This window comes from Hemitrygon akajei, unplaced genomic scaffold, assembly GCF_048418815.1.
Source record: "Hemitrygon akajei unplaced genomic scaffold, sHemAka1.3 Scf000037, whole genome shotgun sequence".
Taxonomy (NCBI): domain Eukaryota; kingdom Metazoa; phylum Chordata; class Chondrichthyes; order Myliobatiformes; family Dasyatidae; genus Hemitrygon; species Hemitrygon akajei.
The window spans coordinates 1481340-1553428 of NW_027331923.1; the positions used below are offsets into that span (position 1 = coordinate 1481340).

The 72089-nt window shown below is 46.0% G+C and overlaps 1 protein-coding gene across 1 annotated transcript; it reads right to left on the reverse strand.

The window, feature by feature from the left end:
• Nucleotides 1–11545: 11545 nt before the first annotated feature.
• On the reverse strand, nt 11546–34155 carry LOC140720148 (zinc-binding protein A33-like). Its single transcript, XM_073035033.1, has 6 exons — nt 34031–34155; nt 30445–30540; nt 29801–30034; nt 27980–28002; nt 27784–27902; nt 11546–12099 (listed from the first exon to the last, which is right to left on the reverse strand). Exons 1-6 carry the CDS (start codon nt 34103–34105, stop codon nt 11546–11548), a joined length of 1101 nt encoding a protein of 366 aa, XP_072891134.1. The 5' UTR covers nt 34106–34155.
• Between the last annotated feature and the right edge of the window lie 37934 nt (nt 34156–72089).

Sequence of the window (72089 nt, forward strand, 5' to 3'; positions counted from 1 at the left end):
GACACGTGACAGTGGTACCCTTGTCACGTGACTGGGGTTGAAGTTATACTGGACTTGAGGTAATGGTCTTGTGATGGTGGAGTGACGTCATTTTCCCCGCCAGTAGAGGTCATGTGACAGGTTTTTTTTACAGGGTATAAAAGGAAGACCCACCCTGTCAGGTGGGGCAGTTCGTGGCTAGATTTGCCAAGCTGACTTCATGTCACTGCGTGATTTAATGTGATGACACAGTTTAGTTGAAAAACGAAGTTTTATATAATGCCTAAAGTTTAAAAGGTCATTGCCAGCGGTTTCTTTGCTGGTGGAGAGTGAAGATAAGAATTTGGAAGATAAAAATCGAGGAGAATCGATTTTCGACGGTGGATTGGTTTCGACCTTGTGTGATCCTCATTCGGAAGGATTTCGTTGACTGTTCTCGTGTTAATCTCCGCTGGGATAGCGGGAGATTGAGGACAGAGTGTGGAAGAAGAGGTTAGTGCCATTAAACCATTACGTTTCATAAAAATTCGACGTGGGAAAGTTCGACGCCGGGGATCAAAGGACAACGACGTGGAAGAAAATTTAAATCGTTTTAAAAGGTCTCTCCTTTTAAACGGACTGTTAGCTTTTGAACTTTCGGCATACCGCTTTAAAGAACTGTTTTTTTTTCAATACCGCTTTAAGAACTGTTTGAACAGCAACGCTATTAAGAACTGTGAATCTGCCGCACAGCAGCTGAATTCTGGTTAAGCTAGTGTTTGTTTACTTTTGGGGGGTTTGTTTTCAGTGTTTAATAAATGTGTTATTTGTTATGAAAACCCTTGCCTAACTCACATATATTTATTGTTGCCTGAATACGTAACAGGATGCTCTCAGTTATGCCCCTTAGGACTTGGGGACCCATACCAAACTTCCTCAACCGTCTGAGGTGGAAGAGGCGCTGTTGTGCTTTTTTCACCGCACAGCTTGTGTGTACGGACCACGTGAGATCCTCAGTGATGAGGATCCTGAGGAACATAAAGCTGTTTACCCTCTCAACCCCAGATCCATTGTTGTCACTAGGGGCTAGCCCGTCTCCATTCCTGTAATCCACAACCAGCTCCCTTGATTTTCCGACATTGAAGGAGAGGTTGTTTTCTTGACACCATTGTGTCAGAGAGATGATTTCTTCCTTGCAGGCCACCTCATTATTGTTTGAGATTGGGCCAATCACTGTGGTGCTGTCGGCAAATTTAATGAAGAGATTGGAGCTGTGGGTGGCCGGTTAGCAGATGGACTGTTGTATGTGGTTATTACATCTGATAGGAAAGAGCTTCTGTAACGGTCCTTGTGACAGCGGTGCTGAGTGAGTCTGTTCGAAAGGGTGCTCCGCTGCCTGTGCAGTCGTTCATGGAGAGGATGTGCCCGATTGTCCGTAATGGGTGTCCGTTTGTTTAGAGACACCTACTCCTCTCCACCACTCACTCCAAAGAGCCCCGGTTGTGACCAAGGACGGTTCCAACCTTTCTGATGAGTTTATTTTGCACCGATGCTGCTCCCCCAACGTAAAGCGACAAATAAAACTGTAGTCGCTACAACAGACTGGTAAAACATCTCCAGCATCCTGCCTGACACATTCAAGGATCTCGGCTTCCTTAGAAGATGGAGACGGCTCATCCCCTTCTTGTAAACAGCCTTACTTCTGTTACTTGTGTTCTCAGCGCCCGGTTCCAGTGGATTTCACTGAGTGACATCGAAAATATTTCAGTCACTTTTCCGGCTGAGATGAGACACTACTTCATCCCCAAGGATCAACAACTGATATATCGGTGTTTCAATGGAAATATCTGGTCACTCCTTAAATATCCGGACAGAGGTGTGTTGTGTTTGAGAATTCCCGGACACAAATTGCTGTTTCTTTCCTGTAGAAAGATTTACAGAAGACATCAATAGATGAAGGACTGAATTTCGGGGACGGCATGGTCGTGTACTTTGGTAGAAGAAATAAAAGGGCAGACTATTTTGTAACTGGAAAAAATATTTAAAAACATTAAAAATTAAAGGGCCTTCTGAATCCTCGTGTAGGATTCCCTGAAGGATAATTTGCAGGTTGAGTCGATGTTGAGGAAGTTCTCTGTGATGTTGGCATTCACTTCGAGAGGAAAAGCAAGGATGCATTGGTGAGGCTTTACAAAGACGCCTCACTTGGAGCATTGTGAGCAGTTTCCGGCCCCAGATCCAAGAAAAGATGTGCTGACCTCGGAAGGGGCTCAAAGGAGCCACAGGAATTTGAACAGGACCCCACTAAGTCTGTTGATGGGACATTAACCGTCTAGATTTCAACGTCCTCTCTCCAATTCCAGCCTCACCCCTTCCGAACGTTGGACTCTCCACTCCCACTGCACTGATCCTAACCTCACCATCAAACCCGCAGATAGGGGAGGTGCTGTAGTTGTCTGTCGGACTGACCCCTACCTTGCTGAGGCCTATCGCCGACTCTCAGACACCTCCTCTTACTGACCCCTCGAACAGGACCCCAGTAAGGATCACCAGGACATCGTCTCCCACACCATCACCAACCTTTTTGACTCTGGGGATCTCCCAGCACCACCACCAACCTCATACAGTAGCTGAGCCTACTGGGCCTGAACACCTCCCTCTGCAACTGGCTCCTAGACTTCCTGACTGGGAGACCTCAGTCAGTCCGAATCGGGAGGCAGCATCTCCAACACCATCACACTGAGCACGGGGGCCCCCCAGGGCTGTGTGCTCAGTCCACTGATGTTCACTCTGCTGACCCACGACTGTGCTGCAACACACAGCTCGAACCACATCATCAAGTTCGCCGATGACACAACCTTGGTGGGTCTCATCAGCAAGAATGACAAGTCAGCTTACAGAGAGGAAGTGCAGCAGCTAACGGACTGGTGCAGAGCCAACAACTTGTCTCTGAATGTGAACAAAAACAAAAGTGATGGTTGTTGACTTCAGGAGGGCACAGAGCGGCCACTCCCCGCTGAACATCGACGGCTCCTCGGTAGAGATCGTTAAGAGCACCAAATTTCTTGGTGTTCACCTGGCGGAGAATCTCACCTGGTCCCTCAACACCAGCTCCATAGCAAAGAAAGCCCAGCAGCGTCTCTACTTTCTGCGGATGCTGAGGAAAGTCCATCTCCTACCCCTCCCCCCCATTTTCATCACATTCTACAGGGGTTGTATTGAGAGCATCCTGAGCAGTTGCATCACTGCCTAGTTCGGAAATTGCACCATCTCGGATCGCAAGACCCTGCAACGGATAGTGAGGTCAGCTGAGAAGATCATCGGGGTCTCTTTTCCCGCCATTACAGACATTCACACTACACGCTGCATCCGCAAAGGAAACAGCATTATGAAGGGCCCCACCCACCCCTCATGCAAACTCTTCTCCCTCCTGCCGTCTGGGAAAAGGCACCAAAGCTTTCGGGCTCTCACGACCAGACTATGTAACAGTTTCTTCCCCCAGCTATCAGACTCCTCAATAGCCAGAGCCTGGACTGACACCTTGCCCTACTGTCCTGTTTATTATTTATTGTAATGCCTGCACTGTTTTTGTGCACTTTATACAGTCCTGGGTAGGTCTGTAGTCTAGTGTAGTTCTTTCTTTTTTCTCTCTGTGTTGTTTTTTTACATAGTTCAGTCCAGTTTTTGTGACATGACACAGTAACACCATGGTCCTGAAAAACGTCGTCTCATTTTTACTATGTACTGTACACAGCAGTTATGATTGAAATGACAATAAAAGTGACTTGGCTTGACTTGACAATACTTCCCGGGCCCCGAAGCTCCTGTTTCTGCCTCCTCCGCAAAATCCTAAACCCCCGTGTCCAGGTAGACCCATTGTTCCAGCTTGTTCCTCCCCAATGAACACATAGCATACCCCGACTCTGTCTTATCCCCAATCCCCCACGGTTCAGTCTCTCCCTACCTACAGCGGCATGCAAAAGTTTGGGCACCCCGCTCAAAAATTCTGTTACTATGAATAGCTAAGCGAGTAAAAGATGACCTGATTTCCACTTTCCATTTCCATTCTGATATGTCAATCCATGGTCTCCTCCACTGTCATAATCACGCCGCACTTACACTGGAGAAACAACGCCTTATATTCCGTTTGGACAGACTGCAACCTGGTGGCATGAACAACGATTTCTCAAAGTTCCGGTGATGTCCCTCATTCACCATTTCCCATTCCCTTTTTCCTCTCTCATGTTATCTCCTTGCCTCCCTCTGGTGCTCCACTCCCGATTTTTCTTCCAATGCCTTCACCAATCAACTTCACACCTCATCCCCACTCTCGATTTCACCAATCACGATGTTTCACTCCCCACTCCTCCGACCTTTTAGATCTACTCTGAGATTTTTTTAAATCTCCAGTCCTGCCGAAGGGTTTCGACCCGAAAGGTCGACTGTTCTTTTTCTCCACAGATGCTGCCTGACCTGCTGAGTTCCTCCGGCATTTTGTGTGTGTTGCTCACAAAAATCATTCCAGGAATGAAACTCTTGTCACATCAGAGGCATTTGATGACTCTGGGCCTCCACTTACTGGAATTCCGAAGAATGAGGGGGAGCTCATTGAAAACCTATCAGGTGTTGAAATGTCTCTATGGAATCGATGTGGAGAGGATGTTTCCTGTGGTGACCCAGAGGACAGAGGCTCAGAATAGAGCGACGTCCTTTTAGAGAGGAGATGAGGAGGAATTTCTTTACCAAGAGCGTCGCGAACTGTAGGATTTGTGGCCTCTGGACTGACCGTAAACGTCAGACTAGGACGTAGCACAATTTCATTCTCTCATTGGTGTTACTCCCTGTTGTCGCTGTGCTGCGCGTGTGCGCGGTTGCACAGTATCTGAAACACTCCCACGCAGATCGCAGTCGGTGCGGCGCTGATGGAATTTTCTTTCATTGGAAGTGCCGTGCAGTGTTCAGGCCATGCAGAAAGATTCCTGCCCAGATCAGTGGCCATGTTCCACAGCGCCACAAAGAGCCCGTGATATTACATGGCTAATCCGGGAGACTCTCCAATTACTCTGACCCACCCACTCCAGTTGACTGACGGTGGTGAACCCATCGATGTCCAAGCTCTTGTCTCTCTGCTGCAATCACATGGACGGTACAAGAACCTCAGGACTCGCACCACCAGGTTCAGGGACAGCGGCTGCCTTCCCCAGGGACAGATCCCGTCCCCAGTGATCAGGATCGTGAACAACAGAGGATAATTACACTGCCTTGTCCATCCATTGAGATGCTCCCACAACCAATTATCGCACTTTAGCGAATTTATATCTTGTTCTTTCATCTCCCGTTATTTATTGGAATTTAATTATATTTGCATTTGCACAGTTTGTTGTCTTCTGGTTGATATTTCACTGATGCTGTTATAGTCACCATTCTATGGATTTTCTGAGTATTCCGCAGGTAAATGAATCTCGGGGTTGTAGGATGTGCTCTGATAATAACATTTACTCTGCACTTTGAGTTTCAGGGAACCTCCCCTGATTCTGGGAACAAATGGAGACTGACATCTCCGGCTCCCGACAGCGTCATCAGACACACGCAACCATTCAGTGAACAGCGCTGGGAGCAACATGTTCTCATTGGTGGGCGGGACGCTGAGCTCTGGGAGAAGCATGTTCTGAATGGCGGGGGAGTGTAGGTGGGCGGGACGCTGGGAAAATAGGTTCTCATTGGCGGAGGAGTGTAGGTGGGCGGGACGTTGAGCTCGGAGCAGGCCGAACATGGAACCGGGAGCGAGTGGATCCGAGGAGAGGCGGCAGATCGCGAGATGCATCTCGAGTAAAGGCTGCAACACCGGCCGGGGGTTTGAATCCTTCCGATAGCAGATGTGAAGAGACTATTTGATGTTGCAGCTACAAGGAGGGCGCCCGGCCTTTCCCCGCCGAGGATCGGGCCCTGTTGTCTGGAGTTGTCTCGCAGACCCGTCCCTTCCTGCTGGGAGACGGGAGCTGCCCTGCAGCGGCTGCCGATGGATCTCCGGAGCTCTCACCGCTCCCCTGTGCAATCCGAATGGCTGAAGGACAAAGGAGAACAAAGCGCAAAGGTAAACCCGTGCTTTAGAAAATAAGAAACAGGAGTAGGTGTGGCCATTCGGCCCTTTCTACCTGTTCTGTCCTTTCCTGCGAATACGCCCGATCATTGACATCAGCTGCACTTTCCTGCAACGTTCCCATAATCGCTGGGCCCCTAAATTTTTCTTTCAATTCGTAACCCTAGTGGAGAAAATTCCGAAGTTTTTCCACACTGTGGTTGAGAAAAATTCCCCTCATCCTGATGAGCTGGCCTCGGATTTTGAGTCTGTGACCCCTGGTTCCACACCCCAGCCAGGGGAAACATCATTCCTGCCCCGACCCTGTCAGTACCCTGTGAGACTGTGTCTGTCTCAGTCAGACCACCTCTTATTTCTCTCATTTTGAGACAGGCTCAGTCAGTGTAATCTCTCTGAGGACACCAGCACAACCCCGGAATCAATCTGGGAAACCTCTTCATTCCTTTTATCCCACAGACTGACTCTGAGAGGAGAGCAGACCTGTGTACTCTCTCACCAGGACCGCGGATAACTTCAGAGGAGTTCGTCATTCTTGTGCTAGACCCCATAGGACCATTTTGCCGATCACGTCTGCTCCGTCATTTCATCACGGCTGATCCATTTTACCTCTCTTTCGCAGTATCCTGCCTCACCCCCTCCACACCGCCCCGTATCCCTTCATGCCCTGACTGATCTAGAGTCTTATCAACCTCTGTCTTAAATATACATGACTTGGCCTCCGTAGCTGCCTGGGGCAACAATTTCCACAGATTCAGTCCACTCTGCCACAGAAATTCCTCGTCATTTCGATTCCAAAAGGACAACCCTCTATTCTGAGGCTACGTTCTCTGGTCTTAGACCCGCCCACCAGAGAAAACATCCTCTCCACATCCACTCTGTCAGGGTGTTTCACCATTCAATTAGGTTACCCGTCAGTCTTCTGAATTCCAGTGAAAACTGGCCCAGAGCCTTCAGACGCTCTTCACATTACAAGCCGTTTAATCCTGGAATCATTTTCATGAACCATAGAACCCTTTCCAGTTTCAGCACATCTTTCCAGGATAAGGGCCCAACACTGCTTCAGTACTCCAGGTGAGGCCTCACCAATGCTTTATAAAGACTCAGCATTACATCTGTGTCTTTATATTCTCATCCTCTTCTAATGAATAGTGAGATCACATTTGCTTTCCCCACTCCTGCAAACTCACCCTGCACACGGACTCCCACTTCCCTTTGCATCTCAGTTTCTCCATTTAGAAAATAACCAACCCTTTTATTTCTGAGACCAAACAGCATGAGCGTACATTTCCCGACAGTGTGTTCCATCTGCCACTTCATTGCTCAGTCTCCGAAGCTGTCTAAGTCCTTCTGTAGTCCCTCAAACCCCGAGTCCAATCCTCTGTATATGAAATAATGTTTGATGAGTAAATCTGACTTGCTGTGAGAATGACCTCTTTTAAGACTTTTGAAAACCGAAAAGGAATCTGAACAAATGACAACTTTACATGGACAGATTCGCTGCACCCACTGTAAGCACGAAATGATGGTGACCAGTTCCTGATAAATGGATGGTAGGTCGTTTCTTTATCATTACCTATCATTCACGCATAACACAGCAACACCAACATTCCCAGTTCAATTATATTTTCATCCTTCTGTAAAAATGGTTAAGCTAGGTCAATAACTTCCTTAATACATAGCGAACCAACACATATTCCCAGTGTGATAAAAACCCAGGCACCCAAAACTAAAAACACTCTTCTTGTGAAGTTCCCAACAGTCCTCCAACACACCTTGAACAGATTAATCATTTCTTTCCCCTTATATTAAAGCAGTATGTTAACATTAAATTGAAACTCCACAATTTCAACCAGTAAAGCCGAAACAGGGGACGACCTGACTGCACCACAACACAATCTCAAAGCCTGTGCTTGTATCACACCCAAACATAATAAAGTTGAAGATGAAGCTGATCAATAAACCACAACCATAATCAAGAACAATGAAATTGGTTAACAAATATTTTCATGTAACACCCCAGAATACTCACAGGGATAACTGAGAATATTTAATGTTTCTTGATACTCATCAACTATTTTCTGCTCATCTAAATGGAAAGAACCTACTCACATTTACTGTCTATATCCCCCATAATTTTGTAAACCTCTATCAAATCCCCCATCATTCTTCTACGCTTCAAGGAATAAAGTCCAAACCTGTTCAATCTTTCCCTGTAACTCAACTCCTGAAGACCTGGCAACATCCTAGTAAATCTTGTCTGCACTCTTTCAGTCTCTCCAACCTCTCCATGGATACCTCATGTCTGAACCTTCTGAACTGACCTCCCATGTGGGACCTTGTCAAAGACCTTACTAAGGTTCATGTAGACAACATCCAGAGCCTTTCCTTCATCTACTTTCTTGGTCACCTCCTCGAAAAACTCTACAACATTCATTAAACACGATCTACCATGCACAAAGTCATACTGACTATCCTTAATCAGCCCTTGGCTGTCCAAATACTTGTAAATCAGATCTCTCTGAACATCTTACAATAATTTACATACTACTGATGTCAGGCTCACTGGCCTGTAATTACCTGGTTTAATATTGGAGCCTTTTTAAAACAATGGAATAACAAGAGCTACCCTCCAATCCTCCAGCACTGCACCCGTGGCTGAGGACATTTTAAATATTTCTGTCAGGGCCCCTGCAATTTCTACTCTAGTCTCTCTCAAGGTCCGAGGAAATATCAAGTCAGGCCCGGGGGATTTATCTACCTTTATGCGCTGTAAGGCAGCAAGCACCTCCTCCTCTTTAATCTACAAATGTTCCATGACACTACTGCTTGTTTCCCTTCCTTTTCATATACACTATGCCAGTTTTCTGAGTAAATACTGATGCAAAAAAAAAACTGTTTTAAGATCTCCCCCATCTCGTAAGGCTCCACACACAGAGCTCTGATCTTCTAGGGGACCAATTTTGTCCCTTACTATCCTTTTACTCTTAATATACTTGTAGAAACCCTTCAGGTTTTCCTTCACATTATCTGCCAAAGCCACCTCATGTCTGTTTTTTTCTTCCTGATTTCCTTCTTTAGTATTTTCTTACGCTTTCTATATGTAACACTTACCCAACAGGCTGGTATATGTCTAGGGGAAAAGGAGATCCAGCCACACACCAACCCCGCCTCCCGTTCACGCAGGTGCTGTGAGAATCGAGTTTATGCCTCGCGCCCCCGCCGGCAGTATCAAACTAACAACAAATACCGGTATGACATACACTTTAAAGAGTTTACTAAAATTAAAAGAGTATTAGGCAGTACAATATATATATATATACAAGAAAAAAACAAAAGGCGCCAACTTATCAAAGTTCAGTCAGTTTAGTGCACATCGGTGGAGCTCATCCAGCGAACCATTCGACTCCTAGGTGGTCGTCCTCCCGAAACTCCCACTTCGGACTCCCCGGTGGTCTCCCGAGCGCACGTCCTCCTTCCTCGGCGTCTCCCTCCGGACTCCCCAAGCCCGCGCAACCCCTCCCCCAAGGTCCCAGCCTCACAAAACACAATAACATTCCCCATTGATTAACAAATGAATACAATTACCATATCAGCCATTCTAAAGTGAAACAACGGCAAGAGAAACTTTTAACAGACAAAGAAGCATTCCTACTCGTAACAAACCAAAGAAGCCCTTTTTAGTAACATACACAGGACATTGTACATATACTCTTTAAGTAACTCATTTGCTCTTTGTTGCCTCTACACTTCTCTCTTTTTCTTAACCAGATCGCCAATATCGGTTGAAAACCAAGGTTCCCTATGCCTGCTAACTTTGTCTTTAATCCTGGCAGGAAAATGCAAACTCTGCACCCTCAAGATTTCACATTTGGAGGCCTTCCACTTACTGAACACATCCTTGTCAGGAAAAAAAAAACTTACCCCAATCCACTCTTCCTAGATCTTTTTTCATTTCCACAAAATTAGCCCTTCTGCTATTTAGAACCTCAACTCGAGTACCAGACCTATCCTTATCCATAATTAACTTGAAACTGATGACATTATGGTCACTTGATCCAAAATGTTCGCCTACACATACTTCTGTCACCTGACCTGTCTGGTTTCCTAATAGGAGATCAAGTATTGCATCCTCTCTCGTAGTTACCTCTATATATTGATTTAGAAATCTTTCCTGAAAACATTTCACAAACTCCAAGCCATCGCGCCCTATTACAGTTTGGGAGTCCCAGTCAATATGTGGAAAGTTAAAATCCCCTACTATTACAACTTCCTGTTTCTTACATCAGTCTACTAACTTTATACAGATTTGCTCCTCCAATTCTCTCTGACTATTGGGCGGTCTATAATACACCCCTATTAGTGTGGTCACACCTTTCCCGTTCCTCAGCTCCACCCATATGGCCTCTGTGGACAAGCCCTCTGGGCTGTCCTGTCTACGCACAGCTGTGATATTTTCCCTGACTAGTAATGCCACTCCTCCCCCTTTCATCCCTCCCCCTCTATCACGTCTGAAACAACAAATATTTCTATCATGTATAAACCTCAGGTGGGAGGTTATCTTTTTGTATTAATGTATTAAAAATAAATTATAAATTCTACCAATGAGAATTACAAATTCTCTTACTGAAGGATTCATATTCAAAATAGTATCCAACAAATCAGATTCTTGCATATATGGAAACTTAGATAATTATTTTTGTAAAAAATGTCTAACCTGAAGATATTGCAGTAAGTATGAGAGAGAGAATACTTGCTAATTAACTCTTCAAAAGTCATCAATCGACCATCACAAAATAAATGAAAATAAAAATAAATAAATCTGCAAAAAGAAAAGCAGATCCCCTTAATCACTAAAGATTAAACAAGTTTGGGAGAGAGAACTTAATATGACCTTTGTTAATGAAGATGGTCAATTCTTCTTTAATATGTGCCAATCAGTGTTTAATTCAATTTAAAATTGTTCACTGTTACTATTTAACAAAGGAGAGACTATCCAAAATATTTCCTAACATAGACAATTATTGCGATAGGTGTAAAACTGAAGTAGCCACTTTTTCACATATGTTAAGGTCATGTTCTTCATCAAAATCTTTATTTTCTACAATTTCTAAAGCTCTGAAAATTAATTTACAACCTAATGTACAAACCTTTGATTTCTGTCTATACATGCAGTCTCCTCCACCTCACTATCTGCTCTAACACTCTGGTTCCCCTCCCACTGCAAATCTAGTTTAAACTCTCCCGGCCCACTCCCCCCACCCCGAAGCACTAGCAAATCTACCCGCAAGGATGTTAGTTCCCCTCCAGTTCAGGGGCAAACCGTCCCGTCGGAACAGGCCCCACCTTCCCGGGAACAAAGCCCAATTGTCCAGAAACATGAAGTCCTCCCCCCTGCACCATCTCCTTAGCCACGTATTTAACTGCACTCTCCGCACATTTATATTTACAGGGACTTTACTCCTGACGCCGGTCCGGGACCCGACACGTTTACAGACCCGGAGCGGAACCGGAGCAGATTCTCAGCCACTGGTTGACATTCCCAGTCCGGAAGAAAGGATAAAGTTTCTCCGTGAATTTATTCCCAGTGAAGGTGTGGAGGTGGGACTTGGTCTCCGCGTTGTAAAATGAAACTGTCCCGGACTCGTAACTGAGATAAACTCCCACCCTCCCGGGGATGGGACCGGCAGGGAGACGGGACTCGGGGGAGGGGAGATCACGGGACACGTCATAATCCCGATATAACACGTCATCAACCCGCCTGATGACCCAGAATCCGGTCTCCGGACTCAGACTGACCCGTCCCTTCCTCTCCCCAGACTCTGCGGCGACTCCCAGACACCAGCTCCGATTCCCTGTCACCTCCACCTCCCAGTAATGTCTCCCCGATGTGAATCCCTCCGATCCCAGCACACAAGACCAGTTTGTGAATATCTTCCGGGTGTAAAGGACATTCCTCTGGGTCCAAGTCCATCTCACACTCTTCCGATCCTCAGACACCTCGAGCCGCGGATTCGCCGTTTCCACATCCAAGGTGACAGACACTGGGGGGAGAAGCAGAGAATTATTGAGTCCCCGGGGATCGGGGTGGGGGAGACTCGGTCAGCGCGGCCCCGGGGATCGGGGGGAGACTCGAGCAGCGCGGCCCCGGGGATCGAGGGGGAGTCTCGAGCAGCACGGCCCCGGGGATCGGGGTGGGGGGAGACTAGGGCAGAGCGGCCCCGGAGATGGGGGGGGGGGAGACTAGGGCAGCGCGGCACCGGGGATCGGGGGGGGGGGCGAGACTAGGGCAGAGCGGCCCCGGGGATCGGTGGGGGGGGGGGAGACTAGGGCAGCGCGGCCCCGGGGATCGGGGGGGAGACTCGGGCAGCGCGGCCCCGGGAATCGGGGGTGGGGGGAGACTCGGGCAGCGCGGCCCCGGGGATCGGTGTGGGGGGAGACTCGGGCAGCGCGGCCCCGGGGATCGGGGAGGGGGAGACTCGGGCAGCGCGGCCCCGGGGATCGGGGTGGGGGGGAGACTCGGGCAGCGCGGCCCCGGGGATCGGGGTGGGGGGGGACTCGGGGAGCGCGGCCCCGGGGATCGGTGTGGGGGGAGACTCGGGCAGCGCGGCCCCGGGGATCGGGGAGGGGGAGACTCGGGCAGCGCGGCCCCGGGGATCGGGGTGGGGGGAGACTCGGGCAGCGCGGCCCCGGGGATCGGGGTGGGGGGGGACTCGGGGAGCGCGGCCCCGGGGATCGGGGTGGGGGGAGACACGGGCGTCGCGGCCCCGGGGATCGGGGGGTTTTCCGCTGGACGGAGAGCAGAGAGACCCCTGACCCTTGACTCCTCAGACAGGGGAAACATCCTCCCTCACTCCTGCCAGTTGACCCCTGAAAGAATTTTGTGTTTCCATGAGATCACCTCTCATTCTCCGAAACTGGGAACAGAGAATGTAGAGCAGTACAGCACAGGAACAGGCCTGTCATACAATGTTCACATTCATTTGTGAGTGTGATTGAGACAGTAAATGAGGTGATAATGGGAACCAGTAGGAGAGAGATGAATGGCAGATTGAACCAGGAGGGGGAGGGGTGAAAAGCCCGTGGGTGAACTGTGTGTGTAGACGTAATGAGAAGCTGGAGGGGGCAAAGATGGCAGATGAGGAATACTTTGTCCCCTTTCCCACAACCCCGTCCCCCGCAGCCCCTCATTAGGACAGGGGATGAATTTGCAGGGACCCTGAAGCAACACAGGTCCTGATGAAGTGTTTCAGTCTAAATAGTGGACTGTTTACTCTTTTCCATTGAAACTTCCCGGCCTGCTGTTCCCCCAACAATTTGTGTGTGTTACTTTAATTTTCAAATAGGTTACAGAAAGAAAAAAACCCTTCCCCTCCCCCCAACATCCCGATAGAAAAAAAGAAGAAAAAATAAAGAAAGAAAGAAAGAATGCCTGGATATCGGAAGATCCCCACATGCTCCATGGAGTTCATAATAGCTTTAATATGTATATTTATTTCTTTCCCCAGATAACCAATAATTTTATCTTCGGAGCACCTATATATTTATTCCTATTTTTTGTAAATAAGGGCGCCAAATTTTCAGAAATATTTCATATTTATCTCTTAAATTATAAGTAATTTTTTCAAGTGGAATGCAGCAATAAATTCCATTCTTCCGACGATCTATAGTTAAGTATGAATCCGATTTCCAAGTAACTGCAATAGCCTTTTTGGCTACTGCAAATGCAATTTTTATGAATTTTTATCCCTTCAATATCGCCTAGTAAAAAAAATATTGGATTGTGTGGAAGTTATATCCCAATAATTTGTTCCAGTAAAACTCTTAAATTTGTCCAAAAATGTTGAACTTTAGAACAAGACCAAGCAGAGTGTAAAAAATTACCAATTTCTTGATTACATCGAACACATTGATCAGATAAATTTGAGTTTAATCTATTTTTTTTTGTGGTGTAATATATATTTGATGTAAAAAGTTATATTGTACTAATCTTAGTCGAACATTTATTGTATTTGTCATACTGTCAAGACATAATCTTGACCAACTTGTTTCATCAATTTTAATATTCAAATCAGTTTCCCATTTTTGTCTTGACTTATGAATTCCTTGTTTAATTGCCTGTTTTTGAATCAAATTATACATACCAGAAATATGTTCTTAAATTTTTCCTTTATGAAATAAAGTTACTATTTCATTAGGTTTCAGCAATAACATTGTTTGACCCAGTTTACCTCTTAAATAAGTCCTTAATTGGAAATAACAGAAAAGAGTGTTATTTGTTATTTTATAATTATTCTTTAATTGGTCAAATGACATTAATATACCTCCTTCAAAACAGTCTCCTATATATCTAATCCCTTTGTGAAACCAGTTATATAAAAGTTGATTATCCATTGTAAAAGGGATAAGTTTATTTTGAATTAAAGGTCTCTTTGCTAATAAAGATTTCTTTATCTCATCATCAACATTTATCTTATTCCATAAATCAATCAAATGGTTTAGTATAGGAGATTCTTTCTTTTCCCGTATCCATTTAGATTCCCATTTATATATAAAATCTTCTGGTATATTTTCTCCTATTTTGTCTAATTCTATTCTAATCCATGCTGGTTTATCTTCATCAAGAAAAGATGCAATAAATCTAAGTTGATTTGCTTTGTAATAATTCTTAAAATTTGGTAATTGTAACCCTCCTAGGTCAAATTTCCATGTCAATTTTTCCAACGATATTCTTGACATCTTACCTTTCCAAAGGAATTTCCTCATACATTGATTTAACTCTTGAAAAAAATTCTGTGATAATTGTATTGGTAATGTTTGGAATAAATATTGTAATCTAGGGAATATATTCATTTTTACAGCATTGACTCTACCTACTAATGTTATTGGTAACATTTATCAAGATCCTCTTGAATTTTTTTCAATAATGGCAAATAATTTAATTTATATAAATTCTTTATATCATTATCAACTCTTATACCTAAATACTTTATACCATTTATTGGCCATCTAAATAGAGTTATTAATCTACATTGACTATAATCTATCGTAAGTGGTAGAAATTCACTTTTATTCCAATTTATTTTGTATCCTGATATTTTCCCATATTTTTCCAATCTAGAAGATAATTTACGCAACGAATGTAATGGGTTAGTTAGATAAATCAGAACATCATCAGCAAATAAGCTAATCTTATATTCCTCCAGATTAACTCTGAAACCCATAATATTTGAGTCAGTTCTAATTAATTCAGCTAATGGTTCTATCGCCAACACAAGTAAAGCAGGTGATAATGGACAACCTTGTCTAGTTGACCTTGTTAACTGAAATTATGTTGAAATTTGGCCATTTGTCACCACTTTAGCTTTGGGGTTAGTATTGAAGGTTTTAATCCATTTTATAAAAGATACTCCTAATCCATATTTTTCCAATACCTTAGATACAAAATCCCATTCCAATCTATCAAATGCTTTTTCTGCATCCAAAGAAACTGCTACACTCATTTCTTCCCTCTTTTGTGCCAAATGAATTATGCTAAGTAACCGAGTTACATTATCTGCCGATTGTCTATTTTTAATAAATCCTGTTTGGTCCATGTGTATTAATTTTGGTAAGTATTTAGATAATCTGTTAGATAAAATCTTTGCTATTATTTTATAATCCGTGATCAACAAAGAAATAGGTCTATATGATGTTGGTTTTAAAAGATCTCTGTCTTTTTTTGGCACTACAATTAAAATAGCTGTCGAAAAAGATTCTGGAAGTTTATGCGTTCTTTCCGCTTGGTGTATTAGCTCCATAAAAGGAGGAATTAATAAATCTTTAAACTTTCTGTAAAATTCAGGCGGAAAACCATCTTCTCCTGGAGATTTATTACTCTGAAGTGATCCTAGAGCTTCTTCGACCTCTTTTAATGTAAAAGGCACATCTAATCCCTTCTGTTCTTCCAAATTCAATTTTGGGAGAGTTATTTGTGATAAAAACCTTTCTATCTCAACAATATCATTCTGTGATGCTGATTGATACAATTCAGAATAAAAAAAATTAAAAGTTTATAAAGGTTTATAAATAATTTTATTTACACTCGTTCTAATTGCATTTATCGTTTTGGAAGCCTGGTCTGTTTTTAACTGACAAGCAAGAATCTTGTGTGATCTTTCACCTAGTTCATAATATCTCTGTTTAGTTCTCGTAATTGCTTTTTTCTGTTCGGTATGTCTGAAGTGTACTATATTGTAGTTTCTTATTAACAAGTTGTCTTTGTTTTTCTTCTGTCATATATCTCTGAGATTCTTTTTCTAATTTTGTAATCTCTTTTTCCAATTGATCTATTTCTACCATATATTCCTTCTTAATTTTAGAAGTATAACTTATTATCTGGCCTCTCAAATATGCCTTCATCGCTTCCCATAATATAAATTTATCATCAACTGAATGTGAGTTTGTATCTAAAAAACTTGAATCTGTTTTTTTCATAAAATCACAAAAATCTTGATGTTTTAATAATATTGAATTAAATCTCCATCTGTAAATCGATTCCTCCTTATCCATCATTATCATTGTCATTATCAAGAGGGAATGATCTGACAATATTCTTGCTTTATATTCCATATTTTTCACTCTGTCTTGAATATTCGCTGATATTAAGAAAAAATCTATCCTTGAATAAGTTTTATGTCTATTTGAATAAAATGAATAATCTCTTTCTTTTGGGTTAATTCTTCTCCATTTATCAATCAAATTTAAATCTTTCATCAATAATAAAGTTAATTTTACTACTTTTGGTTTTGTAACAACCTTTGTTGACCTATCTAAAACTGGGTCTGGACAAAAGTTGAATTCTCCACCTATTAATATTTTATCATGTGTGTCAGCCAAATTCAAAAAAGCCTCCTGTATAAATTTTACATCGTTTTCATTTGGTGCATAAATATTCATAAGAGTCCATAGTTCTGAAAATATTTAACAATGTATAATTCCATATCTTCTCGCAGAATCAATTAATACATTTTGTATTTTAATTGGTAAAGTTTTGTTGACCAAAATTGCAACTCCCCTCGCTTTTGAAGTAAATGAAGCTGCTATAACATTTCCAACCCAATCTCTCTTTAATTTCTGATGTTCTATCTCTGTTAAATGTGCTTCTTGTATAAAAGCTATATCTATTTTCATTTTCTTAATGTATGTTAAAATTCTTTTTCTTTTCATCAGTCCATTAAGCCCATTAACATTAAGACTTTAAAAAATCAGGAAATTAGTCATTATTTTTAACGTGGTTACTCCAGCCTATAATCATACATAATATTTCAACTCTCATAGTACATTGGGGAATTATTTTAAAATTCTCCATGTTGCTATGTGTCTCCCCTCCGATCATCCAGGCAAAGAAAGAAAGATAAAAGAAAAATAAAACCCCTGGTAATTTTGTGAATAAAAAAAACACAACATTACCCCCCTCCGATGTGCGGGTCATGGCAAACGCCATGATTACACACGTGAATCCCGTAGCGATCGATCCGAAGTTCCCCCAGCTCCCCCGTAACATGAAAAAAGTATATATAAGAAAAAATATCACTACTCTCGATTAATATTTCTCAAATTTTAACCTGTATCATATAATTAAAAGTATATTTAAATATTCTTCTGTCCTTAATGTCCATCAACTTACTTCAGTGTCCCTGTCTTCATCTTTAATCTGTTTCACTTTTAAATCTTTACTGTGACTAGCGAATATTTGGGAGTTCTTGTGCAAACTCCTCTGCACCCCGATGATCAGTAAAAATCTTCTTTTTCCGTCATCCAAAAAAATTATCAGTGTTGCTGGGTGGCGCAATAGAAATTTATAACCCTTTTCCCATAAAACATTTTTCACTGGCTTAAATTTCTTCTTTCTCTTCAAAAGGTCATAACTTATATCAGGATAGAAAAGAACTGCTTTCCCTTCTATCATCAATGGCTCATTTTTCTTTCTGGGCATATTGGGCAGCCGCCTTCAGGATCTTTTCTTTATCTTGATATCTTAAGCATTTTATCAAGATTGGTCGTGGGTTTTGATCTTAAAGCTCTGTGGACCCTTTCGATTTCAATCAACTGGGTTCCCTCTTCCATTTCCAAATTTTCCGGGATCCATTTTTCAAAACATTTTATTGGATCCTCTCCCTCTATCCCTTCTTTTAAGACCAACAATTTTAATATTATTTCCTCTACTAAAATTTTCAAGCACGTCTATTTTTTCCAACCGTCGTTTTCTTTCTGATGTCCAGGCAAGAGTATTATCCTCCATTTTCTTCACATTCTCAATAGTGTCTCCCGTTATTTCTTCCAGGTTTTTAACTTTCTTGTCCATTTTCTCCTGTTTTTTTCACCATTTTATCAAACATAGCCTTCATATTTTTAATATCTTCTTGTATTATTTTTAATATTTTAATTTCTTTTAATTCATGCATTATTTGCACCAAAGAGGGAACTCTTATGTGTCCAGAATATCTCCCACCTCCAATCTCTTCCTTTTGTTCTTCTTTTACATGTTCATCTTCATCTACATAGCACCATCCAGAGACAGAGAAGCAGTTTCAGTGACAGGTTACTATCGATGCAATGCTCCTCAGACAGGATGAAGAGGTCAATACTCCCCAATGCCATTAGGCTTTACAATTCTACCGCCAGGACTTAAGAACTTTTTAAAAGCTATTATTAATGCTTTTTGAGACGGTGATTTAGATGCATATCATATTTTTTTACTGAGTTAAGTATTGTATGTAATTAGTTTTGCTACAACAAGTGTATGGGACATTGGAAAAAAAGTTGAATTTCCCCATGGGGATGAATAAAGTATCTATCTATCTATCTATCTATCTATCTGTATGTTCCAGAGAAACCGAATCCACCACGGCTTCATTGTCACTTCCGCTTCCAATCGTAGCTGGGATTTGTAGTTCATTGTGCTCATGTTTGCGCATGCCCTTTCCTGCGCGCACGCGTAGTTCCTGTTCCTTCCTGGAGACGATTGATGCTGCGGGCGATTTCTGTTCTGTATCGCCGGATTGAGATGCACTTGAGTCCGAGGCTTCTTCATGGTGGCCGGCTCAACTTGTACTATCTTCAAAGTAATAGTTTTCTTCTTTGTCCATTTAGGAGGCATATCTAAGGAAAATCCTGAGTAGTTTAGACATCGTTTTTAGGAAATATTTACTAACTTTTCTTCATTTAAACATTAATTTATTAGTTTTTTTTTACGGGAGAGCTGGATATCCGCGTCTCGATCCCACGTCATCACGTGACGTCCCCCCCCCCACAAACAATTTGTGTTTGATAATCCGCTTTAAATATACTCAATTATTTGGCCTCCACAGTTGCCTGTGGCAAATTCACTATCCTGTGGATAAAGGAATTCCTCCTCATATCTGTCCTAAATGGACATCCCTATAGTCGGAGGCTGTGCTTACCGTTCTCGACCCACCCACATCCTCCCAAAATCAACTCTCTCCAGACAGGTGTCAGCGAGTTCTGGTGAGACCCTTCATCAGGACCTGTGTAGCTTGGATTACCAGCATTTGCAGATTTTCTCCTGTTTGATTTTTAAAGCAGAAGTTAATAAGTAAACATCTTGATTAGTCAGATTCTCAAAAGTTATGGGGAGGAAGCGGGAGAATAGGTTCAAAGGGATAATAAATCAGCCATTCTTCTAAACTCCAGTGAGTACAGGCCCAGAGCCATCAAACACTCCTCATATGTTAACTCTTTCATTCCCGGAATTATTCTTGTAAATCTTCTGGACCCCCTCCAATGCCAGTACATGTTTTCCGATAGAAAGGATCCAAAACTGCTCACAATACTCCAAGTGTGTTCTGACCAATGCCTTATAAAACCTCAGCATTACATCCTTGCTCTTGTACTCTAATCCTCTTGAAATTCAAGTTTCTGGATCATTGGGACCTCTTCTGAGGCAGGCGTGACCTGTTCAAGAAGGGACGGGTTTACACTTGAATCCTGGGGGGACCAATATCCTAGCGGGGAGGTTTGCTAGGGCTACAGGGCAGACTTTAAACTAGTAAGATGGGGGAACGGAAATCAATTTGAGGAAACTATGGGAGAGGAGGTTAGTTCACCAGTAGAGCAAGTAAGTAGACAGTGTGTGAGGGAGGAAAGGCAGGTGATGGAGAAGGGATGCGCTCAGCCCGAAGATGTAGGGGAGAAGAAAGAAAAGGATAATAAATTTGAATGCATTGTTAGGGATGAAAAGAGAGGAGGAGGTGGAGAGTATCTTAAATGTATCTATTTTAATGCTAGGAGCATTGTAAGAAAGGTGGATGAGCTTAAAGCGTGGATTGATACCTGGAATTATGATGTTGTAGCTATTAGTGAAACAAGGTTGCAGGAAGGGTGTGATTGGCAACTAAAATATTCCTGGATTTAGTTGCTTCAGGTGTGATAGAGTAGGAGGGGCCAGAGGAGGAGGTGTTGCATTGCTTGTCCGAGAAAATCTTATGGCGGTGCTTTGGAAGGATAGATTAGAGAGCTCCTCTAGGGAGACTATTTGGGTGGAATTGAGGAATGGGAAAGCGTAGTAACACTGATAGGAGTGTATTATAGGCCACCTAATGGGGAGCGTGAGTTGGAAGAGCAAATGTGTAAGGAGACAGCAGATATTTGTAGTAAACACAAGGTGGTGATTTTGGGAGAATTTAATTTTCCACACATAGATTGGGAAGCTCATTCTGTAAAAGGGCTGGATGGTTTAGAGTTTGTGAAATGTGTGCAGGATAGTTTTTTGCAACAATATATAGAAGTACCGACTAGAGATGGGACAGTGTTGGATCTCCTGTTAGGGAATGCGATAGGTCAGCTGACAGATGTATGTGTTGGGGAGCACTTCGGGTCCAGTGATCACAATAGCATTAGCTTCAATATAATTATGGAGAAGGACAGGACTGGACCTAGAGTTGAGATTTTTGATTGGAGAAGGTTAACTTTGAAGAGATGCGCAGGGATTTAGAGAGAGTGGATTGGGACAAGTTGTTTTTTCGGAAGGATGTAATAGAAAAATGGAGGTCATTTAAGGGTGAAATTATGATGGTACAGAATCTTTATGTTCCTGTTAGGTTGAAAGGAAAGGTTAAAGGTTTGAAAGCGCCATGGTTTTCAAGGGATATTAGAAACTTGGTTCGGAAAAAGAGGGATGTCTACAATAGATATAGGCAGCATGGAGTAAAGGAATTGCTCGAGGAATATAAAGAATGTAAAAGGAATCTTAAGAAAGAGATTAGAAAAGCTAAAAGAAGATACGAGTTTGGCTTGGCAAATAAGGTGGAAGTAAATCCGAAAGGTTTCTACAGTTATATTAAAAGCAAGAGGATAGTGAGGGATAAATTGGTCCCTTAGAGAATCAGGGTGGTCAGCTATGTGTGGAGCCGAGGGAGGTGGGAGAGATTTTGAACGATTTCTTCTCTTCGGTATTCACTAAGGAGAAGGATATTGAATTGGGTAAGGTGTGGGAAACAAGTAAGGAAGTTATGGAACCTATGACAATTAAAGAGGTGGAAGTACTGGCGCTTTTAAGAAATTTAAAAGTGGATAAATCTCCGGGTCCTGACAGGATATTCTCCAGGACCTTGAGGGAAGTTTGTGTAGAGATAGCAGGAGCTCTGACGGAGATCTTTCAGATGTCATTAGAAACGGGGATTGTGCCGGAGGATTGGCGTATTGCTCATGTGGTTCCATTGTTTAAAAAGGGTTCTAGAAGTAAGCCTGGCAATTATAGACCTGTCAGTTTGACATCAGTAGTGGGTAAATTAATGGAAAGTATTCTTAGAGATAGTATTTATAATTATCTGGATAGACAGGATCTGATTAGGAGTAGCCAGCATGGATTTGTGCGTGGAAGGTCATGTTTGAAAAACTTTATTGAATTTTTTGAAGAAGTTACGAGGAATGTTGACGAGGGTAAGGCCGTGGATGTAGTCTATATGGACTTCAGCAAGGCCTTTGACAAAGTTCCACATGGAAGGTTAGTTAAGAAGGTTCAGTCGTTAGGTATTAATGCTGGAGTAATAAAATGGATTCAACAGTGGCTACATGGGAGATGTCAGAGAGTAGTGGTGGATAATTGTTTATCGGGATGGAGGCCGGTGACTAGCGGGGTGCCTCAGGGATCTGTTTTGGGCCCAATGTTGTTTGTAATATATATAAATGATCTGGATGATGGGGTGGTAAATTGGATTAGTAGGTATGCCGATGATACTAAGGTAGGAGGTGTTGTGGATAATGAGGTGGGTTTTCAAAGCTTGCAGGGAGATTTATGCCGGTTAGAAGAATGGGCTGAACGTTGGCAGATGGAGTTTAATGCTGAGAAGTGTGAGGTTCTACATTTTGGCCGGAATAATCCAAATAGAACATACAGGGTAAATGGTAGGGCATTGAGGAATGCAGTGGAACAGAGAGATCTAGGAATAACAGTGCATAGTTCCCTGAAGGTGGAGTCTCATGTAGATAGGGTGGTGAAGAAGGCTTTTGGAACGCTGGCCTTTATAAATCAGAGCATTGAGTACAGAAGTTGGGATGTAATGTTAAAATTGTGCAAGGCATTGGTAAGACCAAATTTGGAATATTGTGTACCGTTCTGGTCACCGAATTATAGGAAAGATATCAATAAATTAGACAGAGTGCAGAGACGATTTACGAGGATGTTACCTGGGTTTCAGCACTTAAGTTACAGAGAAAGGTTGAACAAGTTAGGTCTCTATTCATTGGAGCGTAGAAGGTTGAGGGGGGATTTGATCGAGGTATTTAAAATTTTGAGAGGGATAGATAGAGTTGACGTGAATAGGCTGTTTCCATTGAGAGTAGGGGAGATTCAAACGAGAGGACATGATTTGAGAGTTAGGGGGCAAAAGTTTAAGGGAAACACGAGGGGGTATTTCTTTACTCAGAGAGTGATAGCTGTGTGGAATGAGCTTCCTGTAGAAGTAGTAGAGGCCAGTTCAGTTGTGTCATTTAAGGTAAAATTGGATAGGTAAATGGACAGGAAAGGAGTGGTGGGTTATGGGCTGAGTGCGGGTAGGTGGGACTAGGTGAGATTAAGAGTTCGGCATGGACTAGGAGGGCCGGAATGGCCTGTTTCCGTGCTGTGATTGTTATATGGTTATAAATGGAAGCAAACATTGAGTTTGCCAATCTTACCACTGACACAAACTGCAAGTTAACCTTCAGGGAATCCTGCACAAGGACACCCATGTCCCTTTGCACCTCTGATTTTTGAATTTCGCCCTGTTTACAGAATTGCCTATGTCTTTATTCCTTCGACCAAAGTCGTACCTGCCTAAATTTGTACCTGCCAAACTCTACCTGTGCTACAAGATCCTTATTACGTATACTGGTGCATTCAAATAAGACCATAAGACAAAGCAGCAGAAGCCGGCCATTCGGCCCTTCGAATCTGCTCCGCCATTTAATCATGAGCTGATCCATTCTCCCATTTATTCCCACTCTCCCACCATCTCACCATGACCTTTGATGCCCTGGCTACTCACATACCTATCAATCTCTGTCTTAAATACACCCAATGACCTGGCCTCCACTGCCGCAAGAAATTCACAGATTCACCACCCTCTGGCTAAAAAAATTTCTTCGCATCTCCCTTCCGAATGGGCGCCCTTCAATCCTTAAGTCATGCTCTCTTGTACTAGACTCCCCCATCATGGGAAACAACTTTGCCACATCCACTCTGTACATGCCTTTTAACATTCAAAATGTTTCTGTGAGATTCCCCCTCATTCTTCTAAACTCCAAGGGGTACAGTCCAAGAGCGGTCAAATGTTCCACATATCTTAACCCTCTCATTCCCGGAATCATTCTAGTGAATCTTCTCTGAACCCTCTCCAATGTCAGAACATTATTTCTTAAATAAGGAGCCCAAAACTGCACACAGTATTCCAAGTGAGGTCTTACCAGTTCCTTATAGAGCCTCAACCTCACTTCCCTGCTCTTATACTCTATTCCTCTAGAAATGAATGCCAACATTGCATTCGCCTTCTTCACCACCGACTCAACCTGGAGGTTAACCTTAAGGGTATGGGTATCCTGCACGAGCACTCCCAAGTCCCATTGCACCTCAGAACTTTGAATTCTCTCTCCATCTAAATAATAGTCTGCCCGTTTATTTCTTCTACCAACGTGAATGACCATACACTTTTCAACATTGTATTTCATCTGCCACTTCTTTGACCATTCTCCTAATCTATCCAAGTCTCTCTGCAGACTCTCTGTTTCCTCAGCACTACCGTCCCCTCCACCTATCTTTGTATAATCAGCAAACTTAGCCACAAAGCCATCAATTCCATAATCCAAATCGTTGATGTACAACGTAAAAAGCGGCCCCAACACGGACCCCTGTGGAACACCACTGGTAACCGGCAGACAACCAGAATGGGATCCCTTTATTCCCACTCTCTGTTTCCTGTCAATCAGCCAACGCTCTATCCACATATGTAACTTTTCTGTAATTCCATGGCCTCTTAACCTGGTTACCACCTTCATGTGTGGCACCTTGTCAAAGGCCTTCCGAGATTCCAAATATACAACATCCCTGCATCCCCTTTATCTATCCTTCTTGTAATCTCCTCAAACAATCCCAACAGGTTTGTCAGGCAGGATATTCCCTTAACGAAGCCATGCTGACTTGTCCTGTCTTGTCCAGTGTCACCAAGTATTCCATAACCTCATACTTAACAACTGACTCCAATTTCTTCCCAACCACAGGGGTGATTGTTAACTGTCAATAATTTCCTTTCTGCTGTCTTCCTCCTTACTTAAAGAGTTAAGTGACATTTGCCATTTTCCAGTCCTCTGGCACCATGCCAGGGTCCAGTGATTTTTGAAAGATCATTTCAAATGCCTCTATAAATTTCTACTGCAATCTCTTTCAGAACACTAGGGTGCAGTTCATCTGGTCTGGGTGACTTATGTACCTTTAGGTCTTTCAGCTTTTGAGCACCTTCTCCCTTGTAACAGTAACTGCACTCACTTCTCTTCCCTCACACCTCTTCAACACCGGGGCACAGTGCTAGTGTCTTCCACGGTGAAGACTGGTGCAAAATATTTGGGTTCATCTGCCATCTCTTTATTCTGTGTTATTATATATCCAGCCTCATTTTCCAGCGGTCCTATATCCAGTCTCATCTCGTTTTTTTTTTTACAATACTTGAAAAACAATTTGATATTGTTTGCTAACTTGTTTTACAAAGACAGGTGTGTAAAAAGGGCCTGAAGGATCATTGGAGACCAGAGTCCACCCCAACCACAAACTGTACCAGTTGCTACCATCCGGGATATGGTACCAACAGATTAAAAGCCAGGAGCAACAGGCTCTGGGACAGCTTCTTCAACCAGGCCATCAGACTTAACTCATGCTAACACAACTGAATTTCTATGTTATGTTGACCAGCATGTTGTACATATAATTCATCATAAATTACTATAAATTGCACATTGCACATTTAGATGGAGATGTAATGTAAAGATTTTTAATCCTCATGTATATGAAGGATGTAAGTAATAAAGTCAATTCAATTCAACATCGATTTCTTGTTTATTTTTTTCCCACCCAATCATCCTTTTAGTTCCTCTCTATAGATATTTAAAAGCTTCCCAATCCTCTGTCTTCCTACTAATTTTTGTTTTGTTGTATACCCTCTCTTTGCCTTTACATTAACTTGTCTTCCCTTGTCAGCCACGGTTTTACTATTTTGCCATTTGAGTATTTATCTATTTTTGGTATACATCTATCCTTCACCTTTTCTCATTTTCCCAGAAACTGACACCATTTCTGCTCTGCTCTCATCCCTGCCAGCATCTCCTTCCAATTTGCTTTGGCCAACTCCTCTCTTCAGACCACTGTAATTTCTTTCACTTCTCTGAAATAATACAATATCAGACTTTACTTTCTCCTTATCCAGATTTCAAGTTGAACTCAGTCATGTTGTGAGCACTGCCTCCTAAGGTTTCTTTTAACTACTCACCTCTGGTTCAATACATAACACCCAATCCAGTAGAGCTGTTCCCCGAGTAGGCTCAACGACAAACTGCTCCAGAAAAACCATCACATTGCATTCAACAAACTTACTCTCTTGAAATCCTTTACCAACCTGATTTTCCCAATTGCCCTGCATGTTGAAATCTCCCATGATTATCATAACATTGTCCTTTTCATCAGCCTTTTCTATTTCCAGTTGTAATCTGTGGGCCTCATACACTGTTGGGAGGCCTGTATATGACTGGTGTCAGTGTCATTTTTACTTTTGCAGTTCCTTACCTCAACCCACAAGGATTCAAACATCTTCCAATCCTATGTCACATCTTGCTGCTGATTTACCAGCAGAGCCACACCACCCCATCGGCCTTCCTTCCTTCCTCCGATACATTGTGTAACCTTGGACATTCAGCTCCCAACTACAACCATCCTTCAGCCACGTTTCCGTGATGGCCACAACATCATACCTGACAATCGGTAATAGTGCAACAAGATCATCCACCTTATTTCTCATACTCCATGCATTGAGATATAACACTTTGTGTACTGTATCTGCTACCCTTTTTAATTCTGCATCTCTAATGCACTGATACTCACCTTGCTGGCTGTAATTTTCTCTTCGCATCTGTCCGCCCTATCTGGCAGTCTGACTGCACGCTATCTTTGCATTTTAACCATCAGTCCTATCTCTTCTCTCCAGTTCCCGACCCCCCCCCCCACCAAATTAGTTCAGACCCTCCCCAACAGCTCTATCAAACCTCTCTGTGAGAATATTGTTCTCGCTCGGGTCGAGGTGCGACCCATCCCTTTTGAGCAGGTCATTCCTCCACCAGAACAGATCCCAATGATCCAAGAACCTGAATCCCTGTCCCCAGCACCATCTTCTCAGCCATGTTTATCTGTCAAATTATCCTGTTTCTACCCTTACCAGCACGTGGCACATGCAGCAATCCAGAAATTACAACCCTGGGGGTGCTGCTTCTGAGCTTTCTACCAAGCTAGCCAGATTCTTTTCAGGACCTCTTTGCTTTTACTTCCAATGTCTTTGTCCCAAAATTTACCAAGATGTCTGGCTCTTTTCCCTCCCTCTCTAAAATGCTGCAGACACGATTCGAGGCATCCCTGACCCTGGCACCCAGGAGGCAACATACCATTCGGGTGTCCTGTTCACACCAATAGATTCTCCTGTCTGTTCTCCTGACGATTCAGTCCCCGATCACGACCACTCCCCTCTTCTGCCTCGAACAACAGTGAGAGATGCTGATCCCGAAGGGGGAAGACCTGTGTCAGTCAGAGTCTGCACTCACAGGGCACATGAAGGACTTGTGTATTTTCCAGACAATCCCGGTCACCACACTGATACCTGCTTTTATTCCCTACAATATCATCGTCAGTATTAAATTCCCAGTTCCTTTGGTAGATCCAAACTCATGTCCTGGTGTGTTAGTGCATTTGCCTGGGATTGGAACACAGTGGTTCATCTGCCAGTCCGTGTATTGGTTGTATTGTGACACTGTGCTGGCGTGTACAGGGGTCTGACATATCCAGCTACCCATGTGACAGCAATGCCTCCCAGTCGGTGGGGTTGATGTCGAATAAACTTCAGTTCCCCTTCAGCCCAGTATTACAGACAATCTTTGCATCAAATTGGAACTAAATTGAGCTTCATAAACAAGGAGAAATGAATCTTTGTAAGTTTTACCTCGATTAATAGCATCAAGCGTTTCTCTCAGCACTGTGTTCAACAAATAGAGGTGATCGAATTTTTCAACTGGTAGGGTCTCATCTGTCACTGCCAATTCCTGGACATCGTCATTAATCCTGTAAGTATTAAACTGCTGGTTATAAATTGATATTCTGAACTATTTTACAGGGTTTCAGTAAAGAGCCTGTCCTACCTTCTGTTCCGACGAGCTTCCTCCTGAAATAAATAAAACACAAATCTGATTACACTTGGACTTACTGTCCACATCCTGAATTTCATCCAAATCATTACAAGGTGTTGAAAATTCCCACTCCCGCAATCACTCACACACACGGACAATACAGAACCACGGGGTAAATGACAGTGAAAGTTTCTGAATGTCAGACCATTACTGAGAGGATGAAACTTACAGGGAAGACAGGACAGGCTGTGCATTTTCATCTGGATATGACGTCAGTGTGATAGGATGGAGGAATTTAAGATCAATGATGTATGTGATTGTGTGCGGGTGGAGGAAGTACCTCTATTTATGGGGAGACTTGTGGGAAGATGTAATTCCAGATGGATTTTTAACAAATTCCACAAGAAATTTAGTGAGGAGGATGTGGAACTCAGTGCCACAGGAGTGGCTGAAATGGAACAGCAGAGATTGAATGTAATGGGGAGGCTGGATAAACACATGAGGGACCAGAGATTTCGGGGCACTGTTGCTGGCTGTGGTGAGTAGGTGGCAGGAGGATTGTGAAGCAGGGAAACTGATAGAAGATGGACCTAATGGCCTGTTTATGATAGAGAATGGGATATAATCCCATGCGAAATATATCCAAAAAATAAAGAGGCAGTGAAAATTTCCGTAATCTGATGGAAACCAGACATGGAAGATAAGTCTGATGTGTGGGTCACATTCTTTGTTCTCACTGATTGACAGAGAGGCCCTCACACCCACTCACAGCCTGTGACTGGAACTGGGTGTTAATGGGAGTTTTAGAGGATATTTAATGCGGTAATTAAGGAAACAGTCAGCAGCTCTGTGTTATGATCAGAGTAAATAATTTCAGAGAGATTTGCATTCTGTCCTGGGATGTACAGAAGTTGTGGAAGCCCAGTTTTGGGACAATAGACAATAGGTGCAGGAGTAGGCCATTCGGCCCTTCTAGCCAGCACTGCCATTCACTGTGATCATGGCTGATCATACACAATCAGTACCCCGTACCTGCCCTCTCCCCATATCCTTTGACCCCGCTATCTATAAGAGCTCTATCTAACTCTCTCTTGATAGCATCCAGAGACTTGGCCTCCACTGCCTTCTGGGGCAGAGCATTCCACATATTTACCACTCTCTGGGTGAAAAAGCTTTTCCGCATCACTGTCCTGAATGGCCTACCCCTTATTCGTAAACTGTGGCCTCTAGTTCTGGACTCACCCATCAGCGGGAACATGTTTCCTGCCTCCAGCGTGTCCAATCCCTTAATAATCTTATTATTATGGGACAACAACAACCCTGAATAGATGCAACAATTGTCTGGTGAGAAACAGTTTACTGCCACTTGTAAATGCTGTGTGTAGGAGCAACGCATCTGTTTTCTGTCTGCATTGTATTCTGTGTTACGTGTTTATTATGGTAACTCGTCACGTGATTGGGGACGTGGTAAAAGCGAAGGGAAAAAGTTACGTATCTGTACTTTGTTCTGGGCAGTTTTGAGCTGGGGACGGACGGATGTCATTCTGTTCTTGACTGCTGTGTTGCAGCTTACTTTACAATGAATTACCCTGAAGTTTCATCGGTCCAAGATTGTATTTTGCTAATGAAGGACTGAAAGCGTATCTTGGACATTTTGAAATGTCATTATTGGAGTGATGGGATGGCGCATCATGCAAATATAACAACTTGTGTGAGGTCCCCAGCAGCGGCAATTGATTTGTTAGAATTGGCCGCTGTGCTGTGTTTATTTCAAATATACCACTGTTCATTTAGTGCCCTTTGACAGAAACAATTTGAAATATAATCCCTCACCTTGAGAAACATAACACTGTCTTTTTGATCCATCTGTTCCTTTAACTTAGTGATTTCCTCCTGAATAATCCTTATATTCTCTTGAAAAGCGAGAAGATTTTTCTCCAGTGGGTTGAGAATCCTCTTCTCTTCTTCCCTGAGATCCCTGAGTAAGCTCTGCTCTTTCTCAGTGATAATCTGGCGCAGTTCAGCAAACTGGGATGTGATGTGGGACTGAAGGCTGTGTGACTGTTCCTGTCGAATGAAAGGTGAAGATTAATATACTGCATTGCTGTGCTCTGTTTCATTTTGTCGTTAAGTTCGGTCTGTTAGAGTCCATGCTACTTCTGAGAGCATTCCCGCCAACACCATTCCCTCACGTTTTCCTGAAACCTATTCTCACTTATTGACCCATAAACTCCCATCTGATTCACGCACACCCTCCCCACCTTTTCACGGTTAACGGTAATTAGCCATTCATCCGGCATGTCCTTGATATGTGTCGGAATCTCTCGTGGTCACAGGGGGAGCATGCAAACTCCACACAGACAGCAGCAGAGGTCAGGATCGAACCCAGGTCACTGGAGCTGCGATACTCGGCTATTCTGCATTAAATGGAGCAAAATTCGACAGTAATATCTGAAATTCCGCTCAGGAAGCCTCACCTGAACTCCGGAAATCTTCTCTTTCAGTTGTTGCTCCTTTTCCTGGAAGTCTGATTTCTTTTTTGTGAGAGAGTCTAAGGAAGATTTTAGCTGATCCTGGAAGTCAGAGAGTGAAGGAAATAGAAACAAAGATGCATCAAAAGAAACAGGTGATCAAACCCGATTATCACACAAAATGCCGGAGGAACTCAGTGAGTCAGGCAGCATCTATTCAGGGGAAATAAACAGTCGGTGTTTCGGGATGAGACCCTTCATTAGGACTGGGAAGGAATGGGACAGAAGCCAGAATAAAAAGGTTGGGGACGAGAACCAGCTGACAGGTGACGGGTGAGACAACGTGAGGGGGAACGTCGGGGAGGGTGATGACGTGAGGAGCTGAGAGGGGACAGGTGGAAGAGGTAATGAGCTGGAGAAGAAGGAATCTAATTCGAGAGGACAGTCGACCATGGAAGAAACGGGGGGAACTGGGCTGTTTGCGGCCGTGAATGGTGACAAGGGAGGAGGTTAGGAGTCAGGTGTAGCACTTGTCCCGCTTGCAGTTGTCAGTGCCAGGAGGGAGATCAGTGGGGAGGAGCGAGTGGATCAGGGCGATACAGTACGGGGAGCGCGATCCGTATAGAGAGCGGAGACTTGCGGGGTGAGGAGGTGGGCTGTGGGACGGAGAGATGCTAGAATCCCGTTGGAGAAGGTGGAAGTTGCAGATAATCATGTGTTAGTTATAGAGGCTCGTGTGATGATATGTTGGACAAAAGAAATGTGTTAAGTATTTAATTAACGTTAGTTTTATCTTGTAGAGATTAACAGCTTCTTTAATCGGCTTGAAGCGGTGCTCTCTGTGTTCCTCCGCCACTGCACAGATCACACAGATCAGTGTCTTGTCCGTTTCACAAAACAGCTTCAGTTCTTCCTCATGTTCCTCGCAGTGACGTTTACTTTCCTTCCCCTTTGGATTCAGATTTATATTTTGAGCTTCTTCAGCCAGATTTGCTAAGGCCCGATTCACCCTGAGGGTGCGGTCAGCAAATACCTCTCTGCATTCCGGGCAGGAGTTTCTCTCCTCCCTTTCCCAACACCGTGTGATACAAGAGCGACAGAAGTTGTGTCCGCACTCCAGTATAACCGGATCGGTGAAGAAATCCAGGCAGACGGGACAAATTACCTCATCGCTCAAACTCTCGGCCGGTCCTTTCGAAGCCATGTTAAATCCCAGCACTTCCTGATTCAGAATGCTTTCACTTTCCGGGAGCTGCTGATCCCCTGCAGTACCGCGATTGTCCACTACGCGCGCTGCAGACTCGGGGAATCAAACAACACACACACAATGCTGGTGGAACACAGCAGGCCAGGCAGGGAGAAGCACTGTCGATGTTTCGGGCCGAGCTCCTTCATCAGGACAGCTGGTGTGGTATACTGCGTCCGGTGCTCCCGTTGTGGCCTTTTATATATTGGTGAGACCCGACGCAGACTGGGAGACCGTTTCGCTGAACACCTACGCTCTGTCCGCCAGAGAAAGCAGGATCTCCCAGTGGCCACACATTTTAATTCCACGTCCCATTCCCATTCTGATATGTCTATCCATGGACTCCTCTACCGTCAAGATGAAGCTGTCAGGTTGGAGGAACAACACCTGGGTAGCCTCCAACCTGATGGCATGAACATTGACTTCTCTCACTTCCGTTAATGCCCCTCCTCCCCTTCTTACCCCATCCCTGACATATTTAGTTGTTTGTTTTTTTATCTCTCTCTCTCTCCCCATCACTGCCTGTTCTCCATCTCCCTCTGGTGATCCCCTCCCCCTTTCTTTCTCCCTGGGCCACCTGTCCCATGATCCTTTCCCTTCTCCAGCTCTGTATCCCTTTTGCCAATCACCTTTCCAGCTCCGGTCTTCTCCTATCATTTCACATTTTCCCCTCCCCCTCCTACTTTCAAACCTCTTACTATCTCTCCTTTCAGTTAGTCCTGACGAAGGGTCTCGGCCCGAAACATCGACAGCGCTTCTCCCTATAGATGCTGCCTGGCCTGCTGTGTTCCACCAGCATTTTGTGTGTGTTGTTTGAATTTCCAGCATCAGCAGATTTCCTCGTGTTTGCTCAGAGAATCAACATGGTTTTGCTGGATGTGTTCAGTGGAAATTCTGACCATTTCTATGTTTAGTGTGGGATCAACAACACATTAAACAGACAACAGATAAGAAAACGCGGCCATGGACTGTCTAAGCCCGGCTACGAGCGGAGGAGGGTTGGCCGTATGGCCAGCAACCCCATCTCGTAAAAACCCAGTGCGACAAAAACGTCAGCTGAATCTCCAAAGGCCTCATCCCTGCGGTCGGAAGGACCTTCCCCTGGAAGACGAGTGAAGTCCTGCGCTGAAAGGAGAAGCCATGTCCCCCCCGGGGTGGTTCACTACTACAATAACTGTGAGGCTTCCTCAGCCAACCCGGCCACTCCCTGTCCAGTGTAGAGGATCCCTGTAGTTCCAATGGTGTCCCTGTAGTCTGGAATGTGTCAGTCGGCAGCATTCCTGTACGAGAGAGATTCCCAAACATTTTTATGCACAGGACCAATACCAGTAACCGTGGTACCCAGGTTGGGATCCCCTGCTCTCCGGACATCTCGATGTGATGGCAGGCCAACAAGTTTCGAGCGTCTTTCCCCGAGTTGATGATCTTCCAGCAGCACTCGCTGTCCGTTTTCCTGCGCGACCTGGGAACAGCCCGAGGATCAGTGAGCCTTCTGTCACGCAGCTGCTGTGGCACAGGCCCTTGCATCTTTCTCCACAGATCTTCGCCATCCCACAGTCCACAAAGAGGTGAGTGACCGTCTCGACTCCACTGCAGTAATCTCGGGGCAGCGCGCTGTGGGAGTGATCTCCGGGCATGCAGCAAGGATCAGACTGGGAGGGGCCCTCTCGTCTCCACTGCAGTAATCTCGGGGCAGCGCGCTGTGTGAGTGATCTCCGGGCATGCAGCAAGGATCAGACCGGGAGGGACCCTCTCGCCGCCAGACAGGTGAGGTCTTGGTGCCTGTTGGTGAGATCTGGTGATGAGGCATTCTGCCAGATGGTCTGGACTGTCTGCTCAGGGAACCACTCCACTGTGTCCATCCAGTCCTTCTCTTGCAGTAACTGCAGGACATTCCGTGCTGACCACTGTCTGGTGTTCTTGTGGTCAAAGCTGCTGGTCTGAAAGAACTGTCACCAATTTCATGACCACAAGGTTCACATGGAGAAGCTTCCTGACTGAGACAGACACAGTCTCACAGGGTATTTACAGGGTAGGGGCAGGAATGATGTTTCTCCTGGCTGGGCAGTGGAACCGGGGATCACAGACTCAAAATCCGAGGTCACCTCAGCAGGACTGAGATGAGGAGAAATTTCCCCACCCACAGTGCAGTGAATATTTGGAGTTTTCTCCACAGATTTTCTAAATTAAACGGACATATTTAGGGGCTCGGCGATGTTGGGAACGTTGCAGGATAGTGGTGCTGAGGGCAAAGATCAGCCATGTTCTGAGTGAGGGACAGAACAGCGCAACGGGCCGAATGGCAACGTCTGTTCCTGTTTCTTATTTTCTAAATCACGAGGTTACCTTTGCGCCTTGTTCTCCCTTGGCCTTCAGCCTGTCGGATTGCACAGGGGAGCGGTGAGAGCTCCGGAGATCCATGGGCAGCCGCTGCGGTTATTTTATGTTCTTGTTCTTTATCATTATTTTTGTATTTGCATTTGCACAGATCAGCACTCTGGCTGATCTTTCACTGCCTGCTTCTGTTGTGGTTACTATTCTATACTTTTTCTAAGTATGTCCGCAGGAAAATGCTTCTCGGGGTTGTATGTGGTGACTTATCTGGACTCTGAAAATAAAATTTATTTTGAAATTTGAGTTTCGGGAAACTTGCTTTAATTCTGGGAACAAACTGTGATTGACATCTGCAGTTCCCAGCAGCAGCCCGTCCTCAGACACACTCACAGCCAATCAGCGATCACCGTTGGGAGAAGGATGCTCTCATTGGCTGAGGGGAGTCAGTGGGCGGGACGCTGAGCGCCCGGCCCAGCCGCAGTTTGCAACCGGGGCCGAGTGAGGTCGGAGACCGGGAGCTGCGCCTCGGGTTTCGGCTGCACCACCGGCGGGTCTTGAATCCTTTCGAAGGCAGAGCTGAAGAGACCGGCGGAGATTCCGTGAGATGTTTCAGCTACACGGAGGGCGCCCGGCCTTTCCCCGCCGAGGATCGGGGCCTGTTGTCTGGAGTTGTCTCCCAGACCCGTCCCTTCCTGCTGGGATACGGGAGCTGGCCCGCAGCGGCTGCCGGTGGATCTCCGGAGCTCTCACCGCTCCCCTGTGCAATCCGAATGGCTGAAAACCAAGGGAGAACAAGGCGCAAAGGTAAACTCGTGCTTTAGAAAATAAGTAACAGGAGCAGGCCTGGCCACTCGGCCCGTTGCGCCTATTCCGCCCTTTCCTCAGAGTAGTCCTTTCTTTTTAAATCTTTTTATTGATTTTAAACAAACAGAAATGAAACATGAATGCAAAGAGCTTGAGAGTACATAATTAATAGGTTAAGGTATAAATACAAATCGATGATAATAACCTCCCAAACTCATAGTAGTTAAAAAAATGGAGAAAATAAGAAACCCTCCCCTTCAAAAAAATGGAAAAAATCTTAATCGACATGGGACATTGCATTATATTAATTATACACAGTAGCGTCAATAACTCCGCACCTCCATCCAAATAATTAAGGACAATAAAAGTAAGGTTTAGGAAAAGTCAGTTTAGCTCATATGAAAATGTTGAATAAATGGTCTCCACGTTTCTTCATATTTAACTGAAGGGTTAAAGACAACACTTGTAATTTTTTCTAAACTCGAACAAGAAATCGTTTGAGAAAACCACAGAAATATAGTTGGAGGACTAATTTCTTTCCAATTCAATAGGATAGATCTTCTAGCCATTAATGTAACAAATGCAATCATCCGCCGGGCTGAGGGGGGATAAACGACTATTATCCACCATTGGTAAACCGAAAATTGCAGTAATAGGATGCGGTTGCGATTTGATATTCAGAACTGTTGAAATAATACCAAAAATATCTTTCCAATAATTTTGCAAACGGGGGCAAGACCAGAACATGTAGGTCAATGAAGCGACTTCAGAATGACATCTGTCACTGGTTGGATTAACATAAGAATAAAATCAAGCGTGTTTATCCTTGGACATGTGAGCCCTATGAACAACCTTAAATTGTATTAGGCATGTTTAGCACAAATAGAAGAAGAATTGACTAATTGTAAAATTTTCTCCCACTGCTCTGTGGGTATAAGACAGTGAAATTCTTTTTCCCATTCCTTCTTAATTATTTCTGACACTCCTGGCTGGATTTTCATGATCATATGATAATTGATAGCTACTTAACCCTTCCGGCAAGGATTCAGAGATAGAATTTTTTTCTGTAATGTCCATTGGACATAATTTCAGAAAATACTAACATTCAAGAAATTTCTAACTTGCAAGTATCTAAAAAAAATGAGTTTTAGGCTGGATAGCTGTTCAAAGGACATAAAACTGTTATCTAAAAATAGATCACGAAAACATGTTATACCTTTTGTTTTCCATAACATAAAGGCTTGGTCCATAAAAGAGGGCTGGAAAAAGAAGTTAGATATAATAGGGCTTGATTATTCAAGCCAAAGAATTTACGAAATTTGAACCATATTCTTAATGTATGTTTAACTATAGGATTAGTTATTTGTTTATTCGGTTTAGATAAAGCAAAAGGAAGTGAAGATCCTAAAATAGAAAACAATGATAGATAGATAGATACTTTATTCATCCCCACGGGGAAATTCAAAATTTTTTCCAATGTCCCATACACTTATTGTAGCAAAACTAATTACTAATGAGAAGTCTTGTACAGATTTACACTCCAAATTTACCCATTGTGGGCAAGGTACTATGACTGATTCTTGTGTCCAAAATATATAAATATTGAAGATTAACTGCCCAATAGTAAAATCTCAGGTTTGGCAAAGCAAAACCTTAGGCTTCTGTAAATATCTTTTACTTAATCTCGGATTTTTACTCTGCCACACATATGAGGATATTTTGGAGTCAATAATATCAAAAAAGATTTGGGAATAAAAATTTGTAATGCTTGGAATAAATAAAAAAAATTTGGGTAATACTATCATCTTGATAGTATTAATTCGACCAACCAATGACAGAGATAATGGGGACCACCTGGTAACAAGTTGCTTCATTTGTTCAATTAAAGGTAAAATAATTAACTTTGAATAAACCCTTATGTTTCTTGGTAATTTTAATTCCCAAATAAGTAAAATGATCTGTGACAACTTTAAATGGTAAGTGTTTATAAATTGGAACTTGCATATTTAATGGAAATAATTCACTCTTAGTAAAATTCAGTTTGTAGCCAGAAAAGCTACTAAACTGAGCAAACAAGGATGAAATAGCAGGAATAGATCTCTCAGGGTCAGATATGTATAGTAACAAATCATCAGCATATAATGATAACTTATAAATCCCTTACCCATGGGTAATACCAAAAATATTAGGTGATTCATGAATGGCAACAGCAAAAGGTTCCAAAGCAATGTCAAATAATAGAGGACTTAAAGGGCAGCCTTGCCTTGTACCACAGGACAACTGAAAAAAAGGAAATCTTTGATTATTGGTAAGAACGGAAGCCAAAGGATTATAATACATTAATTTAATCCATGATATAAATTTCAAGCTAAAATTAAAATTCTGCAACGTATTAAATAAATATGGCCATTCAACTCTATCGAACGCTTTTTCAGCATCTAAGGAAATGACATTCTGGTATTTTAGATGAAGAAGTATAAATTATATTAATAAATTTTCAAATGTTAAAAGATGAATAAGTTTTTAATAAATCCGGTCTGATCTTCAGAGATAATTTGAGGTTAACATTTTCTAATCTAGTGGCCAAAATTTTGGTAAAAATCTTAGAATCGGTATTCAGCAAGGATATTGGCCGATAGGATGCACATTCAGTGGGGTCTTTACCTTTTTTAAGAATTGGAGAAATGGAGGCATCATAAAAAGATTGTGGTTATTTACCTACAGTAAACGCATCTTTAAAAATTTTAAAAAGCCAAAGAGGGATTTTAAAAATTTAAAAAATTCAGCAGTATAACCATCCGGACCTGGGGCTTTACCTGAATTCATTGAAAAAGGGAGTGGGTTCCCCTTTCCAGACCCTGCCTGGGGACTTCACTGCACTCCTCAGGGTTATATATGGAACCTCTCGGACAGGGACAGGGAGTGGGTTCCCCATTCCAGACCCTGCCCGGGGACTTGTGCCACTCCTCAGGGTTATATATGGAACCTCTCGGACAGGGACAGGGAGTGGGTTCCCCTTTCCAGACCCTGCCTGGGGACTTCACTGCACTCCTCAGGGTTATATATGGAACCTCTCGGACAGGGACAGGGAGTGGGTTCCCCATTCCAGACCCTGCCCGGGGACTTGTGCCACTCCTCAGGGTTATATATGGAACCTCTCGGACAGGGACAGGGAGTGGGTTCCCCTTTCCAGACCCTGCTCGGGGACTTGTGCCACTCCTCAGGGTTATATATGGAACCTCTCGGACAGGGACAGGGAGTGGGTTCCCCTTTCCAGACCCTGCCCGGGGACTTGTGTCACTCCACAGGGTTATATGTGGAACCTCTCGGACAGGGTCAGGGAGTGGGTTCCCCTTTCCAGACCCTGCCCGGGTACTTGTGTCACTCCTCAGGGTTATATGTGGAACCTCTCGGACAGGGACAGGGAGTGGGTTCCCCTTTCCAGACCCTGCCCGGGGACTTGTGCCACTCCTCAGGGTTATATGTGGAACCTCTCGGACAGGGACAGGGAGTGGGTTCCCCTTTCCAGACCCTGCGCGGGGACTTGTGCCACTCCTCAGGGTTATATGTGGAACCTCTCGGACAGGGACAGGGAGTGGGTTCCCCTTTCCAGACCCTGCCCGGGGACTTGTGCCACTCCTCAGGGTTATATATGGAACCTCTCGGACAGGGACAGGGATTGGGTTCCCCTTTCCAGACCCTGTCCGGGGACGTGCCACTCCTCAGGGTTATATATGGAACCTCTCGGACAGGGACAGGGAGTGGGTTCCCCTTTCCCAGGCAGATGCCCGAAGGTGACCGGGAGCCACCAGAGGGGCTGATGTAATACAAGCCATGGCACGGTGGGTCGCTGAGGTAAGGGAACCCATTTGAATGACAGCCCGACTGCATGCGGATTTTGGTGAGTTTACCCGATAACTACAGAAAAAAGGAGAATCCCTTGCGTACTTTATAGCTCGTTTTAAGGATACGTGAGAGTCCAATGCCGGCAAAACCCTGGACAGATCAGTATGTCCAGCTGGCAGTGCAGACTTTTCTAAACTGTCTCAGACCCAAGCCTGTCCACTCCTTTAAGTTAACTAATCTCAATTCGCTGTGTCAGACCTGTCCCCCGGGTGACATAAATTCTGATGAATATGGAGCGCAATTGACTCTTTAAAGGGACTGGGGAAAAGCGAGAGTGTGCACAGAGAACCGGTAGTGAGGAGATGGAGTTCGGGTCCCGACGAAGAACCCAGAACCGGTGGCAGGATCGTGCGGACGGTGCAGATGAAGAGGACACTTGGCTAAGGACAGAGACGGGGTTTGTAGAAAGAGGGGACATTGGGCTAGATATTGTCACACTGCAATCACAGACAAGAATAATGGGCAGGAAGAGAGCCTGGATCACAGCAATACTCGACAGAGTAGCACATTTACTCTCCACAATCCCTTTGGTCCCGGATAGGGCAGGCCAGAGGGGACGGATCACAGTCATACTCGACAGAGTACCACATTTACTCTCCACAATCCCTTTGGTCCCGGATAAGGCAGGCCAGAGGGGACGGATCACAGTGAAACTCGACAGAGTACCATATTCACTCTGCACAATCCCTTTGGTCCCGGATAGGGCAGGCCAGAGGGGACGGATCACAGTGATGCTCGACAGAGTACCATATTCACTCTCCACAATCCCTTTGGTCCTGGATAGGGCAGGCCAGAGGGGACGGATCACAGTGATACTCGACAGAGTACCACATTTATTCTCCACGATCCCTTTGGTCACGGATAGGGCAGGCCAGAGGGGACGGATCACAGTGATACTCGACAGAGTACCACATTTACTCTCCACATTCCGTTTGGTCCCGGATAGGACAGGCCAGAGGGGACAGATCACATTGATACTCGACAGAATACCACATTTACTCTCCACAATCCCTTTGGTCCCGAATAGGACAGGCCAGAGGGGACAGATCACAGTGATACTCGACAGAGTACCACATTTACTCTCCACAATCCCTTTGGTCCCGGAAAGGGCAGGACGGTGGGGACGGATCACAGTGATACTCGACAGAGTACCACATTCACTCTGCACAATCCCTTTGGTCCCGGACAGGGCAGGCCGGTAGGGACGCATCACAGTGATACTCGACAGAGTACCACATTTACTCTCCACAATCCCTTTGCTCCCGGGTAGGGCAAGCTGGAGGGGACGGATCACAGTGATACTCGACAGAGTACCACAGTTACTCTCCACTATCCCTTTGGTCCCGGATAGGGCAGGCCAGAGGGGACGGATCACAGTAATACTCGACAGAGTACCACGTTTACTCTCCACAATCCCTTTGGTCCCGGTTAGGGCAGGCCGGAAGGGACGGATCACAGTGATACTCGACAGAATTCCACATTTACTCTCCACAATCCCTTTGGTCCCGGATAGGGCATGCCAGAGGGGACGGATCACAGTGAAACTCGACAGAGTACCATATTCACTCTCCACAATCCCTTTGGTCCCGGGTAGGGCAGGCCAGAGGGGACGGATCACAGTGATACTCGACAGAGTACCACATTTACTCTCCACAATCCCTTTGGTCCCGGATAGGGCAGGCCAGAGGGGACGGATCACAGTGATACTCGACAGAGTACCACATTTACTCTCCACAATCCCTTTGGTCCCGGATAGGGCAGGCCAGAGGGGACTGATCACAGTGAAACTCGACAGAGTACCATATTCACTCTCCACAATCCCTTTGGTCCCGGGTAGGGCAGGCCAGAGGGGACGGATCACAGTGATACTCGACAGAATACCACATTTACTCTCCACAATCCCTTTGGTCCCGGATAGGGCAGGCCAGAGGGGACGGATCACAGTGATACTCGACAGAGTACCACATTTACTCTCCACAATCCCTTTGGTCCCGGATAGGGCAGGCCAGAGGGGACTGATCACAGTGAAACTCGACAGAGTACCACATTTACTCTCCACAATCCCTTTGGTCCCGGATAGGGCAGGCCAGAGGGGACGGATCACAGTGATACTCGACAGAGTACCACATTTACTCTCCACAATCCCTTTGGTCCCGGATAGGGCAGGCCAGAGGGGACGGATCACAGTGATACTCGACAGAGTACCACATTTACTCTCCACAATCCCTTTGCTCCCGGATAGGGCAGGCCAGAGGGGACGGTGATACAGGTGGCTGTGATCAGGCTCACCACACAGGCAGGCTCTTTTCTCACTGCTGTAATCAGGTAGAAGGTACAAGAGCCTCAGTTCTCGCCCCACCAGGGTCAGGAACAGTTACTACCCCTCAACCATCAGTCTGTGGAACAACACAGGATAACTGCACTCACCTGCTGTCCATAGAGATGCTCCCACAACAAATCATCGTACTGGGACTGTCTCAAAATGAGTGAAATAAGAGGTGGTTTGACTGAGACAGATTAGAGAAATTCAATCTCACAGGATATTTACAGTGGAAGGGCTGGAATGAAGTTTCCCATAAGGTGTGGAACCAGCGCTCACAGACTTTAAATCCAAGGACAACTCAGCACGACTGAGATGAGGAGAAATTTCCTCACCCAGAGTGCAGTGAATCATTGCAAATATCTCCACAAGGTTTCTAAATTGAATAGGCATATCCTGGGGCTCAGCGGTGATGGGAAGTTGCAGGAAAGTGGTGCTGAGGTCAAAAGTCAAGCATGTTCTGAGTGAAGGGCAGAAGAGGTGCAAGGGGCCGAATGGCCACGCCTTCTCATTTCTGATTTTCTGAAACCCGAGTTTACCTTTGCGCCTCACTGTTTCTTGTCCTGTCAGATTGAACAGGGAGCGCTGAGAGCACCGGACATCTATCGGCAGCCATTGCGGTTATTTCATGTTCTCGTTGTTTATTTGCATTGGCGAAGTTTGTTGACTTCTGCAGTCTGGTTGATGTTTCAGTGATCCAAATATTGTTACCATTCTGTAGCTTTGCTCTGTATGTTTGTAGGTGTTGTATGTGGTGACTTGTATGTACTCTGTTAGTTTTTGAAATAGTCGCTTGGGGAATCTGACGTGGAGGAGTATCTGGCTTATTTAAAATTATACATAGATATTATCCAAATAATGTTTATTTGACAAGGGTTAATTCTGATATTGAAACTAACTGTTCTTTTTGTGGTTTATATCCAGTGAATTTATTTCATCTGTTTTGGGGTTGTGAATATGTTAAAACATTTTAGTTTGATGTTGGTCAATTTATAGATCAATATATTAATGTGGATTTTACTTTTTGTTTTCAAAACGTCTTATTTGTGTTTACTAATAACACCAAATCTCATCGGGATCATTTCTTTATCATAAATCTTTTGTTAATTTACAGCAAATTTTATATCCATAAATGCAATCACAGCAATAAGAATCTTTCATTTATATTTTGATGTCAGACTTCAAACTATACGTTTATCCTCTGAAAACTTCCCATAGCCAAAATATGTTTTGTGACTCCTCTTAGATAGAGTTCCTTCTGTCCAACAATATTTAGAGCTGATTTCCTTGTTCATTTGTATATTTAAAATTAATAGTTATATATTTGTTGCTGCTTTTGTGTGACTCCCTGGCTTTTTTAGCATATGTTTAGTGTTTCTGTTTTTGTTTGTGTTTAATAAAAATTTAAAAAATTAAAAATGATAATAAAATTTACTTTGAACTTTGAGGCTCGGTGAACTTGCTTTGATTCTGAGAACAAACTGTGACAGACATCTCCAGCACCCGGCAGCAGCCCACCCTCGGATAAACTCGCAGCCAATCAGAGGACACCACTGGGAGACTCTTGCCTCCATTGGCTGAGGAGTGTCAGTGGGCGGGACGCTGAGCGGACCGAAGTTTGGAACCGGGAACGAGTGGACCCGGTGAGCGACCCGAGATTGGGAGCAGCTCCCCAGGTAAAGGCTGCAACAGCGGCCGGAGTTTTGAATCCTTCCGATGGCGGAGGTGAAGATTCGGGCGGAGATTCCGTGAGATGTTTCAGCCACACAGAGGGAGCCCGGTCTTTCCCCGCCGAGGATCGGGGCCTGTTGTCCGGAGTTTCCTCCCAGTCCTGTCTCCTGCTGCTCGGATACGGGAGCTGGCCCGCAGCGGCTGCCGACGGATCTCCGGAGCTCTCACCGCTCCCCTGTGCAATCCGAATGGCTGAAAACCAAGGGAGAACAATGCGCAAAGGTAAACCCGTGCATTAGAAAATAAGAAACAGGAGCATGTCTGGCCACTCGGCCCGTTGCGCCTATTCCGCCCTTTCCTCAGAATAGTCCTTTCTTTTTAAATCTTTTTGATTTTAAACAAACATAAATGAAACATGAATGCAAAGAGCTTGAGAGTACATAATTAATAGGTGAAGGTATAAATACAAATCGATGATAATAACCTCCCAAACTCATAGTAGTTAAAAAAATGGAGAAAATAAGAAACCCTCCCCCCCAAAAAAATGGAAAAAATCCTAACCGACATGGGCCATTGCATTATATTAATTATACACAGTAGCGTCAATAACTCCGCACCTCCATCCAAATAATTAAGGACAATAAAAGTAAGGTTTAAGAAAAGTCAGTTTAGCTCATATGAAAATGTTGAATAAATGGTCTCCATGTTTCTTCATATTTAACTGAAGGGTCAAAGACAACACTTGTAATTTTTTCTAAACTCGAGAAAACCACTGAAATATAGTTGGAGGACTAATTTCTTTCCAATTCAATAGGATAGATCTTCTAGCCATTAATGTAACAAATGCAATCATCCGCCGGGCTGGGGGGGGTGTGGGGGGGATAAACGACTATTATCCACCATTGGTAAACCGAAAATTGCAGTAATAGGATGCGGTTGCAATTTGATATTCAGAACTGTTGAAATAATACCAAAAATATCTTTCCAATAATTTTGCAAACGGGGGCAAGACCAGAACATGTGGGTCAATGAAGCGACTTCAGAATGACATCTGTCACAGGTTGGATTAACATAAGAATAAAATCAAGCGAGTTTATCCTTGGACATGTGAGCCCTATGAACAACCTTAAATTTTATTAGGCATGTTTAGCACAAATAGAAGAATAATTGACTAATTGTAAAATTTTCTCCCACTGCTCTGTGGGTATAAGACAGTGAAATTCTTTTTCCCATTCCTTCTTAATTATTTCTGATACTCCTGGCTGGATTTTCATGATCATATGATAAATGATAGCTACTTAACCCTTCCGGCAAGGATTCAGAGATAGAATTTTTTTCTGTAATGTCCATTGGACATAATTTCAGAAAATACTAACATTCAAGAAATTTCTAACTTGCAAGTATCTAAAAAAAATGAGTTTTAGGCTGGATAGCTGTTCAAAGGACATAAAACTGTTATCTAAAAATAGATCACGAAAACATGTTATACCTTTTGTTTTCCAAAACACAAAGGCCTGGTCCATAAAAGAGGGCTGGAAAAAGAAGTTAGATAGAATAGGGCTTGATTATTCAAGCCAAAGAATTTACAAAATTGAAACCATATTCTTAATGTCTGTTTAACTATAGGATTAGTTATTTGTTTATTCGGTTTAGATAAAGCAAAAGGAAGCGAAGATCCTAAAATAGAAAACAATGATAGATAGATAGATACTTTATTCATCCCCATGCAGAAATTCAACATTTTTTCCAATGTCCCATACACTTATTGTAGCAAAACTAATTACTAATGAGAAGTCTTGTACAGATTTACACTCCAAATTTACCCATTGTGGGCAAGGTACTATGACTGATTCTTGTGTCCAAAATATTAAATATTGAATATTAACTGCCCAATAGTAAAATCTCAGGTTTGGCAAAGCAAAACCACCTTCCTTCTTAGGCTTCTGTAAATATCTTTTACTTAATCTCGGATTTTTACTCTGCCACACATATAAGGATATTTTGGAGTCAATAATATCAAAAAAAGATTTAGGAATAAAAATTTGTAATGCTTGGAATAAATAAAAAAATTTGGGTAATACTATCATCTTGATAGTATTAATTCGACCAACCAATGACAGAGATAATGGGGACCACCTGGTAACAAGTTGCTTGATTTGTTCAATTAAAGGTAAAAAATTAACTTTAAATAAACCCTTATGTTTCTTGGTAATTTTAATACCCAAATAAGTAAAATGATCTGTGACAACTTTAAATGGTAAGTGTTTATAAATTGGAACTTGCATATTTAATGGAAATAATTCACTCTTATTAAAATTCAGTTTGTAGCCAGAAAAGCTACTAAACTGAGCAAGCAAGGATGAAATAGCAGGAATAGATCTCTCAGGGTCAGATATGTATAGTAACAAATCATCAGCATATAATGATAACTTATAAGTCCCTTACCCACGGGTAATACCAAAAATATTAGGTGATTCACGAATGGTAACGGCTAAAGGTTCCAAAGCAATGTCAAATAATAGAGGACTTAAAGGGCAGCCTTGCCTCGTACCACGGGACAACTGAAAAAAAGGAGATCTTTGATTATTGGTAAGAACCGAAGCCAAAGGATTATAATACATTAATTTAATCCATGATATAAATTTCAAGCTAAAATTAAAATTCTGCAACGTATTAAATAAATATGGCCATTCAACTCTATCGAACGCTTTTTCAGCATCTAAGGAAATGACATTCTGGTATTTTAGATGAAGAAGTATAAATTATATTAATAAATTTTCAAATGTTAAAAGATGAATAACAGTTTTTAATAAATCCAGTCTGATCTTCAGAGATAATTTGAGGTTCACATTTTCTAATCTAGTGGCCAAAATTTCGGTAAAAATCTTAGAATCCGTATTCAGCAAGGATATTGGCCAATAGGATGCACATTCAATGGGGTCTTTATCTTTTTTAAGAATTGGAGAAATGGAGTCATCATAAAAAGATTGTGGTTATTTACCTACTTTTAACGCATCTTTAAAAATGTTAAAAAGCCAAAGCGGGATTTAAAAAATTTAAAAAATTCAGCAGTATAACCATCCGGACCTGGGGCTTTACCTGAATTCATTGAAAAAGGGAGTGGGTTCCCCTTTCCACACCCTGCCTGGGGACTTGTGCAACTCCTCGGGGTTATATATGGAACCTCTCGGGCAGGGACAGGGAGTGGGTTCCCCTTTCCAGACCCTGCCCGGGGACTTGTGCCACTCCTCAGGGTTATATATGGAACCTCTCGGACAGGGACAGGGAGTGGGTTCCCCTTTCCCAGGCAGACGCCTGAAGGTGACCGGGAGCCACCAGAGGGGCTGATGTAATACAAGCCAAGGCACGGTGGGTCACTGAGGTAAGGGAACCCATTTGAATGACAGCCCGACTGCATGCGAATTTTGGTGAATTTACCCGATAACTACAGAAAAAAGGAGAATCCCTTGCGTACTTTATAGCTCGTTTTAAGGATACGTGAGAGTCCAATGCCGGCAAACCCCTGGACAGATCAGTATGTCCAGCTGGCAGTGCAGACTTTTCTAAACTGTCTCGGACCCAAGCCTGCCCACTCCTTTAAGTTAACTAATCTCAATTCGCTGTGTCAGACCTGGCCCCAGGTGACATAAATTGTGATGAATAGGGAGCGCAATTGACTCTTTAAAGCATATATGTCAAACTCAAGACCCGCGGGCCAAATCTGGCCCGCGGTGCTATTATCTTTGGCCCGCGAGATAATATCTAATTACTATTAAAGCTGGCCCCAGTAATCGAAGCGCCTATGGCGTATGATATGGCTAATGATGAGTTTATTCAGGTACCAGGTTTTCAGGGTTTTTAGTGTTTCTTCGGCAGTCTTGCTCGGCAGTCTTCTTCATAAGAAACGGAATTTGTAAAGTGAAACACTTTGTAGTTATAGCAGAGACTGAGACACATGAGAGCAGGCTGAAAAAACGGAGGCAACGAAAGCTGCGTTCGCACGCGTCCGACTGATCCGGCCCGCATGAAGCTGCATTTTGCTCAATCCGGCCCGTGACCTAAAATGAGTTTGACACCCCTGCTTTAAAGGGACTGGGGCAAAGCGAGAGTGTGCACAGAGAACCGGTAGTGAGGAGATGGAGTTTGGGTCCCGACGAAGAACCCAGAACGGGTGTCAGGATCTTGCGGACGGTGCAGATGTAGAGAACTCTTGGCTAAGGACAGAAACGGTGTTTGTAGAAAGAGTGGACATTGGGCCAGAGATTGTCGCATTGCAATCACAGACAAGAATAATAAGGGGCAGGAAGAGAGCCTGGATCACCATGATACTCGACAGAGTAACACAGGGTAACAGTAATACTCGACAGAGTACTACATTTACTCTCCACAATCCCTTTGATCCCGGATAGGGCAGGCCAGAGGGGACGGATCACAGCGATAGTCGACAGAGTACCACATTTACTCTCCACAATCCCTTTGGTCCCGGATAGGGCAGGCCAGAGGGGACGGATGACAGTGATACTGGACAGAGTACCACATTAACTCTCCACAATCCCTTTGGTCCCGGATAGGGCAGGCCAGAGGCGACGGATCACAGTAATAATCGACAGAGTACCACATTTACTCTCCACAATCCCTTTGGTCCCGAATAGGGCAGGCCAGAGGGGACAGATCACAGTGATACTCGACAGAGTACCACATTTCCTCTCCACAATCCCTTTGGTCCCAGATAGGGCAGGCCAGAGGGGACGGATCACAGTCATACTCAACAGAGTACCACATTTACTCTCCACAGTCCCTTTGGTCCCGTGTACGGCAGGCCAGAGGGGACGGATGAGAGTGATACTCGAAAGAGTACCACATTTACTCTCCACAATCCCTTTGGTCCCGGACAGGGCAGGCCGGAGGGGACGGATCACAGTAATACTCGACAGAGTACCACATTTACTCTCCACAATCCCTTTGGTCCCAGATAGGGCAGGCCAGAGGGGACGGATCACAGTCATACTCGACAGAGTACCACATTTACTCTCCACAATCCCTTTGGTCCCGGATAGGGCAGGCCAGAGGGGACGGTTCACAGTGATACTCGACAGAGTACCACATTTACTGTCCACAATCCCTTTGGTCCCGGATAGGGCAGGCCAGAGGGGACGGTTCACAGTAATACTCGACAGAGTACCACATTTACTCTCCACAATCCCTTTGGTCCTGGATAGGACAGGCCAGAGGGGACGGATCACAATGATACTCGACAGAGTACCACATTTACTGTCCACAATCCCTTTGGTCCCGGATAGGGCAGGCCAGAGGGGACGGATCACAGTGATACTCGACAGAGTACCACATTTACTCTCCACAATCCCTTTGGTCCCGGATAGGGTAGGCCAGAGGGGACGGTGATACAGGCGGCTGTGATCAGGCTCACCACACAGGCAGGCTCTTTTCTCACTGCTGTAATCAGGTAGAAGGTACAAGAGCCTCAGGACTCACCCCACCAGGGTCAGGAATAGTTACTACCCCTCAACCATCAGTCTGTGGAACAACACAGGATAACTGCACTCACCTGCTGTCCATAGAGATGCTCCCACAACAAATCATCGTACTGGGACTGTCTCCAAATGAGTGAAATAAGAGGTGGTTTGACTGAGACAGATCACATTCCTGTCTCAGAATTAGAGAAATACAATCACACAGGATATTTACAGCGGAAGGGCTGGAATGATGTTTCCCAGAAGGTGTGGAACCAGCGCTCACAGACTCAAAATCCGAGGACAACTCAGCAGGACTGAGATGAGGAGAAATTTCCTCACCCAGAGTGCAGTGAATCATTGCAATTATCTCCACAAGGTTTCTAAATTGAATAGACATATCCTGGGGCTCAGCGGTGATGGAAAGTTGCAGGAAAGTGGTGCTGAGGTCAAAAGTCAAACATGTTCTGAGTGAAGGGCAGAAGAGGTGCAAGGGGCCGAATGGCCACGCCTTCTCTATTTCTTATTTTCTGAAACCCGAGTTTACCTTTGCGCCTCACTGTTTCTTGGCCTGTCAGATTGTACAGGGAGCGCTGAGTGCACCGGACATCTATCGGCAGCCGCTGCGGTTATTTCCTGTTCTCGTTGTTTATTTGCATTGGCGAAGTTTGTTGTCTTCTGCACTCTGGTTGATCTTTCAGTGATCCAAATATAGTTACCGTTCTGTAGCTTTGCTCTGTATGTTTGTAGGAGTTGTATCTGGCTACTTATCTGTCCTCTGATAATAAAATTTACTTTGAACTTTGCACCTCCGGGAACTTGCTTTGTTTCTGAGATCAAACTGTGACTGACATCTCCGGCTGCCGGCAGCAGCCCGCCCTCGGACACAGTCAAAGCCAATCAGCGACCACTACTGGGAGACGCTTGCCTCCATAGGCTGAGGAGTGTCAGTGGGCGGGACGCTGAGCGGACCGAAGTTTGGAATCGGGAACGAGTGGACCCAGTGAGAGACCCGAGATTGGGAGCAGCTCCCCGGGTAAAGGCTGCAACAGCGGCCGGAGTTTTGAATTCTTCCGAGGGCGGAGGTGAAGATTCGGGCGGAGATTCCGTGAGATGTTTCAGCCACACAGAGGGAGCCCGGTCTTTCCCCGCCGTGGATCGGGGCCTATTGTCCGGAGTTTCCTCCCAGTCCTGTCTCCTGCTGCTGGGATACGGGAGCTGGCCCGCAGCGGCTGCCGACGGAACTCCGGTGTGTGAGCGCTCCCCTGTGGAAAAGGACAGGCTGAAGGTCAAGGGAGAACCAGACGCAAAGGTATACTCGGACTTTAGAAAAAGGAAACAGGAGCAGGCCATTCGGCCCTTTGTGGCTGTTCTGCCTTTCACTCAGAACATGCCTGATCTTTGACCTCAGCGGCATTTTCGCGCAACGTTCCCAGCATCGCAGAGCCCCAAAATTTGTCCTTCGAATTTCGAAACCTTGTGGAGATAATTGCAATAATTCACTACCCTCTGGGTGAGGAAATATCTCCTCATCTCAGTCCTGCTGAGGTGACCTCGGATTCTGTGACCCCCATTCTTCACCACAGACAAAGGAAACATCATTCCAGCCTCTTCCCTGTCAATACCCTGTGAGACTGTCTGTCTCAGTCAGACGACCTTTTATTTCTCTAATTTTGAGACAGGCCCGGTCAGTATAATCTCTCCGAGGACACTACCTCACCTCCTAAATCAATCTGGGAAATCTCTTCATTCCCTTCATCCCACAGGCTGACTCCGGGAGGGAGACCAGACCTGTGCACAGTGCTCCATGTACGCTCTCACCAGGACCCCCATATACCTTCAGAGGAGATCTTTATTCTTGTATTCAAACCTTCCTTCCCATTCAATGCTCTTCATTTAATATCGAACTCAAACAGTGAACAGACACAACACAGCCTCAGCCATGAATTTAAAGGGCAGGTGTTGCAACAGTTTGAGCTTCATACCGGGGGCCACGGAGCAAGCAGGGTGTCACAAAGGGAGGAATGTGGGAGTGTTGTATGTCTGAGCCCAGCTGTGTGTGTCTGTGTATCAGAATCAGGTTTAATATCACCGGCATCTGTGGTGAAATTTGTCAGCAGTAGATTGCAATATTTAGTAATAAAAACTACAGATTACAATTAGTATGTGTAAAATTATATTTAAGATGTGTTGCAAAAAGTGAGGGGAAATTCTGAGGAAGTGTTTATCGGCACATTGTCCATTCAGAAATCTGATGGTGGGGAAGAAGCTGTTCCTGAGATGGTGAGAGTGTCCTCTGGGTCCTGTACATCCTCCTTGATGGTAGCAATGAGACGAAGGCATGTCCTGGGTGATGGGGTCCTTAATGATGGATACCACCTTTTTGTGGCATCATCTTTTGACTGTGTCCTGGATGCTGTGGAGTCCAGTGCCCATGAAGGAGCTGGCTGAGTTTACAACTTTCTGCAGCATTTTCCGATCCTGTGCAGTGGCGTCTCCACACCAGGCAGTGATGCAACCAGTTAGAATGCTCTCCACAGTACATCTGTAGAAATTTGCAAGTGTCTTTAGTGACAGACCGATTCCCCTCAATCTCCAAATGAAATATAGCCGATGTTGTGCCTTCATTGTAACTGCATCAATATGTTGGGCCCAGGATAGTTCCTCAGAGATGTTGACAGGCAGGAAATGGAAACTGCTCACCCTTTTCACTTCTGATCCCACAATGAGGACTGGTGTGTGTTCCCTCGACTTCCCCTTCCTGAATCCACAATCAATTCCTTTGTCTTCATGATGTTGAGTGCAAGGTTGTTGCTGTGACACCACTCAACTTGCTGATCTATCTCACTCCTGTACTCCTCCTCATCACCGTCTGAAATTCCAGCAACAATAGTTGTGTCATCGGCAAGTTTATAGATGAGCCTAGCCACACAGACGTGGTGTAGAGAGAGTAGAGCAGTGGGCTGAGCACGCATCGTTGAGGTGTGCCAGTGTTGATTGTCAGCAAGGAGGAGATGTTATTTTTGATCCACACAGACTGGGGTCTCCTGGTGAGGATCCAGTTGCAGAAGGAGGTACAGAGGCCCAGGTTTTGGAGCTTGTTGATTACAATTGAGGGTCTTGATTGTGTTGGACGCTGAGCTGTAATCAGCAGCCTGACTTGTGTATTGCTAATGACCTGGTGATCTAAGGCCGAGTGTGAGCCAGTGAGAATTGTTGACAGATTGTAGCGATTGGCAAATTGCAGTGGGTCCCTGCACACAAGACAGGGGTTGATTCTAGTCATGACCAGCCCCTCAAAGCACTTCATCACAGTAGTGAGCATCACTGGGCGACAGTCGTTGAGTCAGGTCACCCTGGCATTTTTAGGTACTGGTATGATTGTCGATGTTTTGAAACGTGTGTGTGTGTGTTCGCACGCTTGAGCAGAGAGACAGAGTATTTGAGGCTTTCCAGTTCAATTCAGGAATATTTCCAGTAATTGGTGTGCCTCGAAAGACGGGTCACAGTGTTGGCCCGACCATTCAGATCAGAACAAAATAATTTACCCAGCAGACTGAGCTCACAACCCGCTCTTGTGTTTCAGAGTTATTTACAAATTGAAATGTACAATTTAAAATGTGCAAAGTAAATTTATTATCAAAGTATAGGCATGTCACCATGTATAATCCTGGGATTTGATTATATTGTAAATTCAGTAAACTCAAGAACCATTATAAGATGAATGAAAGATCGCCCCCAACAGGACAAACAAAACAACCATGTGCAAAAGACAACAAAATTCAAATACAAAAGAAATAAAACTAAAAAATATCCCAGAAATAAACATCAAGAACATGAGATGAAGAGCTGTTGATTGTGTCCATTGGTTGTGGGAATAGCAAAGTTTAAGGATCTGGTCTCAATTTAGAAAATTTTTTGGTTTAGCGAATTTTTCATTATCATCTCCCATTCTCCTTAATTATTTTTTTTTATCCCTTCCATGACTGCCAAAGTCTTTAAGGATTGGGATGAACTAGGTATTAAGTGTTTTTGGGACTTGTTTATCTCAGGATCTCTTGCATCATTTGACCAATTGTCAAATAAATTTGCACTCCCAAAATCACATTTTTACAGATACCTTCAAATTAGAGATTTTCTACATTTCCAATTAGCTACTTTTCCTATAGGTCCTGATAAAAATTTACTGGATGATCTTTTAAATTTAAAACCTTTTGTTAATGGTTCTATTACCGGTATCTATAACTTGTTGATTGATTCTAGACAAGACTTTTTAGATAAAATAAAAAAGCTTGGGAGGATGACCTAAATTGTCAGATTTCTGATGATAGATGGAATAAAATTCTTAAACGGGTTAATAAATCATCTCTCTGTGCTCGTCATTCTCTTCTACAATTTAAAGTGGTTCATAGAGCTTACATTTCTAAACAGAAGCTCTCCAGTTTTTACCTGAATGTTTCTTCACTTTGTAATAAATGCAACTCTGCTGATGCCTCTTTAATTCATATGTTTTGGTTTTGCCCTACAATTGAAAAGTTTTGGCAGGAAGTATTTCATACCTTCTCTCAACTTTTTAGGGTCCAATTTGACCCAAATCCCCTTACTGCCTTGTTTGATATGATTGCAAATGAAGATATAACTTTAAATACTCCTAACCTACAGGTTTTAGTTTTTACCTCTCTTTTAGCAAGAAGAGCAATCTTGCTTAAATGGAAGGAGTCAACCCCTCCTACACATCTTCAATGGCTACGTGGTATTATGTCGTATTTAAATTTAGAAAAGATCCGCTGCTCAGTCTTAAATTCGAAACAATCTTTTTATGATATTTGGGGACCTTTCCTAAATTACTTTTCCAATTTATAAAGTTTAACAGTGCACAGACTTTTATGTATATTTTTATCCTCTCTTCTTAAGTGAATATGTTTTTTTTTCTAATTATCCATTGTCATCCATCAGCTTTTTTCTTTGGTAGTTGGTAGGGGGTTGACTTTTATATATATATATAAAACATTTCTTTTATGATGTATGACCTATCTTTAAATGTTTGATTACAGAGTGGTATACCTTTATGTGTTATGCTATAACATTTTGATCAATTTTATTACAATATATGAATGTACACAAGTTATGTTGAGATGTATCTATGTGTTGCACTCTGTAAATCTTTTTTTTCTTCTGAATAAAAATATTGTAAAAAGAAAGCAGAACCTGTTGGTTGAGTGTAATAACTGTTCCTGAACCTGGGGTTGAGGCTCCTGAGGCTCATGCACCTTCTTCCTGATGGCAGCATTGAGAAGAGAGCATGGCCTGGGTGGTGGGGGTCCTTGATGATGGATGCTGATTTCCTGCGACAGCACTCCACAGAGATGTGCTCAGCTGTGAGGAGAGTTTTACCCGTCATGAGCTGGGCCATACTACTGAGGACAGATAGTTCCTGCTTTCTAGTAATTGCACTTGTGTCCCGGGCTCGGGACAGATCCTCTGAAACGTTAACACTGTGGAATTTAAAGTTGCTGAACGTCTCCAGCTTTGAGCCCTGATGAGGATTGCCTCATGGGTTCCTGCTTCCTCCTCCAAATTCCATAACCAGTTCATTGCTCTTGCTCTCATTGAATGAGAGGCTGCTCTTGGACCATAAGACCATGAGAGAGAGAAGCAGAATTAGGCCATTTGGCCCATCAAAACTGCTCTGCCACTTCATCATGGTAAATCCATTTTTCCTCCCAGCCCCATTTTCCTGCCTTCGCCGCGTATCCTTTCATGCCCTGACCGATCGAAAGTCTATCAACCTCTGCCTTAGCAAAAGGAAAAGTAGCATCCGTCATCAGGGCAAGATGAGGTGAGGCACCTGCCACTCCATACCCATCCATTTCTGTCCATCCCCCCTCCCCACTCTTGCCTACAAACCTCACTTTCACTCCTTACCATTCTCTTCTCTCTCGCTCCTTCCCCTCTCTCAACTCTCTCCTCTCTCTCTCACACTCTCTCCCCACACTTCCCACTCTCTGCCAACTCTCTGCTTCACTCTTTCCTCCCCAGTATACCCCATTCTCCTACTCTTGAACCCTCTCTCCCCACGTTCTTTCTTTCACTCTCATCCCTCCCTCTCCCCTTCCCTTTTCCCCTTTCTCCACCCCTCTCCAGTCTCCCCCACTCTCACCCTCACCCCAACTACACACCCTCTCTTAGATCAATGATTCTGTGCTCTGTTTACACTTGTTTAGTAGATTGTTCGTATCACTTGTTCCTTCATCAATTCCTTCACTCTTTGTTTTAGACTTGGGATTGTGTTTTTCATTATATATTGTACTTCTCACTTACTGTAATCCAACAAACAATCCCGCAGCATCTTCGGAAAGTTCCCACTCCCCACTGATCGAATCCTCTCATCTTGCTGATCTCTGTCCGACACGTCCACTCTTTATTATTTTCCATAGTGGTTGCCTGACCTGCTGAGTTCCTCCAGCATTTTGTGTGTGTTGTTCTCCGTTACACCTCCTCCTCTCTGCCCCTTTCTTTTCCCATTTCCTGCACCTCTCTCCCTTCCTCCATTCTTACCCATGTCTGCCACGCGCTCTCACCCCGTCTGTCACTCTCTCATCCCGACTGTTCATTGCAGTCTCTCTCTCTCCCCCTTCATCACTCTCTCTTACTCACACGCACAAACCTCTCCCCGTATTACTCTAGCAATCACTCCCACACTCTCCTCCGCTCCAGCCCTCTCCATCTCTTCCACCTCCACGCTGGTCCACACCTTCCCCTCTCTCTCTCTCTCTCTCTCTCTCTCTCTCTCTCTCTCTCCTTCCCTCCCTCTCTCTCACACCCGTTCCCGCTCTCCTGCTCTCCTTCTCTCGTTTGCCCAAATTTCACATAAAATTGTTCTCCCTCTCTGCCTCCCCACCCTCTATCGCTGCTCACGTTCTTACCCTCCACCTTCCTTCCTCCTTCCCTCGGTGCCTCTCTATCACTGCACCCACTCGCTCATCCCACACTTACCCTCTTCAACTTACTTACCCGCACTCTCCCATTCTCCCCCCTTATAGTCTACCCTTTGTCTCTTAACATATCTCTCCCTCACTCACTTTCTCTCCTCACCACTGTCACATCTGTCCTTCACCACGGAATGAGGGGAAAGAGTTAGATGGAGATGGAGAGGGAGGAGTGAAAATGACCGAGTCAGGAATTGATTGTATCGGCATTGGCTTCGTTCAGTGACCCCAGCTCTGCCTTTCTCCCAGACTGCATATCCTTCCCTCCATCCGTGCCTTTATAGTACACTGACAGAGAGAGAGGGGGAGAGAGGGGGGGGGGAAGAGAGAGAGAAAGGGAGAGAGAGACATAGAGAGAGAGAGAGAGAGAGAGAGAGAGAGAGAGAGAGAGAGAATAACAGAGAGAGAGACAGAGGGAGGAACAGAGTGAGAGAGAGAGGGAGAGAGGAGCAGAGAGGGAGAGTGAGATTCAGAGACAGACAGAAAGAGGGTGGGGACAGCACAGAGAGAGAGTGAAGGAGAGAGACAGAGACAGAAAGAGAGGGAGAGACAGAGAGACAGGCAGAAAGAGGGAGAGAGAGACAGAGAGTGAGAGGGAGAGACAGAGAGAGAGGGAGAGAGACAGAGAGAGAGAGGCAGACAGAGGGAGAGATGGAGAGTGGGAAAGAGACAGAGACAGGCAGAGAGAGAGAGTGAGACAGAGACAGAGAGGGAGACAGAGAGAGAGGGTGAGGAGAGAGTGAGCGAGAGAGGGACAGAGACAGGGAGAGACAGTCAGAGAGAGAGAGAGGGAGAGAGAGACAGAGAGATGGAGAGCGGGAAAGAGACAGAGACAGTCAGAGAGAGAGAGGGAGAGAGACAGAGAGAGGGAGAGAGAGTGAGAGGGAGACAGACAGAGAGACATTGAGTGAGAGAGAGTGATGGAGAGAGCGTGAGAGGGAGACAGAGAGGGGGAGAGAGAGTGAGAGGGAGAGAGAGAGAGTGAGACAGAGAGAGGAGAGAGAGAGGAGGGGGAGTGAGAGAGGGGGACGGAGAGGGAGAGGGAGATGAAGAGGGTGAGTGAAATTCCTGTCCTGTCTGGTTCAATTTCGTCCTGTTTCTCCATCTTCCCAGTATCTCCTGCTTCTCAACTTCCCCCGAGCTCTTTACCCGTTCTATCTCTCCTCCTTCTACACACTTACTTCTCCCCACATATCGTCATCCCTTAGTCTCCCTCCTCCCCACCCCCTCCATTTCACCAACACAATAGAGCTGGTTACTGACAACAGGAAGTCAGCCGGGGCGATGCAGACATTCCTGTTTACATCAACGGCAGAGGATAAGGGGGTTGAGAGCTCCAATCTCCTGAGAGTGAACACCACTAACAGCCTGTCCTTGTCCAGCCACAAGGACACTATCGCCAAGAAAGCTCAGCGGCATCTCTGCTTCTTCCAGAGGCTGAAGAAAATCGGCGCCTCCTGGCCGACCATCATCTATTTTTACAGAACACATCCTGTGCGGAAACACAGGATTGTCAGGATTGTCTGTTGTCACGGCAACAGCACTGGCCTCCACCGGAAACACTGCAGAGAGCTGTGAACAAGTTCAGTACATCATGGAAACTGTGGACACTGTTTACACATCTCTCTGCCTCAATAAAACAGTCCACATTATCAAAGACCCCACACATGTCGAACATTCTGACTTCCTGAGAGATGGACCACTAACTTCACAATCTCCCTAATGCAGTGTTGTGATTAATTGGACTGTATGATTCGTTCATTTAATTAATTGTCCCCTCACATTTCGCGACCCCGCACTCCCAGTCTCGAGGTGATGAATTGATCTTTATGGACGGGATGCGAATCAAAAGTTATCATTGTACCTTGATTCATTGAAAGCAAATGTCCCAATTTACGCTCATCTCTCCTCTGTCCCCCGCCCCCGATTCTCTCTGCCTTTCACTCTCTCTCCCTCTCTCTCTTTCCCTTCTCTCTACCCCTCTCCTTTCCTCTCTTCTTCACCCTCTCTTATGTCCTCACGCCCCCTCTCTCCCCCCTTCTCCACACTCCTCCGCCGCCTATTCTGTAGCACACTAAACGGAAACAAACAGGCCTCTCCCGGAAAGCACAAGCCTTTATCTTCTGAGAGAACATTGAATCTTTCCAACCGACGAGAAATTATACAACATCTGTAATCCACTGAGTGTGTAAAACCGTCATCACAGTGCGGGGGTGGGGGAGGGGGTGCTGGTCTGGACGGGTGGGTGGTGGAGACAGCAAGCTACAGGAAAGGGGGAATTGGGGAGGAAACGAGAGGCAAGCGAAAGGTTGGGCATAAACGGAGTAAGAGACAATAAGGGAAAGATGCAGTTTAGTGACTGTGTAGGGAAGATGTTTGGAGGAAAGAGTGGGAGGGTGCAAAAGAGAACGGATGAGGAAAAGAGGAGATAGAGAAATTGAAGAGTTGTATATCTATAGAGAGAGAGTGAGAGAGAGAGACGGAGAGATAAGAAAGTTGAGGGGAGGGAGAGAGAGGAACAGAGAATGAGATAGGCAGAGAGAGGGAGAGATGGAGAGAGAGACACACAGAGAGAGGGAGAGCAAGAGATGGAGAGAGAGAGGGGGAGGGAGAGACAGAGAGAGAGACAGACAGAGAGAGGGTGGGGGGAGAGTGAGAGAAAGAGGGAGAGAGACAGAGAGAGTGAGGGAGAGAGAGGAACAGAGAGTGAGAGAGAGAGACAGCGACAGAGACAGAGAGAGGGAGAGAGAGAGAGAGGGGGGGAGAGACAGAGACAGAAAGAGAGATTGAGGGAGAGGGAGTGAGAGGAACAGAGAGTGAGAGAGAGAGACGGAGACAGAGAGAGGGGGAGAGAGAGAGAAAGGGTGTTGGAGAGAGAGGGAGAGGTGCGGAGAGAGAGAGAGGGTGGGGAGAGGGAGGGAGAGAGGGAGAGAGACAGCAAGAGAGAGACAGAGAGAGAGGGTGGGGAGAGAGTGAGAGAGGAACAGTGGGAGTGAGAGAAGCAGAGAGAGAGGGAGAGGAACAGTGTGTGAGAGAGAGGGAGGGAGAGATAGAGAGAGAGGGAGACAGAGAGGGTGAGAGACAGAGAGAGAGCGTGGGGAGAGAGTGAGAGACAGAAAGAGAGAGAGAGGAACAGTGGCAGAGAGAGACAGAGAGAGGGAGAGACAGCGAGGGAGAGAGACAGTGAGAGGAACAAAGAGTGAGTGAGAGAGAGGAACAGAGTGTGAGAGTGAGTGAGAGAGAGAGAGGAACAGAGAGTGTGAGAGAGAGAGGAACAGGGAGTGAGAGACAGAGAGAGAGGGAAAGCAAGAGAGAGAGTCAGAGAGACAGGCAGAGAGAGAGAGGAACAGAGAGAGGGAGAGAGACAGAGAGAGAGAGGGAGAGACAGAGAGCGAGATACAGAGAGAGAAGGAGAGAGACAGGCAGAGAGAGAGGGGGTGGGGAGAGAGTGAGAGTGAGAGGGAGAGACAGACAGAGAGAGAGAGGGGGAGAGAGAGAGAAAGAGTGAGTGAGAGAGCCAGAGAGAGGGGGGGAGAGAGGCAGAGAGGAAAAGTGGGAGAGAGAGACAGAGAGAGGGAGAGCGAGATACAGAGGGAGAGAGACAGGCAGAGACAGAGAGGGTGGGGAGGGAGTGAGAGGGAGGGAGAGACAGAGAGGGGGAGCGAGAAAGGGAGAGAGACAGAAAGAGAATGAGAGAGACAGAAAGACAGAGACAGAGGGGGAGAGGCAGAGAGAGGAAACGTGGGAGAGAGACAGAGAGAGAGAGGAAGAGAGAGAAGGAGAGATGGAGAGAGAGGAAGAGACAGAAAGAGAGGAACAGGGAGTGAGAGAGAGAGAGAGGGGAGAGACAGAGGGTGGGGAGAGAGGGAGAGAGAGCAACAGAGTGAGAGAGATAGACAGAGAGAGAGAGGGAGACCAAGATACAGAGAGAGAGAAGGAGAGACACACAGAGAGAGAGGGTGGATAGTTAGAGAGAGCGGGAGAGAGACAGAGAGGGTGAGAGACAGAAAGAGCGCGTGGGGAGAGTGAGAGACAGAAAGAGAGCCAGAGAGGGGGAGAGAGGCAGCGAGAGAGGAACAGTGGGAGAGAGAGAGACAGAGAGAGGAAGAGAGACAGAGAGAGAGGAACAGAGAGTGTGAGAGAGAGAGAGGAACAGAGTGAAAGAGAGAGAGGAACAGGGAGTGAGAGAGACAGAGAGAGAGGGAGAGCAAGAGAGAGAGTGTGAGAGACAGACAGGCAGAGAGAGAGGGAGAGCAAGATACAGTGAGAAGGAGAGACACGCAGAGAGAGGGTGGGGAGAGAGTGAGAGAGAGACAGAGACAGAGAAAGAGAGGGAGACAGAGAGGGAGAGAGGCAGAAGAGCTCATGCGGAGAGAGTGAGAGACAGAGAGACAGAGAGAGGGGGAGAGAGGCAGCGAGAGAGGAACAGTGGGAGAGAGAGACAGAGAGAGAGGAAGAGAGAGAAGGAGAGAGGTAGAGAGAGTGAGAGAGAGAGAGGGAGAGACACAGAGAGAGCGGAACAGAGAGAGAGAGAGAGAGAGAGAGGAACAGTGAGTGGGAGAGACAGAGAGAGAGGGAGAGCGAGATACAGAGAGAGAGGAGAGACAGAAACAGGCAGAGAGGGAGAGGGAGAGTGAGACAGAGAGGGGGAGAGAGAGAAAGGGAGATACAAAAAGAGTGAGACAGAGAGAGGGGGAGAGAGGCAGAGAGAGAGGAAAAGTAGGAGGGAGAGAGGAAGAGAGAGGGAGAGAGACAGAGAGAGAGGGACAGCAAAATAGACAGAGAGGAGAGACAGGCAGAGAGAGAGGGTGGGGAGAGAGTGAGAGAGAGACAGAGACTGTCAGAGAAAGAGAGTGAGTCAGAGAGAGGGTGAGAGACAGAGAGAGAGTGTGGGGAGAGAGTGAGAGACAGAAAGAGACAGAGAGAGGGGGGAGAGAGGCAGTGAGAGAGGAACAATGGGAGAGAGAGAGACAGAGAGAGAGGAAGAGAAGGAGAGAGGGAGAGAGGGGGGAGCGGCAGAGAGAAAGGGAGAGAGACAAACAGAGTGAGAGAGAGAGAAGAACAGGGAGAGACAGAGAGAGGGAGAGCAAGAGAGAGAGAGAGTGAGAGAGACAGAGAGACAGGCAGAGAGAGGGAGAGAGACAGAGAGAGAGGGAGACCGAGATACACACAGGGAGAAGGAGAGAGACAGAGAGACACCCAGAGAGAGAGGGTGGGGAGAATAAAAGGGAGAGGGAGAGAGAGAGGGTGGGAGAGAGGGAAAGGGAGACAGAAAGAGAGAGCCAGAGAGAGGGGGGAAAGAGGCAGAGAGAGAGGAAAAGTGGGAGAGAGAGACAGAGAGAGAGAGAGAGAGAGAGAGAGGGGAGAGAGAAGGAGAGGGAGAGAGACAGAGGGGGAAAGAGGCAGAGAGAGAGGAAAAGTGGGAGAGAGAGAGGGGGGGAGAGAGACAGAGAGGGTGGAGAGGGAGAGAGAGTGAGAGAGACAGAGAGAGAGAGAGGGGCAGAGAGTGAGAGAGAGAGAGGAACAGGGAGTGTGAGAGAGAGGGAGGGCAAGAGAGAGAGTGGGTGGGGACAGAGTGAGAGAGAGAGGGAGAGGGAGAGAGAGAGGGAGAGAGACAGAGATAGAGAGAGACAGAGGGAGATGGGGAGAGAGGAACAGAGAGTGAGAGAGACAGACAGAGAGAGGGAGAGAGACAGAGACAGAGGGTGGGGAGAGAGTGAGAGAGAGGGAGAGGGAGAGATAGTGAGAGGGAGAGAGTCAGAGAGACAGAAAGAGAGAGACAGAGGCAGAGAGAAAGAGAGGGAGACAGAGAGAGGGTGGGGAGAGAGAGTGAGAGAGGGAGACAGAGAGAGAGGGAGAGACAGGAAGACAGAGGGAGAGGGAGTGAGAGTATTGAGAGAGGGACAGAGAGAGAGTGAGAGAAAGAGAGAGGGAGAGAGACAGAAAGAGAGATTCAGAGAGAGAGAGAGAGAGAGAGAGAGAGAGAGAGAGGGAGGGGGGGGGACAGGGAGAAAAAGAGGGAGACAGAGAGAGGGATAGAGACAGAGAGGGACAGAGACAGAGAGAGAGAGCGTGGGGAGAGAGTGAGAGAGGGAGACAGGGAGAGAGAGGGACAGAGAGTGAGAGAGACAGAGAGAGACGGAGGGCAAGAGAGAGTGTGGGTGGGGAGAGAGTGAGAGGGAGAGAGTCAGAGAGATAGAGAGAGACAGAGGGAGATGGGGAGAGAGGAACAGAGAGTGAGAGAGACAGACAGAGAGAGGGAGAGAGACAGAGACAGAGGGTAGGGTGAGAGTGAGAGAGAGGGAGGGAGAGATAGTGAGAGGGAGAGAGTCAGATAGACAGAAAGAGAGAGACAGAGGCAGAGAGAAAGAGAGGGAGACAGAGAGAGAGGGAGACAGGAAGACAGAGGGAGAGGGAGTGAGAGATTGAGAGAGAGGGAGAGGGAGACAGAGAGAATTGAGAGAGAGTGAGAGAAAGAGAGAGGGAGAGAGAGGAACAGAGTGAGAGAGAGAGACAGGGACAGGGAGAAAGAAAGGGAGACAGAGAGGGACAGAGACAGAGAGAGAGAGTGTGGGGAGAGAGTGAGAGACAATGAGAGAGGAGGGGAGAGGCAGAGAGAGAGGAACAGTGGGGGGGAGAGAGAGTGCGAGGAAGAGAGACAGAAGGAGAGAGGGAGAGAGAGGGACAGAGAGAGAGAGGGTGGGGAGAGAGGGAGAGAGAGACAGAGAGAGGGAGAGCAAGATACAGAGAGAGAGAAGGAGAGACACGCAGAGAGAGGGTGGGGAGTTAGAGAGAGCGAGAGAGAGACAGAGAGGGTGAGAGACAGAAAGAGAGCCAGAGAGAGGGGGAGAGAGGCAGTGAGAGAGGAACAGTGGGAGAGAGAGACAGAGAGAGAGGAAGAGAGAGAAGGAGAGAGGTAGAGAGAGCGAGAGAGAGGGAAAGACAGAGAGATAGGGAGAGACAGAGAGAGGGAGAGAGACAGAGAGAGGGAGAGAGAGACGGAGCGAGGGAGAGAGAGAGAGGGAGAGACAGAGAGAGAGGGAGAGAGACAGAGAGAGAGGAACAGAGAGTGAGAGAGAGAGAGAGGAACAGAGAGTGAGAAAGAGAGAGGAACAGGGAGTGAGAGAGACAGAGAGAGAGGGAGAGCAAGAGAGAGAGAGTGTGAGAGACAGACAAGCAGAGAGAGAGGGAGAGCAAGATACAGAGAGAGAGGAGAGACACGCAGAGAGAGAGGGTGGGGAGAGAGTGAGAGAGAGCGAGAGAGAGAGACAGAGACAGAGAGAGGGAGAGAGGCAGAGAGAGCGCATGCGGAGAGAGTGAGAGACAGAAAGAGAGACAGAGAGAGGGGAGAGAGAGGCAGCGAGAGAGGAACAGTGGGAGAGAGAGACAGAGAGAGAGGAAGAGAGAGAAGGAGAGAGATAGAGAGAGCGAGAGAGAGAGAGGGAGAGACAGAGAAAGAGAGTGGAACAGAGTGAGAGAGACAGAGAGAGAGGGAGAGCAAGAGAGAGAGGGAGTGTGAGAGACAAGCAGAGAGAGAGAGGAACAGAGAGAGAGGGAGAGAGAGGGAGAGAGACAGAGATACAGAGAGAGAGAGGAGAGACAGAGACAGGCAGAGTGTGAGAGGGAGAGGGAGAGTGAGACAGAGAGGGGGAGAGAGAGAAAGAGAGAGACAGAAAGAGTGAGACAGAGAGGGGAGAGAGGCAGAGAGAGAGGAAAAGTAGGAGGGAGAGAGGAAGAGAGAGAGGGAGAGACAGAGAGGGAGAGAGACAGAGAGAGAGGAACAGAGAGTGAGAGAGAGGAACAGGGAGTGAGAGAGACAGAGAGACAGGCAGAAGAGAGGAACAGAGAGAGAGGGAGAGAGAGACAGTGAGAGCGAGATACACACAGAGAGAAGGAGAGAGACAGAGAGACACGCAGAGAGAGAGAGGGTGGGGAGAGAGCGCAAGGGAGAGGGAAAGAGACGGAGAGACAGGGGAGAGAGAGAGAAAGGGAGAGTGACAGAAAGAGAGTGAGAGGCACAGAAAGAACGAGACAGAGAGAGGGGGAGAGAGGCAGAGAGAGGAAAAGTGGAAGAGAGAGAGGGAGAGAGGGAGAGAGACACAGAGAGAGGAACAGAGAGTGAGAGAGACAGAGAGAGACAGAGACAGGCAGAGAGAGAGGAACAGAGAGAGTTGGAGAGAGACAGAGAGAGAGGGTGGGGAGAGAGTGAGAGAGGGAGAGAGAGGGAGAGGGAGAGATATAGAGAGAGGGGGAGAGATGAACAGAGAGTGAGAGAGACAGACAGAAAGAGGGAGAGAGAGAGGGTGGGGAGAGAGAGAGAGGGAGAGAGAGAGATAGAGAGAGGGAGACAGAGACAGAAAGAGAGAGACAGAGATAGGGAGAGAGGAAGAGATGGAGAGTGAGGGAGAGAGACAGAGAGAGAGGGACAGCAAGATAGACAGAGTACAGGCAGAGAGAGGGTGGGGAGAGAGTGAGAGAGAGACAGAGACAGAGACAGAGAAAGAGAGGGAGTCAGAGAGGGTGAGAGACAGAGAGAGCGTGGGGAGAGAGTGAGAGACAGAAAGAGAGACAGAGAGAGAGGGGGGAGAGAGGCAGTGAGAGAGGAACAGTGGGAGAGAGAGAGAGACAGAGAGAGGGGGAGAGAGACAAACAGAGTGAGAGAGAGAAGAACAGGGAGTGAGAGAGACAGAGAGAGGGAGAACAAGAGAGAGAGTGAGAGAGACAGAGAGACAGGCAGAGAGAGGGAGAGATACAGAGAGAGAGTTAGAGAGAGACAGAGAGAGAGGGAGAGCGAGATACACACAGAGAGAAGGAGAGAGACAGAGAGACACGCAGAGAGAGAGAGAGGGTGGGGAGAGAGTGAAAGGGAGAGGGAGAGAGAGGGAGAGACAGCGAGGGGGAGAGAGGGAAAGGGAGACAGAAAGAGAGACAGAGAGAGGGGGAAAGAAGCAGAGAGAGAGGAAAAGTAGGAGAGAGAGACAGAGAGAGAGGGGGAGAGAGAAGGAGAGAGGGAGAGGGAGAGAGAGAGAGGGACAGAGAGTGTGAGAGAGAGAGAGGAACAGGGAGTGAGAGAGACAGACAGAGAGGGAGAGAGACAGAGGGTGGGGAGAGAGTGAGAGAGAGAGGGAGAGGGAGAGATAGAGTGAGAGGGAGAGAGTCAGAGAGACAGAAAGAGAGACAGAGGCAGAGAGAAAGAGAGGGAGACAGAGAGAGAGGGTGGGGAGAAAGTGAGAGAGGGAGACAGAGGGAGAGGGAGTGTAAGATTGAGAGAGAGGGAGAGGGAGACAGAGAGAATTGAGAGAGAGGGACAGAGAAGAAGAGAGAGTGAGAGAAAGAGAGGGAGAGAGACAGAAAGAGAGGGAGTGAGAGGAACAGAGTGAGAGAGAGAGACAGGGACAGGGAGAAAGAGAGGGAGACAGAGAGAGGGATAAAGACAGAGAGAGAGCGTGGGGAGAGAGTGAGAGACAGAATGAGAGAGGAGGGGAGAGACAGAGAGATAGGAACAGTGGGGGAGAGAGAGAGTGAGAGAGGAAGAGAGAGAGACAGAGGGTGGGGAGAGAGTGGGAGAGAGGGAGAGGGAGAGATAGTGAGAGGGAGAGAGTCAGAGTCAGAGAGACAGAAAGAGAGAGACAGAGGCAGAGAGAAAGAGAGGGAGACAGAGAGAGAGGGTGGGGAGAGAGTGAGAGAAAGGGAGAGACAGGAAGACAGAGGGAGAGGGAGTGAGAGATTGAGAGAGAGGGAGAGGGAGACAGAAAGAGAGATTCAGAGAGAGAGGGAATGAGAGGAACAGAGTGAGAGAGAGAGACAGGGACAGGGAGAAAGAGAGGGAGACAGAGAGAGGGATAGAGACAGAGAGGGACAGAGACAGAGAAAGAGAGCGTGGGGAGAGAGTGAGAGACAGTATGGGAGAGGAGGGGAGAGGCAGAGAGATAGGAACAGTGGAGGAGAGAGAGAGTGAGAGTGGAAGAGAGAGAGAGGAGAGAGGGAGAGAGAGAGGGACAGAGAGAGAGAGGGTGGGGAGCGAGGGAGAGGGAAGGAGAGAGACAACAAGAGAGAGACAGAGAGAGAGAGAGAGAGAGAGAGGGTGGGGAGAGAGTGAGAGAGGAACAGTGGGAGAGAAACAGAAATAGAGAGAGAGGGAGAGAGAGGAATAGAGTGTGTGTGTGTGAGAGAGAGAGAGATAGGGAGAGAGGGAGAGATGGAGAGAGAGAAACAGAGAGTGAGAGAGAGACAGAGGGAGAGATGGAGAGAGGGAAAGAGACAGAGACAGGCAGAGAGAGGGAGACAGAGACAGAGATAAAGAGAGGGAGAGAGACAGAGAGAGGGTGGGGAGAGAGAGTGAGCGAGAGAGGGGCAGAGAGAGACAGGGAGAGACAGACAGAGAAAGAGAGAGTGAGAGAGAGGGGGAGAGAGAGAGTGTGTGAGAGAGAGTGTGTGAGAGAGTGAGAGACAGACAGACAGAGAGAGAGAAAGAGAGAGAGTGAGAGAGAGGCAGAGAGAGTGATGGAGAGAGTGTGAGAGGGAGACAGAGCAAGGGAGAGTGAGGGAGAGAGGGGGGAGTGAGAGAGGGGGACGGAGAGGGAGAGGGAGATGGAGAGGGTGAGAGTGAAATTCCTCTCCTGTCTGGTTCCATTTAGTCTTGTTTCTCCATCTTCCCAGTATCTCCTGCTTCTCAACTTCCCCCGAGCTCTTTACCCGTTCTATCTCTCCTCCTTCTACACAATTACTTCTCCCCACATCTCATCATCCCTTAGTCTCCCTCCTCCCCACCCCCTCCATTTCACCAACACAATAGAGCTGGTTACTGACAATAGGAAGTCAGCCGGGGCGATGCAGACATTCCTGTTTACATCAACGGCAGAGGATAAGGGGGTTGAGAGCTCCAATCTCCTGAGAGTGAACACCACTAACAGCCTGTCCTTGTCCAGCCACAAGGACACTATCGCCAAGAAAGCTCAGCGGCCTCTCTGCTTCTTCCAGAGGCTGAAGAAAATCAGCGCCTCCTGGGCGACCATCATCTATTTTTACAGAACACATCCTGTGTGGAAACACAGGATTGTCAGGATTGTCTGTTGTCACGGCAACAGCACTGGCCTCCACCGGAAACACTGCAGAGAGCTGTGAACAAGTTCAGTACATCATGGAAACTGTGGACACTGTTTACACATCTCTCTGACTCAATAAAACAGTCCACATTATCAAAGACTCCACACACGTCGAACATTCTGACTTCCTGAGAGATGGACCACTAACTTCACAATCTCCCTAATGCAGTGTTGTGATTAATTGGTCTGTATGATTCGTTAAGTTAATTAATTGTCTCCTCACATTTCACACCTCCCAGTCCTGAGGTGATGAATTGATCTTTATGGACGGGATGCGAATCAAAAGTTATCACTGTACCTTGATTCATTGAAAGCAAATGTCCCAATTTACGCTCACCTCTCCTCTCCTCTCCTCTTCTCTTCCCCCCCCGCCTGTCACTCTCTCTCTCTTTCTCTCTGTCTCTCTCTCCCTCTCTCTCTTCCCCTTCTCTCTACCCCTCTTCTTCCCCCTCTTACGTCCTCACTTACCCTCCCTCTCCCCCCTTCTCCACACTCCTCCGCCGCCTATTCTGTAGCACACTAAACGGAAACAAACAGGCCTCTCCCAGAAACCACAAGCCTTTATCTTCTGAGAGAACATTGAATCTTTCCAACCGACGAGAAATTATACAACATCTGTAATCCACTGAGTGTGTAAAACCGTCATCACAGTGTGGGGTGGGGGAGGGGTGCTGGTCTGGACGGGCGGGTGGTGGAGACAGCAAGCTACAGGAAAGGGGGTATTGGGGAGAAAACGAGAGGCAAGCGAAAGGTTAGGCATAAACGGAGTAAGAGACAATAAGGGAAAGATGCAGTTTAGTGACTGTGTAGGGAAGAATGTTTGGAGGAAGTGGGAGGGTGCAAAAGAGCACGGATGAGGAAAAGATGAGATAGGGAAATTGAGGAATTGTATATGTATAGAGAGAGAGTGAGAGAGAGACGGAGAGATAAGAGAGTTAAGGGGGAGAGAGAGAGAGAGGGAGAAAGGGAGACAGAGAGGACTGTGGAGCAGAGTAGAGTACCGGGGCAAAGGTAAACATCATCTTTGAACTGTCCCACACTCACCTTGAAATCACATCCTCTGGTAATTGAGATATTCACCTGGTGAACAAACGATGTCGGTTCTCTTCTCTCAGATCTCTACTCAGCCTCAGTCTGCCTCTGGTCTCCCCTCAGCCCCCATCGCTACAGAGGAAACAACTGAAGCCTCTCCAACCTTTCATTCCCTCTGATCCATGAGGCAAACCCTCCATTTCCAGAACATTAACTCTCACCCGATCCTCCCTCCATTGTAACAGGGTTAGAGTTCCTCCTGTTGTCAACCAACGACCAGCGGTTCTGTGGTGGCGATAGAGTCACCCGGATGGTGAGATGTGTCCAGGTGCCAGGGACAGGGATGACTCCGATCAGGTCACTGGCATTCTAAAGGGGGAGGGCGAACAACCAGACTTGTTGGTAAATATTGGCACCAATGACAGATAGAAAATGTCAGCAGGCCCTGAAAAGAAATTTTGTGAGTTAGGTAAGGGGTTTGGGAACCGATGTGCTACCGCCGAGGATGAGGTAGTTGGTTTGTAAACAGAGACAGTATGTTGTGAGACTGCTGGCAATGAGAGGCTGCTGATAGGGCAACCTGGCAGTCGACAGGATGAGTTGCAAAGGAAAAGACGCACAGAATCTAAAAGGCTGAACACAGGACTGAAGGTATTACATTTGAATGCGCGCATTGTACAAACTGATGTGGAGGAAGAGCTACAGACTGGCATACATGAGGTTGTGGGCATCACTGAAAGCGTGGCCCTGTTGGTAAACATAATAAAATCAAACCATCAGAAAGAGCTGGCATAGGGTCGGAAGGAGCTGAGTCGTTGTGGGTAGAGCTAAGGAACTGCAAGTGCAAAGAAAACCCTGGTGGAAGGTATGTGCAGACCCCCAAACAGTAGTAAGGATGTAGTCTACAAACTACAACGGGAGATAGAAAATGCAAGTCAGCAGGTCAACGTTACAATAGTCTTGTGGGATTTCAGTTCACAAATAGATTGGGAAAACCCGGTTGGTGATAACCAAGAATGGGTGGAATTTCGGGAAGCAATTCAGAAAGCGCAGGATATACACATCCCAAAGAGACAGAAGTGTTCAAAAGGCAGATAGTCCATAAGACCATGAGGTGCAGGAGCAGATTAGGACATTCGGCCCATCGACTCTGCTTTAACATATCACTGTATCATCCTTGTTGATCCAATTTCGTCCCAGACCCAATCTCCTGTCTTCTCCCCGTGTCCTTTCACACTCTGAACAATCAGTAATATATGACCTTCTGTAGTAAATGTACAGAGAGACTCGGCCTCCACCGTTGCCTGTGGCAAAGAATCCCATAGATTCTCCACACTGACTAAAGATATTCCTCCTCATTTCCGTTCTAACAGGATGCCCTCTGTAATGGCTCCTCCGGTCTTAGACCCACCAGTCACAGGAAAAATCCTGCCCACATCCACTCTATCAAGGCTCGTCCTTCAACGAGTTCACCCCTTATTTTTCTGAATTCTGGTCCAGAGACATCACTGGTGATATGACAACCTATTCAATACTGGAACCATTTTCGTGCACCTCCTCTGAACCCCCTGGAGATTCAGCACATCCTTTCTAAGACAAGGAGCTCAAACCTGCTCAAAATACTACAAGTGAGGCCTCACCAGAGCTTTTTAATGTTCCAGCATTTCGTCCTTGCTTTTACCTTTTAGTCCTCATGAAATGAATGCTCTGTATTCCATCTGCCGTTTCCAATCCTAATCTGTCCAGCTCCTTCTGTGGCCTCTCTACGTCCTCAGACCTACATTTTCCCCCATCTCTGTTTATGTCCTCTGCAGATTTTGCAACAAAGCCATCATAGACATCATCCAAGTCATCGCCATATAGCAGAGAATAATCGGTCCCATCACAGACCCCTGTGGAATGCCACTGGACATCTGCAGCCAGACAGAAAACGCTCCATTTATTCACACGTTCTGCCTCCTGTCAATCAGTCACTGCTTTATCTGTGCTGGACTCTTTCTGTAATATCATGGGCTCGTAGCTTGTTAAACAGCCTCATGTCTGCCACCTTTTCAAAGGCCTGAAATTCAAAGTACATCAACATCAACCGATTGTCTTTTGTCTATCCCGCTTGTTATTTCTTCAATGAATTTCAACAGATTTGTCAGGAAACTATGCTGACTACGGCCCTTGTTATCATTTGCCCAAAGAACCCTGAGACATCATCCTTAATAATCAAATCCAACATCTTCCCAAACACTGAGGTCAGACCAGCTGGCCTTCAGTTTCCTTCCCTCTACCTCTCTCGCTTCCTGAAGAGTGGAGTGACACTGTTGTACTCCCCTTTCTCCGGAATCCCTCTTCCACACCACACTGGTCCTTATTCTTCACCTATTCCCTATTCTTCCTTATCTCTCTTCATCTCCCCACTCTGTCTTCTCCCTCTTTCAATGCCCACTCTCCCTTCTCTCTCTCTCTCTCTCTCTCCCCCTACACTCCCTTTTCTCTTTTACTACCCCGTCTCTTCATATCCACTCCCCGTCTCTCTCCGGGACCCCACACTCCCTTCTCTCTTCTATTGCCCTCTCTCCCTAATCTCTCTCCCAGGCCCCACTCCCCCTTCTTTCCTCTCCCCACTCCCCCTCTTTCTTCTCCCCAATCTCACTTCGTTCTCTGCATTACTGGGACAAATCTAGCTACAACAAGACCAGCCAGACCGCCCCGCCCAGCCAGACCATGCCCACACCAACCCACCCTCTGCAACTCACTTACCTGAAACTGCCTCGCCCCACCCATAGGAGGAAGGCCAGGGCCCCCGGCGCATTTGCTCTCTCGCCCTCTCCCGCCCGGGGGACCTGAGGCCACATATACCTGTCGTAGTACACTGGGGAAAGGGAAACACGCAGAGGTGGATGGCACTTGTCGATGCAGGTGCCCAGCACACCGTCCTCCCAGGCAATCCCGCCGCATAGCGCGCTACAGTCCCTTCGAGCGCCAGCTACTAGCCTGTTTCCTGGCGTTCATCGACACAGAACACCAAACAGGCCCCGACCCTGTCGTCCTCCGCCCCCACCTCCCCATAATGCGATGGGTCAAGTCCCCTAATTCCTCCCACAGAGAGGGCCGTCCTCCATTGTCCAGTGGAAGCTACATTGCGGAGCGGGCTGAACCCGGTCCTGAAGGGGTCAGCCGCCTCCATGAACAAGTCATGGCTTTCCCCCAGTCCCAGAACCCTGCCCCGGACATCCCCAAGGTACAACCCTCCTCAGCGTGTTGGGGTCAACCCTTCGATTCCCTCGATCCCGACGACAAACTGCACGCCTGGTTCACAGACGACTCCAGCCGCTGGAAAGGGGGAGACCATTGTGGACAGCGGCAGCACTTCATCCCGCCACGGGCAAAATTTACCACAGAGAGGGAGGGGGGTTCCAGTCAACTTGCCGAGCTGGCAGCAGTAGCCCTCCCCCTCCAAAACACCACCGGACCAATCCACATCTACACTGACTCCTGGGCTAATGGCATTGCGGTGTGGATGGCCACACCGGGAGCACCGGATGCATTCCGGCCCTCACCCCATCCTCCCGTCACCACAACAGGGACCGTGTTCCCCTCGTCCTCACCTACCACCCCACCAGCCTCCGGATCCAGCATATTATCCTCCGCCATTTTCAACAGGACCCCACCACTAAGCACATCTTTCCCTCTCTACCCCTCTCTGTTTTTCGCAGGGATCGTTCCCTCCGCGACTGCCTGGTCCACACGTCCCTCCCCACAGATCTCCCACCGGGTACTTATCCCTGCAAGCGTAAGTGCTACACCTGTCCCTACACCTCCTCTCTTACCACCATTCAGGGCCCCAGACAGTCCTTCCAGGTGAGGTAACACTTCACTTGTGAGTTTGTTGGGGTCATCTATTGCATCTGGTGCTCCCAGTGCGGCCTCCTCTACATCGGCGAGACCCGACGCAGATTGGGGGACCGCTTCGTCGAGCACCTCCGCTCCGTCTGTCACAACAGACAGGATCTCCCGGTTGCCACCCACTTCAACTCTGCTTCACATTCCCATTCGGATATGTCATACATGGCCTCCTTTACTGCCATGATGAGGCTAAACCCAGGTTGGAGGAGCAACACCTCATCTACCGTCTGGTTAGTCTCCAGCCCCTTGGCGTAAACACCAAATTCTCCAACTTCCAGTAATTACCTCCCCTCCCTTCCCCCATCCCACTTTCACTCTGCCTGGTCTTTCAGCTGCCTATCACCTCTCTCATGATTCTGCCTTCTTCTACTACCCATAGTGCTTTCCCCTTACATTCCTTCTTCACCTTTCCTGCCTATCCCCTCCGTGCTTCGCCTCCCCCACCCCTCGATTTTTCCTCTGATTGGTTCTTCACCTGGCGCATACCAGCCTTCTCCTCCCCACCCTCACCCTCCTTCTTTGTAGGGCCCCTGCCTCCTCCTTCTTCAGTCCTGACGAAGGGTCTCGGCCCGAAACGTTGACTGCTCGTTTCCACGGACGCTGCCTGACCTGCTGAGTTCCTCCAGCTTGTTTGTACGTGTTGATCTTTGTTTAACTGTGTTTCCTAATATAATCTTCCAAACCCAAAACTGATTCGAAAGTTTTCCGAATTCCCGTCTGATAATCAACTCAGTGAGCAGATAACGTGAAATCAACTCTTCTATCAAAAATATAAAATCAACCCCTCGATTACCACACATTCCACAAGTTTTCATAAATGAGACATTCATGATATTGGCCTATAACAAGGAGGATCAGACGGGGAGCTGCAGGTTT

Bases quoted from the DNA above. Each gene is read 5' to 3' on its own strand.
- LOC140720148 (XM_073035033.1), bottom strand. From the start codon at position 34,105: ATGGATCTCCGGAGCTCTCACCGCTCCCCTGTGCAATCCGACAGGCTG. The intron at 30,035-30,444 runs GTGAGGCTTCCT...TTCATTCGACAG, and splicing joins AGAAGATTTCCGGAGTTCAG to GAACAGTCACACAGCCTTCA. The intron at 12,100-27,783 runs GTAAAACTTACA...TTCTCCCCCCAG, and splicing joins GCTTGATGCTATTAATCGAG to TGTCTGTCACCTTGGATGTG.